General features: G+C 58.7%; 3 protein-coding genes, 2 long non-coding RNA genes and 1 other non-coding gene across 6 annotated transcripts; 2 read left to right on the top strand and 4 right to left on the bottom strand.

Annotated features, from left to right (window-relative positions):
• Positions 1-9,892: 9,892 nt before the first annotated feature.
• ZNF696 (zinc finger protein 696) lies at positions 9,893-15,641 on the bottom strand. The gene is made up of 3 exons (XM_008684090.2): positions 15,578-15,641; positions 14,094-14,197; positions 9,893-11,518 (listed from the first exon to the last, which is right to left on the bottom strand). The coding sequence occupies exons 2-3, from the start codon at positions 14,107-14,109 to the stop codon at positions 10,410-10,412; spliced, it is 1,125 nt and encodes a 374-aa protein (XP_008682312.1). The 5' UTR covers positions 14,110-14,197; positions 15,578-15,641; the 3' UTR covers positions 9,893-10,409.
• Positions 15,642-15,709: 68 nt separating this feature from the next.
• LOC121101692 lies at positions 15,710-18,158 on the top strand. The gene is made up of 2 exons (XR_005833665.1): positions 15,710-15,950; positions 17,176-18,158. It is a non-coding gene; the product is annotated as an uncharacterized LOC121101692 (long non-coding RNA).
• Positions 18,159-21,266: 3,108 nt separating this feature from the next.
• Positions 21,267-23,412, bottom strand: LOC103656673. Its single transcript, XR_566662.2, has 2 exons — positions 22,038-23,412; positions 21,267-21,745 (listed from the first exon to the last, which is right to left on the bottom strand). It is a non-coding gene; the product is annotated as an uncharacterized LOC103656673 (long non-coding RNA).
• Positions 23,413-28,192: 4,780 nt separating this feature from the next.
• On the bottom strand, positions 28,193-46,847 carry LOC103656718. The gene is made up of 12 exons (XM_040625606.1): positions 44,816-46,847; positions 43,962-44,111; positions 43,776-43,830; positions 42,786-42,937; positions 42,428-42,564; positions 37,811-37,953; positions 37,608-37,707; positions 34,918-35,105; positions 33,300-33,461; positions 31,418-32,087; positions 30,030-30,146; positions 28,193-29,216 (listed from the first exon to the last, which is right to left on the bottom strand). The coding sequence occupies exons 1-12, from the start codon at positions 45,397-45,399 to the stop codon at positions 28,303-28,305; spliced, it is 3,372 nt and encodes a 1,123-aa protein (XP_040481540.1). The 5' UTR covers positions 45,400-46,847; the 3' UTR covers positions 28,193-28,302.
• Positions 39,856-43,437, bottom strand: LOC103656674. The gene is made up of 2 exons (XR_005833667.1): positions 42,428-43,437; positions 39,856-41,801 (listed from the first exon to the last, which is right to left on the bottom strand). It is a non-coding gene; the product is annotated as an uncharacterized LOC103656674 (transcript).
• A 14,994-nt stretch (positions 46,848-61,841) lies between the features above and the next one.
• Positions 61,842-64,486, top strand: GPIHBP1 (glycosylphosphatidylinositol anchored high density lipoprotein binding protein 1). Its single transcript, XM_008684095.2, has 5 exons — positions 61,842-61,965; positions 62,309-62,413; positions 62,936-63,055; positions 63,874-63,990; positions 64,132-64,486. The coding sequence occupies exons 2-5, from the start codon at positions 62,362-62,364 to the stop codon at positions 64,365-64,367; spliced, it is 525 nt and encodes a 174-aa protein (XP_008682317.1). The 5' UTR covers positions 61,842-61,965; positions 62,309-62,361; the 3' UTR covers positions 64,368-64,486.
• The last annotated feature ends 2,921 nt before the right edge of the window (positions 64,487-67,407 follow it).

Raw genomic sequence — 67,407 nt, 5'->3', positions numbered from 1 at the left:
CACACACACACACACACACACACACACACACACACACACTTGGTTTCTGTCGGCCCCTCTGGAACGCGGCCTCTCCCCGTGGGCACCTGCAGGCACACTCGCTGGTCCAGCCGGCAGCCCTGACGGGGCTGTCCTAAAGCTGCGGCGTCCCAGGTCTGGGCCCGCCGGGGCCTCCATCAGCCCTGCTCTGCTGAGCAGACACCCCACAGCAGACGCGTCTGCTCTCTGCTCAGGGCCTGGTCCAGGATCTGTGCCTTCAGGGTTCCACACAGACCCGCGGCTTTCCTTCCGCAGCCGCACAGCGTCCCCGGCCCTGACCAGCGCCTCTGTGTGGAGGTCAGAACCCCACCGGCTCAGAGTCCCACGGAGGGCTCACGAGCGGCTGCGGCAGCTTGTCGGACTCCAGAGCGCGTCTCTATCCGGGGGCAGGGCCTGCTTCCCCAGAGACTCTGGTAGGTGACATCACGGTAAAAAGCCATCACTTAGGGACTCTGGTGTTTCCAGGACTCAGTGTAAATTCTGACCTCCCCGCGGGCTGCACAGAGCAAGGCCGTGTTGTCCCGCCGATGCGTTTTCCTGGCACCTTCCTGACTGGGACGACCCCTCTAGCGTTTATGGAATCATAAGCATTTAACATTCTGATTCCATGTTTTTTACTATACACGTGGATGCAGTAGACACAAAATAAATCATTTCAAAAACCCGTGTTTTCTTGCCGCAAGTTTACTCTCAGCCCCGACAGTTACAGTCCTCCCAGGGCTAACGTTCCGGCTTCTGGGAAGATCCAGCTGCAATAGGAGGTGCGGGGTGCGGGTCAGCTGCCGAATCTGCCGCTTTGTTCCAGGCCAGGGAACTGCTCTGACAATCTTCTCTCCCACTGGGAGGGGAGAGCAATGCAAACTTTTCGCATTTTTGACCCATCCAAAGCTCACCCTTGGGAATTTGGGGAACTGCTTCTCCCACCTGGAGAAGAGAAGCCCAAAGCATCCTCTGTGCTGCGCTTCTCCGTCCCATGAGGCGGTGTGGCCAAAAGCAGCGCGAGGATCCAAGCCCACTCTCTTGGGATTGGATCTACCATTTCCAGATCCCCCAGGTAACTCTTGCCCCTCACAACGGACAGCACTTCCGCTGGTCTCACACCATGGACGACTCGGTGCCCGCCTCCACCCCCGGCACCAACGGTGTCACGCCCCACCCCACATCCTTCCTTTTCAGAATAACGCTCTGGCCACCAGCCGGTGAGTCTGAGTGCAGGGGAATCCCGCTGTTACAGCAACCCCGTCAAAGGGCCCCAGGACCACCTCTAAGTTTGGTGATTCTGTGGGATCCCAGACTTGGCGCAGAATCACAGCTCTGACTTCGTACAGCGAAAGGGTACAGAGCAAAATTAGCGAAGGGAAAAGATGCACGGGCTTGCGGAGCCTTACAGGACATGCTGAATCCCCTCCCCAGCGATGTGTGACAGCCTGCGTGGAATGCCGTCCACAGGACGCTCCCTGGAGACTCGGGGCGGGGCAGTCACGGGGCTGGGCACCGTGGCGCTGTCTGGCACACACCCACCTTCTGGACGCCCAGAAGGAAAGCAGGTGTTCAGCACACACTCTGTGCTTTTTCCTCTTCTCTTGAGATGATTGTGTGCTTCTTTTTCCTGTTGATAGGGTGTGTTCCGTTAATTGTCGGGTGGGCCACCCTTGCGTCCCCAGGAAGCGTCCTCGGATCCCGGTGTGGGGTCTCTGCATATCGTGGGATTGTTTCACCAGCCGTGTGGGGGATTCCGGCTTCTGTGTTTGCAGTGGAGGCCAGCCTGTGGTTTTCTTGGATGCCTTTGGTTGTAGTATTGGTTGTAGTATCAGGGCAATGCTGCTCTCAGAGTTGGGGAGTGTTTCCTCCTTTTCTGTTTTGTGAAAACTTGTGAAGCATTGTTCATTCTTCTTTAAGCGTTTGGCGCGATTCTCCAGTGAAGTCCTTTGGGCCCGGGCTTTTCTTGTGGGGAGTTTTGAAGTTACTGGTTCATGTTCCTTACTTGTTACAGGCCTATCCAGATTTTCCATTTTCCTGAGTCAGGGTGCTTGTCCATGTCACCTGGGTCACCTGACCTGCCGGCGCAGTCTCCCCGCCCTCCCGCCTCACCCTTCCTGCTTCTGCACTGGGGAGGGCCCTTACTCTTCGTTGCTGTGGCTGTGGGCCTGGAGACTTCCTCACCGTGACAGACGTCCGCGTCACCGTGACGGGTGTCCACAGGTGCAGAGGACAGTGGTTTTTTTTTTTCCCCAAGGTTTATTTGTTTATTTTGGGGGGGCAGAGGGAGAGAATCTCAAGCAGATTCCCCGCTGAGTGTGGAGCCCCATGCGGGCTCGATCTCACACCCCTGAGATCACGACCTGAGCTGGAACCAAGAGTTGGAGCCTAACTGACGGAGCCCTCCGGGGGCCCCAGAGGGTAGTTTTTAGTAGTGGGGTGCCTGTGTGAGGAACGTCAAGCAATTAGATCAACGAATGTTCCTACTCAGTGAAGCTCAAGCCTGCACGCCCGCCCCCCAATCTCCGGATCCCCCCTCCCTCTTCTCCACGTAAGCACCGGCCCAGTGTCTTCTGTCCTCCCTTTGCCCTCAGGCCCCTGGAGTGTTCACTGCAGTCGTTCTGGAGCGGCCCCTGGACGTGGAGCCCACGCCTCTTGACCGCTCGGGAGACTTGCCACCTTTCCGGCCGCGCTGCGGTGGCGGCTCTTGGGGCTGCTCTGGGCCTTGCGGCAGCACGTCCACTCATACCCATGTCTGGGCGGAGGGGAGCGTGAGCTCCTGGAGGAGGCCTGGCGCCGGGGCCCATGTGCGCTGCTGTCATCTGCCCCATGCTGTCCCAGGGCCTCTGCCTGTCCAGCATCACCAAGGCCTGTGGAGCCAGGAAAGGAGGCCTCGGTTTGGATACATTTGATTTCCTTTGAAAGGTGAACAGAGGGCAACCTCTCGGTCCCTTCCCCCTTCGGGAGCTGTATATCCCTGTACCGTTGCTCAACAAACCTTGCTTTGCTGCCCACCAAAACAAAACCCAAACCAGACACGGTGGAACAGGGCTGAGCATCTGCTCGGGCACGGGAAGGCTCCTCTGCCTGCTCCCTTCCTCTCTGGCTGAGGCCTTTGCCTGTCACGTGTCAGACGTCCACACTTTCCCTCTCTGGGATGTCTGGGCCACGATGACTGCCCCCATCCTCTGAGAGCTCTTCGGTGGTGCAGGCACGGTCCCTGCCCCCCAGGGCTTCCCCTCTCCTCTCTGGGCAGTGGGCAGGCCAGGGGCCCGTTCGGGAAGTGTGGCCCCCCCATTTTTGCCAGACTGCTGGAGAAGCTGCTGGAGCGGCCATAAGACTGAGCGTGCAGGCTGCAGACAGGGCGGAGAGCAAGTCTGGGGCCCTGGCCACTCCCAGGCTCAGCTGCCGGGATCCCCAGATCAGTGTCACCTGCTTCATGGGCCCCAGCTTGGCCCCCTGTGCCCCTGTGGTCAGCATGGGTCCTTCCTAGGATGGTCACCCCCCTGACTGCCATGCGTCTGATGCCAAGTTCCCTGTCATGTGTCCTCCCTCCTGAGAGCTCTGGGACGCGGGCCCAGTTAGATATGGTGGCCCTGAGAGTCAGGCTGCCTGCATCGCCCCACCCAGGAGGCACTCAGCCCACTTGCTGGGTGTGAGCTTGGCCGGGTCTCCTGTGAGTGCCACATGGTGGCGGCCTGGGCTGCGCAGGGGAAGCTGGCCCCGGCAGGTCCCTCTGCAGCCCTGGCGGGGTGGCTGTGCTGAGGGGCAGGAGGAGGTGGTCCTGACGGCCCTGGTGGCCTGACCTGTGTCCTGGGCGCTTCCCGAGAACCCTGGTCTTCTCTGCAGGTCTGAGAGGCTCGGCTGTCTGTGGAGAAGATCTATGAGGTGCGGAGGGAGAAGTTTGTGTGGGCTCCTGACCCAGCAAGCAAAGACCTTGAATTCTGAGTGCACGTCTCTGCCCTATTTCAACTTTGCGGTTTTTTCACTGTTAAAGCAATATTGGGGATTTTGTACAATGAAATGTTCGTGTGTTTGTTGCCGTTATACAGAAGGTGGCCGACACCCGCGGCCCGTCTTTCCAAGTGCGTCCCCCCACCAGCTGGTGAGTCTTTGTTTCTTTTTTTAAGATTTTATTTATTTATTTGACAGAGACAGCCAGCGAGAGAGGGAACACAGCAGGGGGAGTGGGAGAGGAAGAAGCAGGCTCCCAGTCGAGGAGCCTAATGTGGGGCTCGATCCCAGGACTCCGGGATCACGACCTGAGCTGAAGGCAGACGCTTAACAGCTGGGCCATCCAGGCGCCCCTTCAGCTGGTGAGTCTTGAGCTGCCTCTCAGGCTTTCTTCACAGAGGGACGGACGGGAGGCGGTGGCCACTTGGCTGCCTGGCCAGGAGCCGTGTTCCCACCTGTGCCCACTGTGGAACCCGCGAAGGCTGTGCGGGGTGCTGGCACCGGCAGAGGGGCCCTAAAGAGGATGGACCCCAAGCCCTGACTCAGGGAAGAGTCTGATCGTCCCGTGAGAGGCCTGTGTGCCACCCCCACGCCCACACTCTGTCCCCGCTCTGGGCAGGGGCCCCGCAGACGTGCTGTACATCCTTCCCTGAACAGACAGGACAGCAGGGCCCCGACAGCCTGCCCGAGCCTGTCCGCTGGGGCGGGGCTGCCTAGTGCCCGTGGCCAGGCTCTCCTTCCAGGCTCTTCAGCTCAAGGGGGCCCTGGGATGGGAAGTGTCTTAAAATTCCGTTGCAGAGGGTGGGGTAATTTTTGTTTTTCGTTGCTAGGTCTCTGGCTCCAGAGGCATCTCCTCCACTTCCCGATCTAACGAAAAGGTGTTGCTCCCCCTTCGTGCTGGCCGTGGCGGCTGGACGAGACTCTGGGAGCCTTAAACGGGGCAAGTGTATTTCGCACGTGGAAGGGTAGTAAATGTTCGTGCCCGCAGGGTGCGCTGTGGGAAACCAGGCTGGCCGCGGAGCTCTGCCGTTCCTCCCGGACAGTCTGTCTGCCCATCCTGGGCGGGCCTTGGCTGCGCTGCTGTGGACCCGTCTACTGGAGCCTTCTTAGTCCTCTGTCTCACTACGCCCTTGTTTTGGAGACCTCCGCTTAGTGTCTCGTGAAGAACACTTTCACAAAAGTCAGGAAACAGTTTTGCTGAATTTGCGCATCTGAAAATGCTGTTCTACTACCATCACACTGGATGATTCGACTGCGTGCCAACTTTTAGGCTGCAAATTATTTTCTCGTGTAATTGTTAAAGCCTCACTCCGCTGTCTTCTATCTGTGACACGGCTGTGAAGGAGTTTCCCCCGAGCCTCCTCATCCCTTGTGGGGTCCGCCACGTGGGCGCTTGCCAGGCCTTCACGCGCGGCCGCCGGTGCCACACCGTGTCGTGCGCGCTGTCACCAGGGGAGCTGGCAGGTGCTTCCACTGCGGTGACGTGCGTCTGTCGGTCCTGGGGAAACTCAGAGGAGGTCTCCGGCCACCCCACTCCCAGCTCGTTCTGGTTTTTCCTGGAATTCCTGCTGGTCCTCATCTGTCTGCCTCCTCACCCGCCTCTTCGCCTTTTCCTTTTTGAAAAAGATTTCTTCACTTCACCTCTCAGCCGACTTACTAATTTGTTTTTAATTTTGGCTATCACATTTAACTTCTAAGGATTGTTTTGAATTTTTCCTTTTAAGATACTATTTGTTAGGGACGTCTGGGTGGCTCAGTGGGTTAAGCGTCTTCCTTCAGCTACGGTCATGATCAGGGTCCTGGGTTCGAGTCCCACATCGGGTTCCCTGCTCGGTGGGGAGCCTGCTTCTCCCTCTCCCTCTGCCGCTCCCCCTGCTGCGCTCTCGCTCTCTCTGAAGAATAAATAAAATCTTTAAAAAGAATTAGAATACTATTTATTCTTTTTTAATGGACGCAGTTCCTTTCCCATCTCAGGTCACTAGTCATCATTTTGTTCACCGTTTCTGCATTTCCTGCACCATCTCTTTTTCCTTTGGTTTGATTGCTCACTTGCACATCAGAAACATTCCTCAGATGCCTGGCGACGACCGGCTTCCCACCATGTAGGAGTGAAGAAGGCGGCCAGGAGTCCTGTGGGCACCGGCGAGGCTCACTGGTGCTCGAGCCCTTGAGCACTGGCTTTGGGGTTTGTAGAGCACATCAGCCCGTCCTGTCTCTGGGACAGCTCGCTAGCCCGTGACGTCCCCTTGGCGGGCTCTCGCCTCCGTCTATCTCCGTCTTCATCTATGTTGTGGTTCTGAGTAACAGACCCCTCTTACCCATCTTAATTTTTTAACTGGAAGTTTCCTCCAGTTAGACCTACTGTGATTATGGACCTGTTCTGCCATCTTGCTCTGTGATTATCTGCCCAGTCCTTTTCTTATCTTTCTCTTTTCCAACTTATGTTTTTAACTGATAGTTGTTCACTTTAAATCATTGCATTTTTTCTATCAGACTGGAAATATATACAGTTCATATTTACTAATTAACATTAAATTATACTACACGTATTCATCGAAGTCTAAACTTAAAGAGTCTTCTGCCCCTTCCCAGCTGTAGGAGGATCTTAGATCATTTACACCCCCTTCTAGCAGACATGCTATTGTCTGGTATTTCAGTCGACATTCTTCTTTTATACGGCCAGTGTTTGGGCCTCACTATCATATTGGTCATTTTGTTTGCTCACCACTCCGTGTCATATCTAAGACCATCATTCTGCGATCATTTTCCTCCTCTTTGCAGTATAAACTTCAGAGGTCGTTTCAGTGAAAGTTCCTTACTGATAAATGATCTTATATTTTATATATCTATAAATGTTTACAACTTCTTTATGAAAAATAATTTTGCTGGGCATGCAATTCTAGGTTGACAGGTGTTTCCTCCCAGCACATCGAAGAGGCTAAGCCAACTGCCACCTGTGTTGCTTTGAGAAGTCTGCTGATAGGTGTGACGGTGGCTCTTTTTTGTGGGTGATCAAGCCTTTCAGATGTGAAGATCTCTCTTGCTGGTCTGTGCTTTTACTGTGTTGTGTCGAGGTGTGGATTTCTCTTTATTTATGCTGCTTCATATACATTATGCTTCCCAGATGTGTGAATTAAAGTTTTTTTATTAAATGAAGAAAAGCTTTTAGCAACACCATAAATGGAGGGGTCCAAAAAAATCCAGTCCTGTAAAGTGCAGAATCTCATCCTTCTGAAGAGTGAAATGAGCCTGCACCAATGCCAGGCCCCTCCACACAGTCTCAGCTGTCAATTGGCACGACTTGTTAACAGTTGTCCTTTGTGGCTTACATGTTGAATGTGACGGTTCTGGGTCTTGAGGATGGCTGGAATTGCCAGTGTATTGGTAACAAGTTCAGTGTCCTCTCCTTTCATTGATTATTTTGTTGGCCTGATTATGGGGAGACTGGGCCAGTTAAAATTGGGGATGCAAACACTCATCTTCCCCAGGTGGGGTTGGCTGCTGTCTCCCTGCCTGACTTCACCTTCACCTCCATTCTGAACCCTGCACAATACGGAGCTTGAGCCTGGCTGGAGAATAGCGACTGGGTGGGCTGTGGCAGCCAGCTGCTGATAAAGTTGGAAATTGTGTAATCGTGGCGCAGGTCATTGCGGGGCCTCACTGGGTGTCCTCTCCTTCACTCTCTCTTCTCCTGGGGCTTCTATCAGGTCCATGCCAGACCTTCTTATTCTGCTTTATAAATCCTTTCACATTTCCTGTAGATTTTTTATCTTGTCTCTGTGGTATCCGAGTTCCTTGGATACATCTTCCACTACACTAATGCTCTCTTCAGCAGTGTCTAATCTGCTATTTAACCTACCCACTGAGTTCTATTTCAACAATTATATTTTTCATTTATAGAAGTTCTTTAAAAACCCTGCCTGTCCATGCCTGATAGTCCTTTATTGCTTTCTCCTTGCTGTGATTGCCCTCTTTATTTCTGTGCATACTTCATACATAACCATTCCCTTGCCTGCATTATCTGGCAATTTCATTATCTGCAGTTCTTTGAGGTTTATGACTACTGTTTGGTGTTTTTGTTGACCCCCATTCAGTGAGATCTTCAGTGTGGTTGGTGATCTCTAAGCTCATTGCTTGATCTCATAAACAGCAATACTATAGGTCTAAGTAGCAGAAGCTTTCCTCTAAAGAGTGATTGCTTTGGCTTCTACTGGTATCTGAGAGGGACCATGAGCCTGGGCCCCCTCAGCCTATCTGAGGATTTGGGCTCAGCATGGGAATCCCGGGCTCAGTTTTCCACCTCACCACTGGCCCAAGAGTCAGCAGCCCAGTAGCTGTGGTGCCACTGAATCCACTCTGAGGGCAACTGTATCCTACAGGCTGCACAACCCTTGGCCTAAGCTCACATTTGCAAAGAAATAGGTGCCCACAAGAGCCCTAGACTGGTACTGCTATTTTGGAGGTCCCAGCCAGTTACAGGACCCAAAATAACTCACAATCAGCAGTTAAGCTAGAGCAGATGATAACCATGAAGTGACATCAAAGCAGAGCCTGACCAGGACAGATTTGGATCATGAATGGACGTTAGGACTCATGGCCAGGGGGCTGCTTAGATTTATCTTAGTCATCACAGTAAACTTCCAACAAGATGACCTCACTCAGTTCATTATGGCAGAGTTCTAGGACATGCAACAAAGATACTTGGCCACTCCTACCTGGCAAATAACACGTATCTGTATCCATGGCGCTGCCATGGTGTGATGTAAAATGTTGAGTTATGAATAGTGAGTTCACTTAAATTTTACTGTCTGCCTTCTCTGACTGCAGATTCCAAGGTTCCGTGAGTGAGCACATTTCTCATCCCCTTTCACGCCCCCTCGTGCACCCTGGCCCCTGCTTTGTACACAACATTTAGCCCATCTGTTGATTAAATCTTTTGAAGAACTAGCTCAGGAACCCCCATTCCTGGGAGCTCCTCCCAGTTTCTTCCCTCGCCCCGATCATCTGTGTGCACCTCTCTCCTGGGCTTAGTTCCTTGGAGGTACTTCTGTTACCAGGCTTTGTATTGGGCACTACACAAATGACTTTCCTTGTCTGTCTCGCTCTCTAACCTGTGAAGTCCCTGAGTGCTCATGTCATGCTGGTTTTGTCTCCCAGAACAGTGGCAGGGAGCCTGGACAAGTAAGTGCTTAGGAAACATTTGTTGAAAGTACTTTTTGTTTGTTTGTTTGAGAGAAAGCACCCTAGTGGGGCAGGGGCAGAGGGAGAGAATCCCAAGCAGACTCCATGCTAAGCATGGAGCCCAACACGGGGCTCAATCTCATGACCCTGAGATTATGACCTGAGCCCAATCAGGAGTCAGATGCTCAACCGAGCCAGCCAGGTGCCCCGAAAGTACAAATATCTTGAATCACTGAATTCTACTCCAGAAACCAATACTGCACTGTATGTTAACTAAAACTTAAATTAAAAAAAAAAGAAAGTACAAATATCTTAAACTTCCTTTTCTTGTACTGCCGTTATGAGGCTAAGCAGAGTTCTGCAAGCTGCATACTCTGAAATGGTGTGAAAACACAGCAGATCTGTGTTCTCTTCTCCTCTGGCCGAGCCTGTGGTCTCCTCTGTAAGCCATCTGTCACACACTCCCTACAAATTTCACACTCTTTGGTGGAGTATATTCTGCTTTTCCATACTCTGTATGGAGGGCTGTGTTAAAACAATTCTGGCTCCAGGAGCTCCTACTTTGATGGAGAGACACAAACACAGAGCTTTGATACAAAATAGAAAGTGACTCCTGCCTTTGAAAAAGTGCTATGGAACTAAGAAAACAACAACAACAACAAAAACCCAAAACAAAGTATGACTGATAGATAAACCTCAAAAACATGAAGCAGAAGGAAAGAAGTCAGACATAAAAAGTATATGTTAAATCAGTCTATTTGCATAAAGTTCTAGAATGAGCAAAACTCTAGTGACAGAAACGAGATCACTGGTTGCCTCTGAGGCTAAGGGGTTTGGCTTGAAAGGGTGATGGAGATAGTTTATTATCTTGATAGCATGGTGGTTCTAAAGGTCAAAACAGGTTATATCTGTCAAATCTCATAAAACCCAGCCCTTAGGATCTGTGCACTTCACCATATGTGAATTATAGGTCAGCAAAGTGTCACGAATGTGAAATTAGTTTCAGTGGACACACGTGTCCTCATCAGATCTCCACCATAAAGCCAGCCTTCCCTCAGACTCCTCCTTCTCTTCTGACTGGTGGGCAGGGGAGCAGCAGACACACCGGGGATTTCCCCATGGGCAAGAACTTAAAGCACCGGCAGCTCCCTCATCCTCCTCATGCAGGTGGGATGAAGTACATGGCCCTGCAGGTGCAGCCAGAGTTTCACGGGCGCTGCGCCCACCACATCCAGGTCAGTTCACCCACGGGAGGCTCAGTCTGCGCCATGGATGCGCTGGTGCTGGATCAGGTGTGAGCTCAGGCGGAAGGCGCGGCCACACTCGGTGCAGCGGAAAGGCTTTTCCCCGGTATGGACCCGCCGGTGCCGGAAGAAGCCCGACAGGGCCCTGAAGGCTCGGCCGCACTCCCCGCACGCGTAGGGCTTCTCCCCAGTGTGGATGCGCCGGTGCTCACTGAGGAAGGAGCTTCGGCTGAAGGCCCGGCCGCACTCTGGACAGGCATATGGCTTCTCGCCTGTGTGCACTCGCCGGTGCTGGAGGAGGTTGGAGCTCTGGCTGAAGGCCTGGCCGCACTCTTGACATTCGTAGGGGCTCTCCCCGTGGTGGGTGCGCTGGTGCCGGGCCACATTGGAGCTGTGGAGGAAGGCCTTCCCACACTCGCTGCACACGTACGGCCTCTCGCCCGTGTGCGTCCTCTGGTGCTTGGCGGCGTCTGACCGCTGACCAAAGGACTTGCCGCACTCAGCACATCCGTACGGCTTCTCCCCCGTGTGAATTCGCTGGTGCCTGACAAGGTTGAAGCTCTGGCTGAAGGCTCTCCCGCACTCCTTGCAGACGTAGGGCTTCTCCCCGTGGTGGATGCGCTGGTGCCGGACCACGTGCGAGCTGTGGATGAAAGCCTTCCCGCAGTCGCTGCACGCGTACGGCTTCTCCCCAGAGTGAATGCTCTGATGCTTCGCCACGTCCGAATAGCATTTGAAGCTCCGGTCACAGGTGCCACACTGATAAGGCCGCCCTTTTCGGGGGCCTCTTCCGCCCACGGCAGAGCGAGCATTCAGGGTGGCATCCAACTGGGACACACTGCTCTCTAGGCTGTTCTGCCCTCTAGGTTTCTCAGAAACAACTGGTACCCGAGGGGCATCTCTGGGCCTGTCTCCAGCCTCCTCATTCCTGCAGCTGTCCAGAAGCCCCAGTGCCCAGGGAGGCCCCTGTAACGGGCCCAGCACTCTCTCCCCATGGTGTGCCCCTTCTTCTTCCAAAGCCTCCTGCTTTGGCGTTGGCTCCGTGCTCTGAGCCCCTCGCTCTGCCACTGAAGCAGCACAGCCAGAAGTCTGGCCGCCGCCTGATGCCTGTGCCAGGGAAGCTGGAAAAGAGGGTCAGAGACGTGTGACCAGAAGCCTAAGGAAGCTCTGACAGCACACAGCTGCACGGGACTGGACGGGCTGGCCGTCTGGGTAACAGCAGAGCTGTGGTACCAGCGTGCAGCACACAGCTGTGCCATTGCTGCCCAGACCGTTGCTGCCCAGCTCTCCCCAGCGCCTGGCACCTGCGGTCCCTCAGCTGGGACTCCAGGGTATTCTGAGCCTCCACCCTCAGGCTCAGGAGGGCAGGAGACAGAAGCCCAGGCTCTGGGTGATCCTGGTTCTGCTGTACGGCCTGGAAGGCAAAGAACACTGGCAGCAAGCCAGCAGAGGTACCAGGAGGCACAGGGTAAGAGTGCCCCGGCGGCACACGTCCTGGTCCCAGCTCACTTCTCCAACCCTGGACTCTCCAAGACAACTCTGTCCTTGACGCCTCCTGACAACCCACCAAACGCAAAGGGCCTCTGGTCCAGGCAAGCAAGAGAATCCTTCCTCAGACAGAAATCAGTGCCAAGAGTAAGCAACAGCCAGCGACCAGCGCCAGCCGGCTGGACTGAGGGGCCTCCCAGGCCTGGCTGCTCGGTGGTGATGCTGCTGGTGGCCCCGGCCCTGCTGGCTCCTGGGCACAGGCACACAGCCATTTAGACAAATGGCTTCAGGGATGTGGTTGCAAAACAGATGCCAGGCAGTTCTTGCCACGTTCACAGGGCCTATGGGGGCACCTGGGAGGTGAGACAAGGACACTTCCTTGCAGGTGGCTTGGTAGGAGGGCAGCCCCAGGGCAAGCCCATCAGCCTCCAGAGTAGCTTTCCAAGGGGTCCATCCCTGCCTCGCTGCACTGGAACACCTCTCAAGAACTGACAGGCAGGCATCCACAGCCACTTTCCATCAATTCCCTAACAAGGCGGCTGTTCAATTGAGCAACTGGAGATGGGGAGAGGCCCCAGGCACAGGGCTAAGAAACAGGAAGCCCTCTAGGGAGGCCCAGTCTGGTCTTGTGGTTTGGCAGACTTAGAGGTTCAAGAAAGCAACTCATAGGCACTGGTTTTGAAGCAAGAATTATTCAGAATTAAAATGGGGGGGGGCACATACACCCTTTCCAGTTCCAGTGGGTCAGGCTTTGGGTCCTGTGAACTGCTTGCTTCCCGAGGCCATCCCAGGCACCAGCAGGCAGCCCTGTGTGTGTGTGTTTGGAGGGGGGGTCCTCTCAGTGATCAGCTCCCAGGGCGCCCTGAGGAGCCCTAAACATGGAGCCCTTATTCTCGACTGGGCACATTTGGCTATGTGGGAAAACATCTTTGCCTGTCACAACTGGGAAGGGTGGTACTGGCATCCTGTGGGTAGAGTCCTGGGATGCTGAATATTCTAGAATGCCCAGGACACTCTTACAATGAGAACTCTTCCATCCCAGAATGTCCAGTGCCAAGGCTGAGAAACCCTGATGGAGGGAAGTCTTCCCAAAAGGTTAGAACTTGGTTTCTAACCAAGAAACTCAGTCTGTGGCAAAGATGCCGGTCTCCCGACTGACATACATGAGACCCATGAGACCCACCACTGGTCTCACGCTCGCCTGCATCCCGCTTTCAGGCCACAGATCCCATGGCATGTGCTCAGGACCAGCAACCAAGGGATGGTGCCCCTTAGTCCCTTTAAAAATGTGTGTTTTGTCGTGACCTGTTTCTCTTCCACCACTCTGTGTGTGTTGACATTTGCTAAAATCATTATTTAGCCCAAAACTGCGGGACTGTGAAGAACCCCAACTGGACCAGATCTGGCCAGGATTAAGGTCAGATGAGGGAGGGAGAGGCAAGTCAGGGACTTGAAGGGTGGCTTCATGGCAGGGCCCTAAGAAGGGATGAGTGTTTGTTCGTGGACTTGGAGTAGCTGAATCACCTGACACAGGGGTTCTCTGACTTCAAGGGAGAACAGGTACAGGTGGGGGGCGGGGGCACGCAGTATGTTCTAGCAGCCACGGCCATACTCCACCCGGGCTCCTGCTGCCGAACATGCCACTCAGAGTATGACGGTGGAAGAGCCTGAGGCAGTGCGTGCGTCCGTGCTGGGGGGAAGGCGGCGTTGTCCTGAGCACTGCTTGTCTCTCACTGTAGCAACAGCAACCATAGTAAGCTGGATGGGAGTCCTCAGCTTCGATAGCCTGCAAGCACGGCCTTAAATCTTCAGAATAGAGTGGGGCCCGGAGCCTGGGAGGGCAGTGGGCGGGAGGCTAGCCAGATTTTCACTCCTCATACTCTTCTGGGTCACCTAGTCTGAGCCCAGGCTAGCCGGGGTTCTGAGAAATAGGGCCAGAATTAATAGTCTCATTCTCAGGAGTCTCCAGGCAGGGGCGGGGGCAGAGAAAGAGACAGGGGTGCAGAGTTTGGCCATGAGAGCAAAGGGATGGAACAGGGAGTGGTGAGGACAGCAGGCAGTAGGGGTGGGAGCCGTGTTAGGCAAAGAAAGGGCAGGGCAGTGCTGCCTGAGCCCAGCGACATCCCCTAGTAGCCAGGCAGGTGGGCTCTGAGAGCCCTCCTAAGCTGTCCCCTCCTCCCTAACCCCACCTGGCTGTCCACCCCTCACCTGTGTGTGTGTCCATCAGGGTAGCCCTCTCCGTGGTGTTCTGGAGACCCAGGCCTGGGGGATCTCCTTGCTGTGCCTTGCAGAAGCACCAGGAGTGGGAACACCTGCTTGAGTAAGAAAGAAGACAAGGGGAGAAAGTGACAGGGAGAGTGGGGGTGAGCTCAGAGCCACTCCTGGGGACTCCACGGGCCTGTGTCTGCCGCTAGAAATCAAAGTCATGACTAAACAGACACCCCAGTAACTAGTGTTCCATAAGGTACCCTCTGGGAATGCTGTCTGGACCATGCTGGCCTCCCTGAGCTCCGCCGCCCCCACAGGCTGAGAGCACAGCTGGGGGTGGCAGCACCTGCTAGCTGCCTGCAGTGGTCTTGCTCCAGGATGAACAAGCCCAGCATCATTGGTCAGTCCTCAAATCTCTGGAGACACATCAAGGGAACCAAAATTTTTCTTGATAATGATAAAGATTTGAATATAAAAATATGAAACCAAAAAAATTAAAAAATTATTTGAGTGGTGCAGTTTTGGATTGAGGAATGATTTTGCTATGCTTAACACCAAAGGTAAAGTCTGACAGATTTAACTACACAAGGAAATTTAGAGTAAAAGAGAAGGAAATGAAAAGAAGAAGAAGCACCACCACCACCACCTGGGGGGGCGGGGTGGTGGTATCGTTATAACATAGATTCACATCCTTAATACATAAAGACCACTATATGTTAACGAGAAAACATGACAAACGTAACAGTCACCAAGTAACCCACAAAAGAACGCTGACGAGTAGCCAGTGTATTTTTTAATAAAAGTTCCTCATTTGTCCCACCTCATTTGCAATTAAGGAAGGTAAAGTAAAAGATCAGTTTTTACTCTTCAGGATGGTAACACCTTCGGGGCAAGGGACCCATCAGCCCGGGCAGCGGGACAACCCGCAGCCTCCAGGCACACCGCGGTCGCACCGGTGGGGGGCCACCCTGACACCGAGCTCGTGGTGCTGGCGGAGAGCCACCTGCACGGACACTGCATCCCCAGCTTGTTGAAGAGCAAGCCTTGGTAACCACGTCATCTCAACTAAAAAACAGGGCCGGTTAAAGTGTGCGAGCCGCGGGGAATGAAGTGACCCCGGCGACCGTCACAGTGACCAGGGGAGGCTGTCCCGAGGCCGTCACACCAGGGTCGGAGGGGGAGGACTGTCCCCAAGGCCATCTCACTGGTCAGGGGTCCCCAGAGCCGTCGCACGGGCTTGGGTGGGAGGCAGGGCTGTCCCGGGGCCGTCACAGCGGTCAGGAGGGCTGTTCCTGGGCTGTCACACCGGGGTCGGGGGAACTGCCCCCATGCCGTCACACTGGTCAGGGGGACACTACCCTGAGGCTGTCACTCCCCACGGCGCACGTGCAGCTCTTTCGAAGCGAGAGCCTCGCATAAGCACGTACCCGCGTCCGGGCCCCAGGTTCCCGCTCCCGCACGGCCCGCAGCAGATCACCACTCACCTGCAGCCCGCTGTTCGCCCGAGGCGCCGCGGTTCCCAGGGCGGCAGGGCGCCACTTCCGGTGACGCTCTAGGCTGCAGGAGGACTATGCACCTGCTGCCTGGGCGGCCGCGGCGCGGGCACTTCCGGTGGCGCTCTAGGCCGCGGCAGGGCTGTGCACTCCGCTGCTCCCCGGGTCCTCAACCCCAGCTGGGCGCTCCAGGCGCTCGCTCCGGTCGTGGCATCCTCACGGACCACTCCCGCTCCGGCCCGCCAACCTCCCAGAGCCGCCACCCTCCCAAGTCTTAACTCCCTCGCCTCCAGCCAGGCCCGGGTGGGGTCAGGGGCGGCGGGATGAACGAACGAGTGGACGAAGGCCGTGCAGGTGGAGAAAGGTGGGGGCGCCCTGGGGGAGGAGGTGGGCCGAATCCGGGGGGGCGGGGGGAGGGATGTGGGGAAACCTCCTTCAGGGACAGGGGCCGCTAGCGTCCGCGGCGGGGAGGGAGCCCCGCAGCTGCCCGCTTCGCGCCTTCCTGGCCGGCCCTGCTGCCGCGCGCACCTCGCGGCTCTCCCTCCTGGCGCGCGGCCCCGGCTCGGCTGCACAGACGCTCCTGCGCCCGGTCTCCCTCACCGCTGGTTTTCAGTGCCCGCCCACCTAGGGGCGCGAGGACCCGGGGGAGGCCCCGCAGGACCAGCCGTGCGGGCTCTAGGCTTCGTGCAGGACCGAAATCACATGCGAGCCGGAGAAGGTGGGAACGGTTTACTGAGTGGTGTAAGTGACGGGGAATAGCAGGCCTAGCATCTGGGAGACTCCGGGGGGGAAGTGAGCCCCCTCGTCGCTTGGGGTCCGGGTACTGCTCCTTCGTGAATCCAGGCTAAGGCCCTATCAAAGGCGAGTGTGGGGTGAACAACAGGTGCTATTCCATAAGTCATCAAAGGCAGGGGTTTGATGCCAGCGTCAGCCTAGGTTGGTTTGAAGCTCATTTCCTGGGTCATGGCTGGGATCTGGCTCTTCTCAGGTGTTACCAGATGTTTGGGGCCTGGGACAGAACTCAGAGAATGATTAACTTGCTTCTGGCTTGGAGTGGGAACTGAGCTTTGACTTACTCACAGGCAAAGATGGGTCATGGGCCTGGCAGCAAAACAGCAGAGTAGCCTTTCAAAAATGATGTCCCTTTAGCTTCCCTGCCTTTGTGATCTGTTTGCTTGGCTCAGGAGTCTGGGCACAGCCTAGCCACGTCTGTGTTTGGGTCTCTCCCAGGGTACCAGGAAGGCGTGGGTGGGAGCTGGGGTCTCTCCCGAGGCTCCAAGGGGGAGCATGTGCTCCCAGACTCGCTTGGTTGTTGGCAGGATTCAGTGCCTGAGGGTGGGAGGTGGGAGTTCTCTGGCGTCTCCAGACACATTAGCTGGGGATGCAGGCTTTCCCACAGGCCCTGCATTCTTGGGTTTCTCGATGGAATGGGTGCTCTCGTGTTTCATCGCTGCTGAGAAATCTTTACAGCGTCTGCCACAGGTCTGTGTCGTGGGGCTTGAACGGCATGTCCCCGAGGCACCATACAGTTGTCTTTCCGTGCCCCGGGTGCTTTCCTGTCAATGACTTCTTCTGTGGCTTCTCGTCAGCCTCATTCAGACATGCTTACAGAAACCCCAGAACTCGGAGGGCCCCTTGAAACGTTCACCTGCTCCCTGGCAATGATTCTTTCTACAAGATTCTCCTACAAAAGCCTCTTGCTCTGGTGTCTGCCGTGTGTCCTTAACCCCACACACCAAACAGAAGCACCGGTGATGAGTGACCCCTGATGCTGGGCAGGAAGAGGGGCATCATCACAGCTGGGCTGGGCCATCTGTGGTGGACATGGAGGACGCCGGCAATCCAGAAGCTAGGAACTCCATGCCATCTGCTGTGCCCAGTGCACCCTGACCTTGATCAGCCTGGCGCTGGCCTGCACCCCACCACCTCCAGCACCACCTCTCCAGCTCCCAACTGTGGGACCAGGCGTCATGCCCTGAACATGCCAGGCCTGCTTCAGCCTCCCTCTCAGCCTTCGCTCCTTCTGCTGCCCAGCCTGGAAAGCTCCCCCTGTGCTGTCCACAGCCTTGTTCCCTTTCCTCGTCACTGGACACGGGTCCTACATCTCCAGAGGGAATACTGCAGTGAGGTGTTCACTGTGTCCATCGGCTCGTCACTGGCTACGGATAATTCTGATCACGTAGTCAGAATGTCTGGGTTTTCCACGGTGTGGTTGCTCTTTTCCCTTTGCAACTAGTAAGCCGTCCTTGAGGAGAAAGGCACAGGAACTGATCACACTAAGGAACCGTGAGGACACATGGCAGCTGGAAGCAGGACATGGCTGCTGGAGGGGAGGGAAAGCCCTGCAATGACAGCAGTGGACACAGGCAGAGCTGGGGGCGGTGCTGTGTGCGGTGTTGCACCAGCGTGCCCGAATTTGGTGACTGTCCTGTGGCTTCGTAAGAGAACACCGAGTGTAGGAAGCACACACCAAAGCATCAGGAGACCAAGGGACTTGGTGTTTGCAAACCACCTAAAAAGGGTTGGAAGAAAAGATTTGTATAGATGTAAATAAATTTGAAGAGTACACTTCTGCCACGTGGTGAGAACTGTGACGTCTTTCTATTTGTCTCGTTTCCCAAATTTTCTACAAAATACTTTGCTTATGTAATAGAAAAAATGTGTCTGAGTCCCCTGTCTTGCATGAACTGCTCTGACAACCAGGAGCCAGAAGAGGGCTTTTTCATTGCCAGCTAGAGCGGTGACTCCATCCTGGGCTGCACATTATTTTTCTTTTCCAGCAGGTTCCAGGGCCTGTTGTTTGCTTCTGCTCAGGACCTCTCCCCTTATGCATTCTGGCAAGAGCACACCTTTACTTCTGGGGAGTGTTCCTCTCCCTGTGTTCCCCTAGATCATTTTGGAGCCCAAGGCCACACAGGGCCTTGCAGAGATGAGAGGTGGAAAGGTGACAGGGAGAGCTGGTCACAGCAAGGTTTCGGTCTCCACCAGGACACCTGGATTCCCTGGGTTGCTGAAGCAGCGCTTGACTCTCGGGGCTGCCCCTGGGCCTTCCAAGCCTGTGGGGCCCCAGATGGTGCCGAGCAGTTCCTGTCGCTCACACTGTTGCTTTGGCAGTGGTCCGCCTGCCTTCAAGGGTCCAGGCCCTGGGCCCCCAAGACCTGCCAGGTGCCTGCAGGAGCAGAGGGGCGTCATTTGGGCCAGGCAGGTGCTGAAGGGCTGAGGGCCAAAGTCACACGGACTGGCCTGCAGCCCCAACCGTGCATGTGGTCCGTCCCTCTACTGATGCAGCCTGTCTGTAGCCCCTCACTGTGTCTGTCGCCTCTTCTAGTAGTAAGGACCCTGAGAGAGAAAGAGACTACTTTGCAGAGGAGGAAGTGAGGATTTCCTGAGGAAGGAGCTGGCACCCGGAAAAAGGAAGTGACATACCTCACTGTTTCCGGAGAGTCCTGGCTACTTCTGTGCTGACAGACCAGCACCCAGTCTCTGCGGCCGGAAACCACAGAGCTCCAGTCATTGCCAGTTGGCCAGCTCTGCGTCCACGGATACCGAGTGGCCCCTCCAGCTGGGGTCACAGCTCCGGCGTCTCCTGCCTGTCCAGTCTAACTGGTGGGTCACCAGGCTCACGGGGAGGCTGCTCTTGCCTCTGGGCTCGTGTTCGTGGTTCCTGTCCTCCCCGTGGGCAGCCCCACCAGCCCCTGGGCACCCCCACGGCTTCTGCAGGACCCAGCAGGTCCTTGGCCCGGTGGCCCCAGCCTTGGGAGCTCTGCCCCCCGCCAACACCTGGGGCTCTGTCTCCTCCAGGTTTCCTGCAGGAGTCTCTGCTCCTCGCTGGGGTGCGTGCAAATGTCACCAGACTGTGAGCCACCGCGTGGAGAGACTTTGGGCAGCAACATTGTCTCCTTAGAGCCAGTGGTGAGGGAAAAAGGAAGCAAGGACAGATGCCGGAGTAGGAAGGGGTGTGCATTGGGGGGTGTTAGGCAGGGGTTGCGGGGACACGGGAAAGGGCTGGCGATGGGCCCTGGGACCGTCCTCACCCCCATGTGTACATCAGTGCGGCTTTAGCACCAGGAGTCTGGTCTCCTGTTGGTCACGCCTCACCTGGGAGGCTTGGGAGCTGCAGGTGTGGGTCCCTGCGGGGCTGTGGTGAGGAGCACCCGCAAGGTGCAAGTTAGCACGTGTGGCATTCTGGCGCCCAAACGGCTTCGCGAAGCACGACAGGGAACCGGCCCCCCCGACTGCGCGGCGCCCGCTCTGGGCGCTGGCGGGGCGCCGGGCTCCCTGCACAGGGGCAGCCTGTGTGGGACTGAAAACATGCGCCCTGCCCCGCGTGTTTGCTCTGCTTCTTGCCGTCTGGGCGCCGGTGTGCCGCTGCAGAGTCACTGAGAACTCTAAGCTCTGCTTACTTTTCCGCAAAGGAAACCAGGCCTTCTGATCAAAGGTAACTGCGTGGAGGCCTTTACTTCTTTGCCTCAGGCTGCTGAAAACGGTGTGAATGGAACGGGAGCGGGGAGGTGAGATGTGCGGCCCCCCGGGAGGCCCCGGCTGACAGGTCTGGCCGGACCACCGGAGCTGCGGGCCTCAGGGCAGGGGCCAGTGGGAGGGCGCATGGCCGCACCGCATGCTCAACCGAGGGGCCAAGGCCCCGTGCAGGACCGAGCTGAGGTCAGCAGGTCTGGCCCCGCCGCCTGCTTTCCCCCAGGGCAGTGCTAGCGCAGCCAGAGGCCCAGATGGCTCCTCCCAGGGCAGTGAAATTGCACGTGGCGCGACCGACCGACAAACACGAGGAGCTCGGACCAAGGGAACGAGTTGACGTCACGATAGAGGTCGAATCAGCAAAACGCAGAAAAGACATGGAAGGAAAGGCATTACGTGGAGGAAGACGCAGGAGAGCAGACGCTGAGGGATCACCCCACAGCCACGAGGACCCGATTCTTCCAGGGGCCGGGGGAGCTTGCAGCGGGGCTGCAGGTGAGGACGCGCCTAGCCAGCACGGGGACCGCTGCCAGTGAGGGGCCCCAGGCATGCCCACCCCGGCCTCCGCCCCCCGCAATCGGAGATGGCATGTGGGCTGAGAGAGGGCTTGAGGGGAGACACCCCGGTGGCCCTCCAGTGGAAAATGCCAGTTCAGCGGGTGTGGGGTGCGGAGTCGCAGCACAGTGAGACCCAGAGGCTGCCCGGGCTGGTCTCAACCCGCAGCGTGCGGTGGAATCTAGCAGAACCGGCCGAGGGCCTGCTCCTGCTGAGCTGGACGATGGGGATGCACACGCGGACCCCGCATCATAGTGCCTGCCCCTGGGGTGCTCCCAGAGGAGAAGGGAGACACTCAGAGGCTCGGCGGTGCGGGATGGCAGGTGCCCAGCGTGCCGACGGCTGCCTCAGCATCCGAGGCAGGAGAGCGGCTTCTGAAGTGTGAGCAGGAGGGTGGGAGGGGCTCTGCGGCCAAAGACAGCGGGGAACCAGGGGGCCAGGAGCCCGGCTGCACTGACCACCCTGGAGCTGCCAGTGGGTTCTAGCTAAGAAACAACCTCGAGAAGCAAAAATGGGGTCAAACAAGTGTTCATGTTGAGAAGCTATTTAGAATTTTTAAAGTCCTCTTCGAAGCACAAGTTAGAACAGTTTACTAGGATTTCATTGTACATTGTTAATTTCTTGGTAATTCTTGTGAAAAAGGAAAATGCACTGGATTACTTAATGTTTATTCCCGTAAGACAAAAAGGTATTATCAGAAGTAAAAACGTTAGAAGCAACAGGAAGTTGAATTCACACAACAGAAAGCCAAGTCAGGGAGGTGGAAGGTGGGTCTACGGGAGACTCACAGAGTGAAGTGGAAGACAACAGTTGGAAGAAGACGAGAAGATGTGAAAGGCAGAGGAAGACAAGCAGGATGCTTCCCGATGGCTCTTCTGCAGAAGATGACCAGTCCTTCGATTATGGAAAGGAGTAAAGCTGTCCGTCAGGAGCACAGAAGGGCGGGCCGCGGCACACAGGGCCATACGGGCGAGCCTCAGAAACACTCTGCTGAACGCAGAAGTCAGGCACAAAGCACTGCATAGGTCACGGTTCCACGTATCTGAAGTTAAGGCTCCAACAGTGGTCACCTTGGAAGTACTGACTGGGGGGGGGGAGGTTCTGGAAAGTTCTATGTCTTGAACTGGGTGGCTTTACAGGAGAGGAAACATATGTAAAAAGTCAAGCAGGACACTTAAGATGTGGGAGTTTTAAATATGTTAAATTATAACCGAATAAAAAAATTAAAAATATTAACCACTCCATCCCAGGAAAAATCAATATACAGTGTCCCACAGCAGCCATGTATAGTGGTGAAGCTATTCAAGTTCAGGGGCAAGAAAAGAGTGATGAGGCCCCACAGTGCCAACATGGGACAGACTCAGGAGAGACCTGCAAGGGAAAACCCCAAACCACAAACACACACCCCAAGAATTTTAGATACCTGAGCTGCTCTTCAAGTGTAAGGACCATGGAGAGTGTTCTATAGCTTTCAGAGACGGAAGAAATGCAGCCCGCTCCATCACGGTGGTGCCCTCTCCCAGGCAGGAGCTGGTAGAGGGGTGCTGCTTGGGTGGACAAGTGGATTGGGGTCCCGGGAAGCAATCTGCCTTGTGCCTGCAGGTCACTAAATCTGTTCCCAGGTTTGGCTCACTGTCCACCATTCTCTGGCAGGTTGCTGCCCTGTGAACCAGGGGGTGCTCATCCCATGGGGCAGCCTGAGGGTCAGGTGCACTGAGAAGGACAGTGGCCTTGCAGTGGTGCTGCATACAGAATGCAGGGTGGCTGGACAGGAAGCCCTGAACCTGGGGTCAGGAACACCGTCAGATGCTGTCACTGGGAGGTACTAGCTGCATAATTTGGACAAATGAGTTCACCTGCTTGAGACCTAAGAAAGGGCTGCAAGTCCACCGGCACATGTGGACACCTGTCCCCTCCTAGCTCCCCTGGGCTGTGTAGCTCGTCCACGGGAGAGACCACAGCTTTCCATCTGGGCACCTGGGGCCTGGCACACAGTGCCGAGCAAGTGCATGGTGCGTCCACCAGTGGTTACAGCAAACTGTGTGTGGGTGGGGGGATCGGTCTGAGGGTCCCAAGTCTGCGTTCACACTGAGGCTGTGGTTAAGTCTTCTCCGCCTTGGTTTCCTGCCTCTAAGTCAGGGGTGCTGGGGCGCCGCTCCCGGCAAGCCTGAGCCCTGCGGGACAGGAATGTTATTTTAGGGCGCGGTTAAGCACGGAGTCCACTGTTTAAACAGCGGCAACAGTCAGCCCCAGAGCGTGGACGGTGGCTGAGAATGCCAACACCCCCTGCAGCCGCCGAGTGAGTTCTTTCGGGGCGGGGGCGTGCTCCATTCTCCCCCCACTTTCCAAACTGTCTTTAAAGAGCGCGACTGCCTCTCCCCGTGAAACTAAGAGTCTGTTAAAATCTGTTCTCCTTCAAGACCGGGCTTCAGTTTCTGCTCAGATGCGGGGTCCGAGGGACGACGACTGGGGCGGGAGAGGGCAGCGCGCCGTCCCCGGAGCCCAGGCTGCGCAGCGAGGGCCTGGCCCCTCAGAGGGCGCCGCGGACGCTGCGGACCGGGGCCCACGGGCGGCTCTGCGCCGACACCCGCCGGGCGGGCGCTCTCCCAGGGGCCGCCGCCTGCGGAGTTTCGAGACCGGGAACCGGCCCGCGCTGCAGCTGCGCCGGCTCCCTCCGCGGCTCCCTCCCACAGCTCCAGCAGGGCGGACTCCGGCCGTACCGGGCGGGGCGGCGACGGCAGGTCAGAAGGCCCGAGGAGGTCGCGGAACCTGTCTTCGCGGAGCCGTAGGCGCGCGGCCCGCCCACAGGAAGTCCCGCCCCGCAGCGCCGGCACTTCCGAGCGCTCTAGGAAGCTCGGAGGACTCGCCCCAGGGGCCCACGCGGGGGCGCGGGAGAGTCTGAGAGCGGGTCCTGGAGCTGTCCGAGGTGCGGGGTTGCGCGGGCGGTGGGCATGAGATCTTTGGGGGCATGAGATCTGAGAAGTGCATGTAGGGCCCTGAAGGCCGTAGGAAGGGCTTTGGGAAGCAAGCGAGGGACCTACCCAGTGTCTGACTCGAGAAGACCCCCTGGTCTGTGGGTGGTTGGAGTGGTCCAGGGGAGGAATGGCGGAGGGCAGCGGGAAGGCCCGCGGAGGCTGCGCATCGCTGCAGCCTGGACTCGGACTGGGGCGAGGGCATCGCCGTCCACCGCTACGGCAAGTCCAAGAACGCTGCGGCCGGCCGAAGGCGCCGAGTGCTTAGGAAAGAGCCCGAGGCTGGGACAGCTGGGCGCGCCAGAGCTGTCCGTCCGGCAGTTCCAGGGCCTGGCCAGGTGGTGGCTGAGTTGAACCTGCCTGCGCAGGTGCTCCTCCTTTGAGGGCGGGTGAGACCAGAGGTTCCCATCCTGGAGCGCTGTCACTGTCACTGGGGGTGTTGGAAATAAACCAGAGCCCCTGCTTTAGCCCGGGCCTACTTCATCTGTCTCCCCGGGATGGGGCCTGGGAAGCTGTGTTGTCCAGCAGGCTCCCCAGGTGATGTGACCATGTGGCCCCTCAGTGGGTGCTCACACCCCGCGAAATAAGATCCTAGAAAATGCAAGGTAAGGGGACTTACAGGAGGCCAGAGCCTCCTACGAATTCGGTGAGCCCAGCATGAGACCTCCCACGCCAAGACAGGGGTGTATGGAGCCTCTCCAAGGAGGTCCAGCTTGACCAACAGGGAGGGCAAGGCTGGGAAAAATGGTTGAAATGTATCCACTGTCTGAAAAGACTGCGTAGAGAAGCCGCCTCTCTTGGACTTCTTGGTGGGGCCTGTAGCAGCGACAGGAGACGCTCTCTGCCTGTTGCAAGGGAGGGTAGCTGGGCTCAGCGTGTGGGGGAGGCACACAGGCCTCTGGAGGGAGCGCCCTGGCTGTGGCGTTGGCGGAACAGGAGGGAAGGAGAGCTTCACCTCCTGCTGCTTCCCTGGTGGCAGTGCTGGTGTCTGGGGGCACGAGATCCTTGCCTGAAGGCTTTGCTGTGGCCCCCTGCGGGGTGGGTGCGGGCTGTCTGGCTGGTATTCCTCAGATGCTGAAAGTGTTCAGCGATGGTTCCATCCTGCATGAGGACAGCGACGAGGTTCTCTAGTGCAGACTACGGATGCCCGTCCGCGAGCCCTGCGTCCACGGTCCCGTCTCTGACTCCGCTGTGAGCCAGCACCCTTCTCCACATTCACTACATTCAGAGGCTCTCTCTCCTTGTGAACTCTGATCCCCGACAGCCGGACCCTCTGCCAAAGGCCTCGCCGTGTCTCGTCCACTCATTGGCTTCTTTCCGGTGTGAACTCTCTGATGTGGAACGTAGCCTGAGCTAGCGCTGAACGCCTCGCGCGTTCCCGACGTTCCTGAGGTCTTCGCCCCCCAAACTCTCCGGCGCGTTGTTGCATCTGACGGTCGGTCCCCTTCGGGTGCGTGTACAGGTGTCTCTGTACTGAGAAGTCTCTGGTGCTTCCTAACACCTGAGCTCCAGCCCGTGCCCCGCCCCGGCCACCACATCCACCTTGTCTCTCGAGCGCACTACGTTTCCAGCTCTGACTGGGGGCCGGTCCGCACCTGTGGCCCCATGTCTGAGGCTCTCGGACGCTGGCTGCATGTGGGTGAGGACTTCCTGCAAAATCTCGCTTGAGGCCATCTGTCTGAGCACTGACTAAATTCTGGCCTTTAGCATTTATCTTCTGAATAACACTCAAATGCAAGTGGCACCAGACATCAAATTTTGTCCCTCACCACCCGCGCTCCCGGGCCGGCCTCCCTCCCGCCTGGCTCTGCAGACCCCGCTTCCCAGGCCGGTGCCGCCATGCGAGGCTCCGCCGCTAGGGGCGCCAGACGGAGCGGGCGGCGCAGCGGGGAGGGAGGGACGTGCTCCTTCCTCTGCGCTTCCAGCCTGGCGGCCCCGCGGGACTCTCCTCTCCGCCGCTGTCCACCCCGCTGCCGGTTTTTTCAGTGCAAAGCTTCGTCGCGCAGGGTGTGTGTCCAGCCCGTCCCTCCCCCAGCCCCGAGAACCCCCGCCCGGATTCGCCCCTCCGCTGGGTCCGGGTCCAGCTCAGAGATCCCAGTCAGAGACATTCCTACACAGGCATCTCTGGGAAGAGCAGTTTGCCTGGTTTTCACTAGCGTCGGAGAAACGCTGCCAGATCTGGTTTAGACGACGACCTTGGGTTTACAAGATAAAGCCGAGGGGATCCAATCACTGATGCACTTGGGTGACTCCTAGTGACTGTTGAGTCGTGCAGCAGACGCACAGACCCACACCCAGCTGCACCAAGGGCGCGGCTGGATGAGACTTGGTGCGCGGACCGCCATCTCCGAGGTGGGGACCGCCAGCACAGCGCAGGTGCCCAAGCAAGGTTTACTGCGGGCGCCTGGGTGGCTCAGTCTGTTAAGCATCTGACTTCCGCTCAGGTCATGATCTGGGGGTCCTGGGATGGAGTCCCGCAGCAGGCTTCCTGCTCAGTGGGGAGTCTGCTTCTCCCTCTGCCTCTGTCCTTCCCCCTGCTTGTGCGTTCTCTCTCTCTTCTCTGAAATAAACAAATTTTTAAGAAGAGAGAGAGGGAGGTTTACTGGAGTGAATGCATAAATGTTATGAATTTTCATGGCAAAGGATGTAATTATTTTCCAGATGGTGGCTGTGTGGGTTAGGGCTCCTACTTGTTACCTTCTGACTCTGGCCCGTGCTGTGCTTGTTCCCCACACGATCTCAGCGTTCACACGAACCTTGTGGTACGGAGTCACATGCAGGATACCAGTGCAGCTCAAAGACCGGGTGTACCTTGCCCAAGATGGCACAGAAGGCCTCCCGAGTAGCCTGGGTGTCCTTAGAAGCTGGATGCTGGGAGCTAGCTACCCACCTGCTTAGGGGCACAGGGCGCACAGCAGGTGCTCCCCCCTCTGGGCTCGCTATTGTTCATCTAGGGTCTCGAAGCCTGAAACCCTGGGGTAGTGCAATACGGAATGTTGCGTATCAACGGAAAAAGACAAGTGTGTGAACACTTACAGTTCAGTCTGCGCACCCGGGCAAGCTGCCCGGGGAAGGTGGTGTGATTGAGAGGCTGAGAGCCATCTCTGAGCCCAGCTTCTTGGTCCCAGCCCCTGGCCCAGGGATGGATGGTGAATGGCTCGAGCCCCCCACAGAACCCAGCAGAGCCCTTCCCGGGGATGTGTCCAAGCTGCTGGGGCCCGAGAAGAGCCCTTGCCCCTCTTGTGGCTAAGAGAAGGAGGTGGACCTGCGGCTGCTTTGCGCTCTGCTCTGTCACGGTGAGAGCCTATCTGTAGCGGCAGGAATTAGGCCAACCCTATGGCATTAAGTACAGTTCTTATCTTTGCTGTGGTGGTTGGCTGTATGTGTCAACTTGACTAAGCCATGGGTGCTTAGATATTTGGTCAAACATTATTCTGGGTTTGTCTGTAAAGCTGTTTCTGGATGAGATGAACATTTCAATTAGCAGAGTGAGTGAAACGGGCCACTCTCTCCTCTGTGGGTGGGCCCCATTCAATCGGTTAAGGGGCTCAATAGAACAATAGAACAAAAGGGCCCAGTCGGCCCACCCAGTCCTTGTAGACAGGTGCATGGGGCACTGGCGTCTGTGGGACAGTCTAGGGCGGTGTGCAGGACCTCCAGTCTCTGCTCTTGGTGGCCGCCTACCAGGTCTAGTTGTGATGCTGGCATCCCAGGGCGGCCTCTGCACAGAGGTGGCAGGATGACCCTTCCAGAGCATGGGCTGCTGCCTCCGACCCCCGCGAAGCCCTAGGGGCTGTGCGTGCGGGCTCCTGGAGCACCAAGGCCCCACATTACCCTCGCGGTATTAGGGGGAGCAAAGAGTGGGCAGAAGGCAGCTTTCCCTCCTCTTTCAGGCTACAGCGCACCAGCAAAGGTGACTAAGGAGGTGCCTTGAGCCCTGAAGCTGATGCAGAGACTGCCTGACTTCTCCTTTCCCTTACAGCTGCTCTCACCGAGTGGGGGCACATGGCAAGGGAGTCTAAAGTGCTCGGTGGCCACGAGGCCGTGGGAGTGTGGCCCAGAGAGGTGAGGCAGCCCAGCTACAGGGCCCTCGGGCTTGGAACTGGGGAGGTAAGGCTCTGAGTTGCAGCCAGGGGACGGGCTGGGCAGCTGCTCAATGTGGGTAGGGGTTGGTCCGAAGTATTCAGGAGGGAGCAGGTGGGACAGGGGAAGTGCACACTCCCCCACCCAGCTGAGCTCTCCTGTCCCTCGGGCTGGAAGCCTGACAGCTACAGGAAAGGTCTGAGGAGGGCCAAAGCCAAGGCCTGGCCACAGCCGCAGAGGTCTCTGCCTATCAGGAGGCGAACACCCTGCGCCCCCCTCTCCTGGGGGCTGGAGGCAGCTGTGAAGCCTGGGACACTTGGCGTATGGCTCAGGGTAATGGACAGGAGGCACTCGCCTCGGGCAGCCACCACCGGACCTCGCCCGCCCCACTGCGGCTCTCTGCCCCCAGAAACACCTGGCTATGGGTCCAGGTTAAGTCAGGAGGCCTCCGGACCGCAGGCCCTGGGGGGACCACACGCCAGCCACTCCTCTCCAGAGACAGGCAGGAGTGACTCCCATTTCCATCAGTTAAAAAGAATTTATTTGGGCCACTGGGCGTGCGGGGCTGGCTGTGCGGCTCAGGAAGAGGGGGAAGCAGGAGCCCTCCCTCTGCAACCTCCCCCTGGTCCCCCGCTACTCCCGGTAGTGGACCCTCTGGTGCTGGATGAGCTGGGAGCTCTGGCCGAAGGCCTTGCCGCAGGCGCCGCAGGCAAAGGGCTTCTCGCCCGTGTGGGTCCGCAGGTGGCGGAAGAAGTGCGAGCGGCCGCGGAAGGCCTTCCCGCACTCGCCGCACTCGTAAGGCTTCTCGCCGGTGTGGATGCGCTGGTGCTCGATGAGCACGGAGCTCCAGATGAAGGCCTTGCCGCACTGGCTGCAGGCGTACGGCTTCTCGCCGGTGTGCAGCCGCTGGTGCCGCACCAGGTTGGAGCTCTGGCTGAACGCCTGGCCGCACTCGCCGCACTTGTAGGGCTTCTCGCCGTTGTGGGTGCGCAGGTGCTGCGTGAAGTGCGAGCTGTGGCTGAAGGCGCGGCCGCACTGGCCGCACTCGTACGGCTTCTCGCCCGTGTGCACGCGGTGGTGCTGGATGAAGCCCGACCAGCCGCGGAAGCGCTTCCCGCACTCGTGGCACGCGTACGGCTTCTCGCCCGTGTGGATGCGCTGGTGCTTCAGCAGCAGGGACTTGTACTTGAAGCTCTTGCCGCACGCCTCACAGCGGTGCGGCTTCCCGCCCCGCTGGCCACCCGGCCCCGCCCCTCGGCCGCCCTCCGGCTCGCCGGCCCGCCCGGGCTCCCCCGCCGTCCCCGAGGCTCCCTGGGGCAGCAGCGTCATGCGCCAGGGGCCCCTCTTCTGGGAGCAGGGCGCGGTCCCTGGCGGCTGGCCCGTGGGCCGCTCCAAGCTGGACTCCTGCCCGAACCGGTCCGCACACTTGGGTCTACGGGGAAGGCTCCTCAGAAGGGTCCTCAGTGCCCCCCCGGCCTGGTCCACCTCGTCCTCGGGATGGCGCGGGCGGGGAGATGACGGAGGCTGATCCGGCTCTGCCTCCGAGTCTGAAACGAGACAGGGAGGGCAGGTGGCACCCGCGCGGGCATCGGCCTCCCCCTCCGTGCCAGCGGAGGGGACCAGCAGGGGGCGCCGCGGTGCTGGGGGCCGGGGTGAGGGCGGACCGAGGTGGACAACGCCCCCCCCCAGACTTAGCCCCAGAGGCGAGCGGCAGAGCACCCTGCTCCAAAGGGTGCTGCCCAGGCTCCCCGCAGGGGTGCGGCCCCTCCCCTGACGCTCTGCAGGCCCGGGCCACTCCAGGAACTCCACAACCGTCTCCTGGTCTGGTCCCCCTGCTGCCCCGGGGATCTCCTGGCACTGTGGCAGGGAGGGTCTGCTCCAGGGAGGACCTCCTGGGGGGCGCAGAGACCCCAAAGGGGGCATCCCGAGGGCTTCCACGGGGGGGGGGGTGTGTGTGGCAAGGGGCTGAGGACCTGAATTAGTGCAGCCCAGCCAGGCTGTGGGGAGAAGGGGATGGGGACCAGAGCTTAATTTAAGGGACTCGTGGAGGCCCAGGGCACTACGTGGGGAAGGGGGACCCAGGATGACCCCCTGGCTGCTGGCCTGGGCGGGGAGTGCTGCTGTGCAGGAGATGCCGACTGGCGACAGCCCTGGGCTCGGGAAAGAGGTGTGGGCTGCACTCACAGCTTGGGGAAATGTCAGTGACAGACGGGAACTGAACGGGGCAGGGCCATCGAGGACAGAAGCCAGCACTAAGGCAGGGCCGGTGCCCGAGGCGGTGGGCGCTGCAGAGCGCCTGGCACGTGGCAGCCATGGTGAGTGCCCTCGGCAGGGACGGGATGAAGGTTCTGCTCGCTCACCTGGCCGGCAGGTGTCTCTGCCAATCTGGACCTCCTCCACATCTCGGAGATCCAGGCCGGACAGCTCCTCCTCCTGCAGTGGCTGGGTGAGCGCCTCAGGGCCGCCGCCAGTGGAGTCTGGGGGCACAGGGGGTGGGGGCTCATCTCCCCCTCCTCTCCAACCTAGCCCAGGCCTCGCTTGGCTGCTCCTCACGCAACACGCCTCCTTGCCCTCCTGGTGGCCCCGTGACAGTCCTTCCCTGAGAGGGAGGGGCCCCAAGGCACTGCTTGGCTGCTCCGGAGGGGGGGGGGGCGGTCCTGGGAACATGGGCCTTTCTGGGCTGCAACCTCCACACATTCCCTTCCCCCATCACTCCCCACCACCTCTGAAGGCCCTGGCCGGGGCCCCAACACTGGGCACTCCTGGGGAGGCTGTGACCCTGAACCTGCCATGCCGGCGTGGAGGCCCCCAGGCCTGGGGCTCTCATGGACACCACACTGTGGGGGCCGGCCTTCCAGAGGAGGGAGAGCTGGGGCCAGAAGGGCGGGGGGCTTTCCTGGCTGGAAGGGGCGCTCCTTGTTTGTAAAATGGCACAGAGTCCATGCTTGGATGTGGACACGGGGAGGAGTGAGTTGGGGTGGGGTCAGAGTTCAGGTCTTGGGTGCCGAAGCCACGCACCCTATCTGGAAGGCCTGCTCCTGGCTGGGGGATGGCGCTGCCCTGGCCCCACGGCTCCTCCCCACCTCCGGGCAGCTGGTACCTGCCCACCCTGGGGCTGCTCGTCCTTCTCTGTCACCTGCTCCTGCCCACAGGCTGCCCCTCCTACCACAGGGCTCCAGACCACACCTTCCAGAACGAGTTCTGGAAGCACAAGTCCTGGCAGGCACAGCCTTGTGCCGGGCCCCTTGGCCAGCCCAGCACACCCCTGGCTCCCAATGTCTGTCCTGTTCCAGACCCCACCTGCCTAACTCCCTGCTCTGGAGGCTCGGGGAGGAGTGGATGCCAGCTCTTTGCTGCATGACCTCACCAGCTTCCCCCCCACCCCCAGGGACCAGGCCGAGTGCGTGGTGCCCATGCTGCTCCCCTTGCCCGCTAGAGCTGACAAATACCCCCCCCCCAGCATTGTGCCCAGTCACAGAGATTTAAAAACTGGCTCTTTGCGTGAGGTGATGTGGGAGACTGGTGGGATCCAGCCCTGGGGTGGTCATGAGGGACCCCAGGTTTCGCAGGGCAGACCACACCCCTAACACTCTCTGTGGCCCACCTCACCCACTCTTGTCTGGGAGTTGGGAGGCTAGGGCTCCAGAAGTCCTGGCCTCACTGGCTGGAGGACCCTGGGCAGATTCCTGAGATGCTGGGGTATTTCCTCTGAGGGCACGTGTGGACCCCAGGGCACAGAGGAACTCACCAGCAAAGGCGATGAGGTCCAGAGACTGCGAGGAGCAGCTTCTGCCCTGGACAGCACCTTGGTCACGGGGCCCAGCTCTCCCTGCTGGGCTGGTCTCCATGAGGAGGGGTGGAAGGCATCCCCTGTCCTCCCTCTGGCCCCTTGGACCTCCCTGGGCTCCGTCACCCTCCAGCCACACCTCCTCCTTCAGAGCCTGCCAGAGGCCCCACCCCCTCTTAAGGTCCATCTTGGTTGTTTTCCTTGCGGGCAGCCCCCCCCCACACACACACACTCTGTTTCTGAAAAGTACAGAGAGTGCCGAAGCTGTTGGCGGCAGCCCACGCTGTCCCTCACTGGGCAGGGCCCCTGGGCACTTGAGGGCACATGGCTGCAACTCGGGGGACCGAGCCCGGCCTTCAGGCTCTTGCTGGATCAGGGGCAGCCCCACTCTGCGTGGGCTGGAGGACCCGCACCCTGGGGGCCAGTCTTCTCGTCCAGCAGACCTGGCTGGGTCAGCATGTCTTCCAGGACAGCCCCTCCCCGGTCCTATGTCCTGCCAGTTAAGAACCACAAGCCACGGCTTGCTGGGCCCGGTGGGGGGAGGCAGGGTTGATGGCCCCGGGCTTGAGTCAGACTGACGTGTTCTGAATCCTACTGGCCTCCACTGGCTCACGTCTGGGCTTCCACATCCCTGTCAGAAACATGGGGACAGGAGGTCCTACCTTGCCAGGCTGTTGTGAAGGGTGGCATGAGAAACTGGAGGTGAAGAGTGGGCCCCAGAATCCTGACTGCATGGGGTCAGGGGGCACAGCCATGGGGAGGGTCTGGGAGAGGCCCTGAAACCTGCAGGGAGAGGCAGCTGTGCCGCAGAGTGTGTGCTCCTTCCCGGCAGCACCCAGCAACACCCCTCCCACCCCCAGCCTGGCCACCGCAGGGACGGGCAGGAGGCCGGGAGCAACCCGAGCCAGGTGCAGCCCAGGGCATGGCTATGAGCTGCTCCCGTTCTGAGCTGAACTGAGCTGGGAGAGAATCCCATGTTCCCTAGCTCCGTGTGACCTCTGTGGGCCTCACCGTCCTCATCTGTTCATGCCCCCAAGGGTGGTCACTGGGCTTTAAGACAGCCCGCGCAGCGCCCTCAGCACGGAGCTGGCACCTCTCCACCGTCATCACGTCACTCCCTGTATTGCCGGACTCGCCAGAGAGCCCCGGATGCAGAGCAAGGCCCTCCCCGACCCCAGGCTCAGGGCCAGCTCTTCAGGACACAGGTGGGATGAAGCATGCCCAGGCCCTCAACCTGGCAGTCATCGGCTCATTTGGGTCCTCAACTGCGAGGAGTGAGGCCAGACCTCCTGTGGCACGTGGGGCACGGACAAAGCCCCTGGGACTTCCTGATGGCTGAGTGTGAGCAGGACCCAGGGGCACCCCATGTCATGGGGCTTGGACATCTTCTCCGCCCCCAATGCCCCGTCAGTCACTGGCTACTTCTATCCTTTGACAGCCTGAGACCCTGCCAGGAAGGTGGGACAGGCTGGCAGCTCCATCCCTGCAGGTCCCGGGGGGACCCCAACCCAAACCAGCCTGCCCAGAACTCCAGATGCTGTTTTCTTGGGGTGGCAGCAAAGGCCCATAAAAGTAGATGGGAGGACACAGGGACCTACCACTGAGGCTGCTCTTCCCCAATCCCCCAAAACACAGTCCCAGGGGACTATGGGGGCCATCGCTCACAAGGCCCAGTCTCCGGCCTTAACCACTGCTGCCCATCCCGACCCAAGTGTGAAGGTGCGGGAGCCCCAGCAGCCAGTGAGCACCCAGTGAGCTGCCTTGTTTCCAGCCTGCAATGCCAGTGGTGTGGGGTGGGCAAATGGTGCAGGGAGGCGGAGGGAGCACAGCGCAGGGTGAGTACCGTGTTGATGACCTTGGAGGTGAAGCCGGGCCTCGCGGTGGTGGGTTCCAGGTGTCCCTGGTGATGCAAGATTGACAGGGGACGGGACACGAGGGGGCTCCTGACCATACCCCAGGGTCGCCATCTTCCCCAAGGCCTGCTGAAGGTATGCACACCTGGGACCTGGGGAAATGAAAACCATGGCAGGATGAGGGGGGTCAGAGGGAAGAGTGAAGAAGAGGAAGAGGGGGTCAATGCCAGCTGCCCGTCAGCCACAGGGAAGCTGGGGGCTCCACAGAGGGAGAGGAACAGGGATGCCAGGACGTGCCATGTGCGGCCTGGGGTGAGAGCAACTGGGCTCCTGGGATGTTTATCCTGCCATGTGAACAGCACCAGCATTCCCGCAGGGACCAGGCCCAAGCACCGGTCTGGATGGTTCTCCCCACCCAGAGCCTAAAGCACGCACGGTCTCCCTGAAAAACTGCCCACAGCACAGCCGGGGGCTGCTGGCCCTGGAGAAGGGCGAGAAATTGAACGCTGCCTGCCGGAGCATGAACGTTCTAGCTCGAATCTTAACGCGACAATTCCTGAGAGGAACACTGCCTTCCTCAGACCCTGCGGAGCCCCGAGGGCTGCGGGCTGGAAACCACAGGGTGGCCCACAGTGCTCTGAGCCTCCTCTGGGATCGAAGGTACTTGGCTTTAATTCGGTTTGCAATAACGGTTTGGTCCAGTGTGAGAAGGGTTTTTCTTTCGCACTGTGGTGAAGCAGGATTCCTTATGAGGGTGTGAAGAGGGCACAGGAAGAAGTTCATTAAGCAATGGCTGCTTCAAGGAGGTGGGGAGGCAGCCCCCACACGGCTCCTCGCCAGCGCCTGGGCCCTCTCAGCAGACCGCATTCCCTAAAGATGGAAGGGTCACGGGCACTCAGAGAAGTGGACACAGGGGGACACGGGTAGGGCGACAGTCATGACATCTGGGTGCGGGCCCTCAGCCTCCTAAGTCTCAGCTCAAGTCACTGAGTTGGCTTCCCGGACTTAGCAGGGAAGGGGCACGCCCCCCACCCTGGCTGTCCGCGCGGGGGTGGCGCTCGCACAGGGCCGCCTGCACGAGCTCCGAGCGCAGGTTCCACGCCCACACTGCTGCGAACGGCGGCAGGAGGAAGGGACACTGACGCCACGGCCAGGAGCAGACCTTCCCGCCCCCTCTGCTCCCGGCCTGGAGCCTGAGCCCCGCGGGGAAGGGCCCGATCTCGGGGCGCTGGGCGGCAGGGCGGAGCCTGCCCGGCCGAGTCCGGCGCTCACGCCCCCGGCCGCGGACTTTTCTGAGCCTCCGCGTCCCACCTGCAAAGTGGGCACAGCGCCGGCTCCGTCCCCGCGGTTCCGGGGGCGTGGGGAGGCGCCCCGCACACGGACCCCCGCGCTCGTCGGGGGCCGGTGCGCCCTCTGCGGCCCGCCACCCCGCGGAGGCCTCCTCTGCGCCCCGGAGCGACGGGGCGCTCACCCGCGCCCCCCGGGCGGGCCGGGGCCGAGGTCACGGCGACGCGGGGTGCGGCCGGGGCGGGGCCCGCGGGGACGACGCGCGAGCACGGGCGGGCCGAGCATCCCCGCAGCCGCCGCCGCCGCCCGGCGCCCACTCACCTCCGAGCGGGAGGCGGCCGCCCGCGCGCCGGCCGGAAGTGCGCCCGCGCCCCGCCCCGGCCCGCCCGCGCGCACTTCCGGGACGCTCTGGGCGCCGGAGGACCGCCGCCTCGGGCGGGGCGGGGCGGGCGGGCGGGGCGGGGCGGGGCTGGCGGTCCGCTCGAGTCCTCGGCAGGCGGCTGTGGCTTCTGTGCAAACGTCGCAGCCAGAGCGCTGTCAGTACCGCCGTGCTTCCCTCGCGGTGCTTCTGCTGGACGGCCACGTCGCTGGCCAGCTTGCTGAGAACAAATCTCTTCTTTTTGGGGTGTCTCAAACGCCCCTGCAAACTGTCCACCACCAAAATGTTCCCAAAGCCTAGGGCCTGAGAAGTGGCTGTTACAAAATTTCCCAGAGCCTCACCACGGAATTCCTCCGATGCGCACCCTGAGTCTCTTTTCCAGTCCTGTCCGCACGACCCCAGAGAGAGGAAAGTACGCGTCACTCCCGGTCCGGAAAGCAGACCGCCGAGCAGGCTTCTGCGAACCAGCCCAGCAGGGTGCACGCGCAGGGGCTTGCTCGCCCACATGGCCCTGAGCCCAAGCCGGCGGACGGCGCGAGGACAGCCAGGGAGCCCCAGGCTGCAGGGATGCCCGGGGCGGGTGCCAGGCAGGAGGGAAGCTGGACGGTCAGGGGCAAGTGCAGGACTCCGCGACTGTGTGGGGAGGTGCGGTCGTCAGCTGGCGGCGAGACAGGATGAGAGCTGGGAACGGGCAGCCTGGAACCGCTGAGTGCAGAGTGCAGCCCCCCCACCGCAGGCTTCAGCCCTGCAGGCTCTGTAAGAATCGCCCGCTGCTCCCCTCTGCCGGACCTAATGCCAGGCCCTGGGCCAGTAGCTGGGGTATAGGGGGAAGAGGGCAGCTCGCTGACTCGATGGAGCTCCCATTCTAGGGTGTGGGAGAGAGCACCAACAAACTGGCAACACACCAGTATCACAGCGGGGTAAGAGCTTGGAGGGTGCACACGAGCGCCTACTGGTGCACGGAGGGCTCGCTAGGGCAGTGACATCAGAGGAGAAGGAGGAAGAGAGTAGGGCAAGCTAGTTGCACAAAGGCTAGAGGGAAGAGTCTTCAAAGCAGAAGGAAGAGCATGCGCCAAGGTCCTGAGGCATGAGCGTTGCCAAGGGTTTGGAAGAGACTAGGCAAGCTGGGAGTGTGGTGGGCCAAGAGCGAATGCAACTAGGTGGGCAAGCCGTCTCGCAGGTGTGATTAGGAGCCTGGATTTTAAGTGCACCAGGAGCCACCGAAGGTCCTGCGCAGGGCACTGAGATCTGATGTGCATTTTAAGATCAGTGTGGGACAGCAGGGAGGCAGGAGACAGGTGGTCTAGACAGAGAGTGGGCTGGGTAGGGCCCGTGTTGGGGACCAAACTGACAGCACCTGCCATTTGCGGGGATGTGGGGCACAAGGACTTGGGGTTCAGGCTGAAACATGACTGGCAGCCCACAATGCAGAGAGGTGGCTGGGGGCTGCCAGTCCCCTTCTCTGCCTGTCCCTCACCCTCTCCTTGCTGGCCTGTGTGTGGCCCCGCTGGCTTAGCTTCAGTGGCGTGGGGAGATGGGGGCGTATTTACTGCTGCGCAGACTTATAGCCCATCACGCGTCCCGCCTGCCTCTGCCCCACTTTCAGGGGATGCGGCCCCGCCCCGCGGTGCCGCCAGGCTCCTCAGCCTCCACAGGCCTCCTGTCAAGTGTTTGGGTTTCTGCTGAGAGCTGCCTGGCCTCCCCCTTGCTGACAGCTCTTCTCTTCTTTGTCCTCCCCGCCACCTGACTCCGGGGCTCAGCTGGAGCTCATCCTTGGCCGGGTCCTTGGCCACCAGGCATCCTGTGCTCTGCAGGGTGCCGAGCGGCTTCCCCGCTCCCACCCACCAGATGCCAGTGGCGCCTCCCCTCAGTTGTGACAAGCAAAATGTCTCCAGATATGATCATGCCCCCTTCTGGGGGTCAGGACTGCCCTCGGGAGAGCAGCTCTTCTGTGGAAGGCAAAGTGAGCAAGGGCATGGGAGGGCAGCCCGAGCTGGGCTCCTCAGAACTCAGGGAAGCAGCCCCTCCAGGATTATGACTATGTAACACAAAGCAACCAAGGAACCCCTAGTTTCCCAGAATCTGGGGCCAGAAAGGCCATGTCTCTAGAGGGACATAGTATTTTGTCCCCTGAGGGCTCACTCTCACACTAAGACAGCAGATTCCTTTCTGGTTTATGTCCGTCTCTTACAAGTTTGGTTAATGTGAGGCAGCCCCCAAGAGATGCGTCTGGAGGCAGGGACCAGCTGGGTCTCTGGCTCCACAGGCCTGAGCCAGACCCAGCACCTCTCTGGGGAGTCCCGACTGCACCCCCAGACTGCAGGGACATGAGCGGGACCCAGTGAACGGGTCAGAACAGATGTTTATTACGGGAGAAAACAGATTATCCACAAGCAGCAGGACAAGGACGTGTTCCGGGGTGAATGCTGGGGAGGCGGCTGGAAAGTCCCGCGGACCCAGTGGGACATCCGTCGGGATGCAGACAGCCCCACGTGGAAGAAACCACAGACCCAGGATAAAACAAAACAGAATGTGTGCCCCACATGCAGAGCAGACTCGCTTTCTGAGGACGGAGGGAAGTGAAGAGACTAGAGTCCAAGTTCATCAGATGGACCTGTGCGGAAAGTCCCACTTCCCGCGCCCACGACCAGCAGCTGCGGAGAGCGCAGGTAGCCCGGGGACGTGCACTCCACCGGGGGCGTGAGGACAATCCCGTACGCGGAGTGCTCGAGCTCACCAGGAAACATGCACGTGTTAAAACCGGGATGCCGCGGGGTGGCTGCTGACACCGGGGGCACATGTGGAGTGATGGGGAGCTCGTGTGGACCCCGGTGCCGGCATCCACGTGTGCACCAGGGCCGAGGACCCCGGGTGCTCATGCTGCAGGCCTGGGGAGCCCACGTCTATGAGGACTGCAGATGACCACGGGCAGTAGCGTCCACGGGCCGCCATGGCCCCATCTGGGTCCTGGCAGGACGCTGGTCAAGGGGAGGACCCTGTGGTTCGTGGCACAGGCAGCTGGAGTTGGTGAGGAGGACACCAGGAGACCAGCAACTCTCCGCGCAGCGCGCACAGGTCGCTGGAGGCGTGGGCCACCGCTCGGAGCCCCGAGCTGTGTCCTTGGGCAGGAGATACGGAGTCTGCCCCATCATCTTTGCCGCCGCTCCCACCCTGAACTGGCCCTCAGCCCATTCCCTCTCTGGTCCCAACACTGCTTCCGTGGGCCTTGGGGATACCTCTTTACCCCTCTGTCCTGCTGAACACCCTGCCCTAGCCGGTCCTGCTCCAGAGCAAATGTCCAAGTGTCCCCCGTGCCACAGGCTTCTGCCTCGAGCACCAGGACTCGGGAACCCAGGCTTCGCGCCTGGAGCCACGGCTGCGGGGCACCTGCGGACCTGCATACTCTTCAGCCTGTCTCGGGGCCTTGCTCAATTTCAGGGGAAAGGAACGATCACAGCTTGGTGTCCGGATTGGGGAGGGACACAAGAGGTCACTGGAAATCAAGCCCAGGTAACACCCCGGTGCCTATAGCCTCCCCGGGGATGCAGTGGACCCGGTCACAAGTGAGCCCCCCAATCCGTGTGGGAGGAGGAAGCAGAGCCCCGCCTGCTGTGTGGCCCTCACGGCCCACTCCCCCACAGCGCCGGCTCCCACCTTCCCTCAGATCAAGGCCAGCGTGAGCCCCCTAGGGACAGATGCTGGCCGGGCTCCCAGGACGCCAAAGTGAAGGATGATCGAGGTCACCTCCTTGGGACATCGCAGGTGTCCTCCGTGCCCCCACCCAAGAGAACCGTGCTCAGCAGGGGGCACCCTGAAGGGTTCCCACTTGGAAAAGGCATTTCCCAGAGACATTCCCAGGACGCTGGGCTGGGAAAGTTGTTGGGTTGCCTGCGGGGTTTCCTCTGCCTGCAGTGCATTCCTAGAAGGCTGGGTGGCGTCAGCATTGCCCTCCTGGGGGGGGCGGGGCCAGAGGTGTGAATTTTATGGCTTTGGGAGAGGTTGGGGAACCGGCAAAGGCCCCACAGGGAGTCCGCAGCCTTCATGGGGCTCGGCAAGGGGACTGGAGACAAGCCGCAGCTCACCTGTGGCATCACTCAGCCCTGCCCCCCCAGCGTGGATTTCCTGCCTGGGCCCCGCGCCCCCACCGTCCCTCAGACGGTTCCTCGGGGCTCAGGACTGGGGCAATTTCATTAGTTGGGAGGTCCACGTTTATGCACAGTTCATCAGGAGCTTCTTGACTGGGGTGATCTGCTCTCACACCAGAAAAGGACAAGAATTACCTTTTGAACAAAGAAACGCAATTATTACCTGGCTGCTGGGAAGCAACGAGCACACAAGTGAGGCCGTGCTCCCTTCCCTCCCACGCTGTGGGAGCCGGACTGGCCAGCGCTGGCGGTCGGGGCTCCACCCACGCACCCCAGACCTGGACGGCAACAGAACCGGGAGGAAAGTGCTCATGTCTCAAAAAAGTTCAGAAAGTTAGCAAATGTAACATTTCAAACAAAGGTAAGCCTCAGGGGGATACGGTGTAATGCACAGCTGCTCACAGCTCTGCTCCCGGCCCACGCGGTTTAGGACCCAGTCGCCCCACCGACGCCGCGCCCGAGGGGGCCGGGCTCCTCTCTCCCTACCCCCACTTCACTGTTGATGCACATTTGGGTTATTTCCAATTTTTCTGACATTCCATATGCGCTATAAATATTACTGGGCATGTAGGAAAGTTCTCTACGGTGTTTTAATGAGTGAAATTCCTGGGCCAGCACCGTGTGGCACATCTGTAACTTGCTAGGAAATGCTATTTTTGTTGCTAAAGTGGATTGATAACTTTTTAAAACTGCATTTTGTTAATAGCACAGCAAATTCAATTGACTTTTTTTCACTGTGGGGAAATATACACGGTGTTTATTATTTTGTTTGTGTACAATCCGTGGCATTAAGTACACCCTTATCTTTCCCCAGCCTTCTTATCGTTCCCAACAGAAACCCTGCCCCCACCAGACTCCCCTGTGCTGGCCTCGGGGAACCTCCACCCTGCAGCTGTGTGCGGGGGACGCCGCCTCGGCCCCTCCGGAGAGCAGGCCACACCGCGGTGTCCCGGGCCGGCTTCCGAGGCTCAGGCTGGGGCAGGTCGCAGCCTGGGTCTGCGCTTCATTCCCGCACGGCTGACGGCTGTGCCTGGGTCTAGCACCACGTGTCGTGTGTCCGTTCGTCTGGTGAGGGACACTCGAGCTGCGTCCACTGACGGCCACCACGAGTGCCTGCCGCAAACCTTCCCGAGCCCGTCCCTGACGAGCCTGCTTCCCCTTCTGCCTCTGGGCCTCCGGGAATCCTGCTCCTGACCAACTTGCGACAAGCTTGCTGGGCCCTTAGTTTCAGTCCGTGGTGACGGTGTTCAGACTCCACGTAGACGGCAGGCTCACCTGCTGATAAACCCACTCAGGGTTTCCCACTGTAATCTGATGTGTGTCTTTTCCTCCTAGTCTGGCTCCTGGCACAGGGGGAGCCGTGAGGCCGGCCCTCGTGTGTTCTGTGCTCACAGGGGACGCCGGCTACACGGGACGAGGCTGCAGTGGGGCTCCAGGGGCTGGGAGACGCTCCGTACCAGGCTTAGATAATGCTGTTATATTCCTTATTTATGAAGGTAGATTATCATAAGGGACGGTGCATTTTGGCACATAGTTAACTATTAAGATGATAATATGCCCCTCCCCCAACGTGTTGATGGGAGAAATCACATCAGTTTTAAGCCAAACTGACCTTCCTGGAAGAGACCTCATCTGGCCGCGCTCCGCGCTCGCTGCTGCCCGGCTGGGCGTAGTCTGCCGGCACCGTGCTTGGGCCCCTGCGCCCGCGAGCACGCACGTCGTGGCTGTCCCAGCTCATAAAATAAGGTGACGTGTTTCCTCTTTTCAATCTTCGAGTCCGCAGAGGACTGGAATGGGTTCTTGAACTCACTTGTGTGCCTTCTGGACTTGCGTTCTTTGGGGAAGACTCTAGACTCCAGACACGCTCTGCGTGGCAGGCACGGGGTCTTTGGGCCGCTTGTCTTGGGCCGGCTTCCCTACCTCACCTGTGCTCACGTTCCCTGGCTCCGAGTTTGTCTTTTCTGATCTCTGACATACCCCCTGTCACGTCCCCTTTGCATTCGCGATGCTTCGTTGGCTCCTGCTCTCTTCCTGGGCCCTGCTGCGGGACCATGCCAGCCTGAACGGTCCTTGCAGACAAGCAGCGTCCACCGGCTTCCTGCCCACGACAGCCTCCGTTCCCACTGGTTGTGTGGTTCTGCTCTTTGTGGTTCCCTCTCTGCCACTTTGCATTTGTTCCGCGGCTCTTTTTATCGTTTTCAAAGTCAAAGGCTCAGCCTCTGATTTCTAGCTCGGGCCGCTGATGGAAGCGCTTAGGGCTATACGTCCGTGTGTGGCTTCAGTGGCTCCCAGAGAAGCTCTGGCGAGTCCTAGTCTCAGTGTCAGTGAGGTCTGAGTATTTTATAGGTTTCATGTTTTTTTAACTTGAGTCAGATTATTGAGAAAGCTTTCTTTTTCCTAGGACAGGAGTTTCATTTGAACAACAGAAAAATCCTCAAAACTCCCAGAACGACAGGAGGCAGAAAAGGCCACTCACTGAATGGAATTTGATTTTGTGATTTTTCTCCTGACTGTAAACTGTATTCAAAAAAAAAAATTTCCAAGCCTTGCTTTTTAAAAAGTATTCTTCTGTTGCTCTTTTCCAGGCTGAAGCAGTTGAAGCTGCCGTCTTCCCGGGAGAGGCACTGAGGGCCATCGGCGTGCACGGCCACTCCCGTGCGCACAAGCAAATGTCCACCTCGCTAAAAACACAAACACATGGGGCGCCTGGGGGGCTCAGTCGTTAAGCGTCTGCCTTCGGCTCAGGACGTGATCCCAGGGTCCTGGGATCGAGCCCCACATCAGGCTCCTCCGCTGGGAGCCTGCTTCTTCCTCCCCCACTCCCCCTGCTTGTGTTCCCTCTCTCGCTGGCTGTCTTTCTCTGTCAAATAAATAAATAAAATCTTAAAAAAAAATAAAAATAAAAACACAAACACAGAGCAAGAAGGCCCACACCCAACGCGGGGCTCGAACTCCCAACCTGGAGATCAAGAGTTGCAAGCTCCATCCCTGGAGTCAGCCAGGCGCCCCCAGAGCTGACATTCTTAGATCAGCTGGGGGGAGCCAGCCCTGCACTTAAGACTTCACACGTCGACTCACTGAGTCAGGTTAAGCTCCGTCAGCGTCCCCATGTCACGACTGAGGAAACTGAGGCAGCATGAGGAGGTTAAGTACATGCCCCCGGTCCCACATCGCCAGACACAGCTCAAGTAGCTAACCCCTGGTGAGAGCCTGTGCCCTTCACCACCCACTTCCTCTCTAGAAATCAAAGCCTCAGGTCAGAGTACATTTCTTTCTCTTCTAACAAACTGGCAATGACGAAACCCACCTGCCTGCTGCTGGGGACGCCAGGGCAAGCCTGCTGTCTGTGTGCCGCCGGGGTGCCCACCCCGCACAGCCTGGATGGGGGTACTTGCCGCCACGATCTCCACCTGTTTCCGTGCCTGGGGACCCATCCTGTTGGCCCTAAATGCAGAAAAGTATTTATCTCAGCATTATTTCTAATGCCCGAAACCAGAAACAACCCACGTGCCCATTAAGAGACGGCCAACCCCTCTGTTCAGCGCCCCTCTAGGCAGCAGTCCAGACCATGGCCGCGGCCGTCCGCACAGGGAAATGCCACACAGCCCCACATTACACAGTAACACACGTGTCCTGCTATGTCATCAGGCCTAGTAAATACAGACCAAACCACTCTGAAGAGGACGCGGACACCCTGGATGTGCGCGCCGTGGCCGCCCGCGCTCCGGCACCAGGGCTCACTGCTCTGAGCCCCTCCGTGGCCCTCGCAGGGTCTCCTGCCGCCTCCTGCGCCCGGCTTCCCCCCCAGCAGCCAGTCCTGCGGACGCCAGCGCACACGGGATGGGGTGACTCACATGCCCTTCACCCACGACAGGCCCAACCTGGCCGCCGCCTGTCTCTGTAAATAAAACACGGCACACTCACTCCCTTGTGTGTTGTCTGACTGCTGTCACATGTCACAGCACAGTTGAGCGGTGACAGAGGCCTTAGGGCCCCAAGGCCAAGAAGAGTTACTATCTGGCCCTTTGCAGAAAATGTCTGCCAGCCTCGCTCCAGGTTCAGGAATGACTGACACGCAAGCCATCTGCTTTGTCACTCTCAGAGCGTATACAGGTCTTGTTACTGTTTCTTTGCTGAACATTTGAGAGTAAATTGCAGACATCATGACCCTGTGCCCCTGAAAACCTTAGTGAGTATCTTTCACAAGGACGAGGTCAGGACGGCCGCAGTCCAAGCAGGAACTTGGAAACTGGTGCAGCCCTGCCACCCAGTGGACAGTGTGGACACAAGGTTTGCCAAATGTCCCAGGAAGGTCCCTTACAGTTACCTTTCCAGTCCAGGACTATACCCTGTGTGTGTCCCCCCGGAACTCCTGCCACACCGGAGGCGAGCTGCGTCAGGTGTGGGAGGGCCCGCTGCGCCGGCGGGGGCGGGGTAGGTGCCCAGCTCAGGTGTCATAACATCACAGCTTCTAGAAAGAACAAGAACAACCTGGGGAAGCATTTCCACTGGGCGCATCTGTGACCTCCTAATGGGGAAATGGGTCTCCCCCTGATTCAGGACCTTCCTGCAGGACAGAATCCTCAAAGAGTAAGGCCATTTTGGGGGTCCGAATAGCTGAAAGTGTGGGCATCATTTTCCCAGTTACCCATTACCTCCTGGTTGACGGTCACCTCAGTCCGCTTACACTGTCGGAAATTCTGGGACACACTGCACCACCCCGAGAGCGTGGAGCCCCATCCAGACCACTCCAGGGGGAAACCAAGGATGGGAACAGCACATGGCTTTGCCCGGGGGATAAGATGGAACTTGGGGGCCAGGCATGAGGAAGTGGCACTAACCTGGAGAGCCGATCCTGGGGGGCAGGGTGCACCGCCTCATGTCTGAAGACCCCACGGCAGACGCAGGCTGGCTCACAGTTGCCCTCACATTCCTGGGGCCTCCACCGTGTGTCCAGGGCAGGGATCTCCCACGGCGGCAGCAGGTAGGTCCTAAGTGATCCACCTGGGTGAGTCAGGCCGCTCCCCTGGGACGGGGGCCAGGCCAGGGGGGCACACAAGGGGTCCAGTTCCTGGGGATGGGGTGGGGGATGGTGGTAATGGTGAGTTCCAGGACTGGCGCTGCAGCCCGAGGAGGGAAGCCAGAGCACAAACCGCTGTCACCATGGCCAGCTGAGTGGGGACAGCAGGCATCTGGTGCAGCGCCGTGGGCACCACCACAGAACATGGCTCTCAGCTCAGGGCCACAGGCCTACTGCCGGGCTGCACAGGGATGGCCCGGCAGGTCGAGTCTGCAGACTCAAGTCTTCAAAGGAGCAGGTGAGAGGGCTGAGACCACAGGGGATGCCACAGGCAGAGGCCGCCGTGGGAGGTGCTGGGCCGCCGGCAAGCAGCCGCTGACTCCCGCGCCCCACGGACAGCTGCTGATAGCTCCAGGGTCTCTGGTGCCGCTTCCGCGAGCCCTGCCCACGTTACCATGGGGTCTCGATCCGGAGATGCTCTGGACCAGGAAGGTGTCTCCCGCGCTCAAGCACTTGCTTACTCCACTGGCTTGATTTTCCTGATGATGAGGGGGACGCCTGGGCACAGGTGTGCTGAGCTCACGGACCCCCGGCACCGATCAGATGCTGCAGGAGGGACGGCTCCCATTAGCACAAGCACCGCATCTCGGCAGACAGCCTCCCCGCACTCAGTGCTTTTTCCGTGGGTGACGCTTCCGATGGCGAATGAGACATGAGCTGTAGGCAAAGGTTTTCCCACATTCCTTACACTCGTACGGCTTCTCTCCAGTGTGCGTTTTCTGATGTTTTAGGAGATTGGAGCCGCAGTTAAAGGCCTTCCCGCACTCGGTGCATTTAAAGGGCTTCTCTCCAGTGTGGATTCTCTGGTGTTTGGTGACATCGGAGCTGTGCCTGAATGTCTTCCCACACTGCTCACACTTGAAGGGCTTCTCTCCCGTGTGAACCCTCTGGTGGCGAAGGTGGTCTGTCTTGTGCTTGAAGACGCGTCCACACTCGCTGCACTCGTAGGGCTTCTTCCTCTGAAAAGGAATGAACACAGGAACCCCCTCAAAGTCATCTTTAAATGAAGCATCAAAAGCATCAAATATGTGTTCTTCATCTTCGGGACTCAGGCTGGCTTCCTTGTGCTTTTTTGCCAGAGTGGACCTCTTGCTCGCCCTTTTCTCCCCAGGGGCTTTCTCTCCTTTGGGAGTGCCCTGTAGCAAATCTCCTCCTTCCTTTGGGGTCTGTGCCTTCTTTTTGCCCGTGGGCTTTTCCATCTTTTTGTTCCCAGGAGAGAGGAAGGGCCACTGGAAGCCAGGAAGGGCTAAGGAGAAAGGCCAGGGGCCAGACCCTCCACTTCTGAAAGCTCTCGCTTTAGTCACAGCTCTTCATTTTTCTGAGCTTGTAACGAGAGCTCCGGAGCAGGAAGGCTGCGCCAGAGAGAGGACGCCACCGATCCTCGTGCTGCCGGAGAAGCCAGACCATGAAGGTTAGATCACGCGGGCGTGTGGGAAGAACAGAGCTGTGTGCTCCTGCGGTGGAAAGGCTACGGGATGGACGGGGGGCGCCGGGGAACTCGGCCCCTTCCCTGCTCGTGTGTTCCCTGGACACCTCATGAGCCTCTCACCAAACAGGACACTCGCTCTAACCCTCTCCCTGGGGATGGGGTCTCCAGGCCTGAGTCCAGCGGGGTCTGACATGGATCACGGACCAACAGCTCCGTGTGGTCCCCACGTTGGCGTTTTTTCCCCACCGTTTTCTCCCTCCTTCTCCACTTCCTGTATTCGGGACCAGACGACGTGCTTTTGGAGCCACAGGACCCACATGTGCCCCTTTGGGAGCTGCCCTCCTGTCACCTAGAGCCTGGGGTCTGAGTTGCATCAAACTTGGGGCTAGCTCCCCAAGGGGCGCCCCAGCCCTCCTCCCGTGGTCCATCTCTGCCAGCACCCCGCGTCATGCACCTGCCCCAACCGCCAGTGCCTCACACTTACAAGCCCCACACATGCCTAACCTGGCCTGTTCTCTGGCCCTGCCTCGTCCGTTGGCCCACTCCTCACTCCCCTCCAGCCACCCAGCTTTCTTTGCGTTCCTCAAACATACCCAGTCCTTCCTGCCTCCGTGCCTGGCTGATTCCAGAAACAGGCCAAGAGCAGATGTTCATGGGGCTGGCCCCTCACTTCATTCAGACCTCTGAATGGGCCCTTCTCAGAGAGGCCTCCTTGACTCAACCAAACACCGCCCCCACTCCCTGTTCCCTTACTGGGCTCTAGTCTTCCCCAGGGCACTTAACCAGAGCAACTCCTCCATCAACTAGGTCTTGCGTACTGTCTGAGACACCTGATGTTCCCTGTCCCCAACTCCGTCTAACAGCACCCAATTCCACCACAAATTCAAACAGGATCCAACAGCCCCCGGTGTCTGGAGGAGCGTCACCCACACAGCTCCTAGTGCCTTTGTTGAGATCCCTCTTCTATTTCGTTCCTGTATTATTCCAGAACTTCCTTGCCCTCGTCTCCCCTCAGTGCTAACTACGGAATTCCAGCATCGAGCCTGGACAAACTCCAGGCTCTTTAACTGCTAGTGAAAGAGATCTCCACAAGACTGAGAAAAAGCCTTTTTTTAAAAAAAAGCTCCAAAGGCAGGTCCTATTCTGATCTTCCAACATTCCCTGCAAACAGCGTTCTTAGCAAAGGTATCTTGTGGCCTGTGACGGCCACCCTGACCTACTAGGAGGCCTGTAACCCTGACAGGCTGTCTCACCCCAAACTGTGATGCCCTAGGTGGTAATACCCTCAGTGATGTGTTTTTCTTCGAATCTTCTTTTCCATCCCATTTATTTACCTGAACATTTTAATCTGTGTGACTATCCAACTCCTGTGTGTGAAAACACTGTACTTTTTTTTTTTTTTTTTTTAAATAAGCTCTATGCCCAACTTGGGGCTTGAACTCAAGACCCCAAGATCAAGAGTCGCAGGATCCACGGCCTGAGCCAGCCAGGCGCCCCCAAGTGGTTTTAAGGTATAAATACTTCGAACTCTTTTAAAGTCAAAAGGGTACCTTGGGCTTTCCTCTCCTCCCCCGTGCAGAGGAAATGATAAAATGACTGGAGATTCCCCCTCGCGACAAGGAGTCTGAGAGTCCGGCTGTACACTTCGTTTGGATTCAGGCCTGTGTTGCCCCGAAGGCTCTACTGGAGGCAGGTTCTGGGAGGAGACTGCTCTCTGCATCAGGTGGGAGCCTGACCTGAGGTACAGGAAGCTCATCCGGGCTGCCGGAAGCATGCAGAAACGGGGGGCCCTCTGCTGGGGAGGGCAGAGGGCCACAGCACCAGGCAAGGACACTGGAGTCACAGGCTGCTGTCTAGTTTCAGTAGAAAACTGAGGAAAACCAAGAACTACTATGAAAGCGCCCTCAACCCTGTACCCACCCGCTGGAGGGCCTGCGTGGGGTTCCTCTGCGCTCGTTTCCTGCCGAGACTGGTAGGGAGGCCGCGGTTTCCCCAAGGGCAAGAACTACGGCTATTTCATCCCTGCATCCCTGGCTACGAGGCCACAGCCAGCACGTATCAGCGCTCAGGAATCATTCTAGATATTCGTCTCATCTGCCCAATTCAGGCTGGCAGGTGCCTGATGGCAAAGAGCACACCAAGTTATCCAAGAGCCAAAACCGGAGTAGAGCCGAGGTCGTGGTCCCCCACTTCCCAGGCCTGTACACGGGGGTGCCTGCCGCAGCCACACAGGCGCTCAATCCACCGGGCCCAAGGGCTGGGGTGCTGTGCCCGCTGTGCAACTTCAGAGTAGCTCCTTTCCTCTCTGGGCCAGGCCTCCTGAACTGCAAGCTTTGGGTCCCCCCGCCTTCAGAAGCCTGGGTCTCAGGGGAGCCTGGATTACGAGCTGCTTTGGGATACAAAGGCACACATGCACCCCAACAGTCCGCTGGGCCCTCCGCCTGCCAGCAGCCACGAGCTGGGTCGAGGCCGACGAAAGGGGCCCCGAGGGGCAGCACGATGCGCCCTCGCCAACGACAGGGCCTCGTCGGCCAAGCGTGCAGGGCCCCGGGGCGTCGCCTTCACCTCGATCCGCTCCTCGCTGCTCCTCGCCCTCCTCCCCGCGGCGCCCGGGAGGCGAAGGAGGAGAGGCCGCCGCCCTGGGCCGAAGGGGCGGGCCCAAGCGACGCCGGAGGGGACGGGCGAGTCCCTGGATGGAGGGCGGGGGCCCAGGAACGGACGTGCCCCTAGCCCAGCCCCGGCGCAGCCCGACCTCCCGCGGCAGCGCTCCCCAGCCGGCCCAGCCGAGCAGCCGGGCCGCCGCGCCCACCGGAAGGGCCCGCCCCTTCCGGCGCCGCTCTAGGAGGAGGGGCCCCGGGCCTCTCAGTGGTACGCCGGCGCCTGGCTCGGCCGGCTTGTCTTCTCTTTTTCATTTCTGCGACGGCTTCCTTGACCCCGGCCGCGCCCGCCGGAAGGCCCGCCCCTCAGGCCCCGCCCCTCAGCTCTGTCCCCGCCCCCTCTCTCTGTCCTCCCCTCCCTCGCAGCATCCTAGTCTCTTCATTCCTGCGCGCCCTCCCTCTCCCCGGCCCTCCCTCCCTCCTGCCTTTGCCCCTTCCCTCGCCCCTGCGCCCCCTTTCTCACCCCGCCCCCTCCGTCATTCCCCTCCCGCCCCTGACTGTGCTCCTCGCACACAGCAGGTGCACCCGGCCGGTGTTCCGTTGCTCTGGTGCTCGCTCTGCCTGGGACGCCCCTCCCCAGCTGTTGGCTTGGCGCACCCCGCGTCCTTCCGGAGAGCTCGGCTCCTCCTTGGCGCCCACCCCGCCTCCCTGTGTGTATTCAGTTCCTGCTTCCCGCACACTTAGCTGCTTAAAACGACACTTGTTTGTTACCTGAGTTCCTGTGGGACAGGCATCCCGGAGTCCGGGCCTGCCTCGGATGGCCTCTGTGCGGTCGCGCCAGGCTGCAGGCACGGAGTCCTCTGGCTGCGTTCTCAGCTGGCGGCTCAACTGGGGAAGAATCTGCTTCCACACTCCCCTGCTTGTTGGCAGGATGCATTTCCTGGGGGCTGTGCCACCGAGGGCCTGCTTCTTACCAGCTGTTGGCTAGAGGACCTTGGGTCCTAGTGCCCCCCCACATTCCCTGCCATGGGGCCTTCCCAACATGGCTGTTTGCTTCTTCAGGGCCAGCAAGAGAGCCTCTCTCTCCGTTCTGCTCAGATGGAGTCTCATAGAATGCAGCCCAACCGTGGGAGTGACATCCTGTCACCAACATACAGTGTGACCTAACCACAGGACTGACGTTCTGTCACCTCTGCCATGTCATGGTTTTGTTTTGTTTTGTTTTAAAGATTTTATTTATTTATTTGACAGAGAGAGAGAGGGGGAACACAAGCAGGGGGGTGGGAGAGGAAGAAGCAGGCTCCCAGCGGAGGAGCCTGATGTGGGGCTCAATCCCAGGACTCTGGGATCACGCCCTGAGTCAAAGGCAGCGGCTTAACGACTGAGCCACCCAGGCTCCTCCCATGTCGTGGTTTTGAAGCAAGTCACAGATGCCGCCTGCATTTGGGGAAGAGAGCAGTCTCTGTAATACCCTAGTTGGTCTCTTCCCCCACCTCCGGACTTCCCGGCCCTGCCATGCAATTTTTTTCACAGCATATTCCAGCGTCTGACATACTATGTCATCTCCTTATCAGTATGTTTGTCAGGCACAGGCACACCTCAGAGGGTGAGGGCAGTGGGGCTCTGACACCACCAGGAGGCAGATGGCGCAGTCCGGCGAGTCCCAAGCATGTTGCCTTCCCGGTGTCCATCAAGGTTATGTGGACGCCACGCTCTAGTCCATGAAGCCGGCAGCAGCCTTGTGTCTAAACTACATGTACGCGCCTTCGTTACCAAACATACCCTCTTGCTACAAATGCTAGCGGCGACCTGAGCTGTCAGTGAGTCCAACCTTCGGCCCCACGGTGGCAGCTGCGGACTCATCTGGTGGCGGCTGCTGAAGCTGGGGGCGGCGAGGGGGCTGGCCAGTTCTTCAAACAAGACAACAATGAAGTTTGCCACATCAACTGACCCTTCCTTTCACGAACAGTATCTCTGGAATGTGTGATGCTGTCTGACGGCATTTCATCCACAGACCTTCCTCCAAAACTGGCATCTGTCCTCTCAAACCCTGCTGCCACCTTACCAACTAGGGCCATAGAATAGTCTAGATCCTCTGTTGTCATTTCCCGTCTTCACAGCACCCTCACCAGGAGCAGCTTCCATCTCCTGAAAGCATGTCCTCTGCTCCTCCGAGCGGCACCTCCTCATCCGTGAGTTTGAGCACGAGATCGCGGCAGTGTGGGCCACGTCCAGGCTCCACTCGGGATTCTGGTTCTCCTGCTGTTGGCACCACGTCTGCGGGGATGTCCTCCGCTGATGTCCTGAGCCCCTCAGTCGTTCAGGAGGGTTGGAGCCCCTTCCTTCCAAACTCCTGTTACTATTGACATTTTGACCTCTTCCCGTGAATCAGGAATGTTCTTCATGGCATCTAGAATGGTGACTCTTTTCCAGAAGATTTTCAGTTGGTTTTGCCCAGATCCATCAGAGGAATCCCTATCTATGGCCGCTATTGCCTTCTTAAGTAAGACGATTTGACAGTCAAAACTACTCCTTGATCCACCGGCTACAGAACAGATGTTGTGTTAGCAGGCATGAAGACAACATAAATCTCCTTGTCCATCTCCATCAGGGCTCCTGGGTCACAGGGTGCATTGTCAGTGAGCAGTCCTATTCCGAAAGGAATCTTTTTTTCCGAGCGGTAGGTCTCAAGAGTGGGCTTAAAATATTCAGTACACCATGTTGTAAACAGGTGACGGTTGCCCAGGCTTTCTTGTTCTGTCGATGCAGCTCAGGGAGAGTGGATTTAGCATGATTCCTAAGGGCCCTAGGACTTCCAGAATATTCGGCCAGTGAGCACTGGCTTCATCTGACAGGCACCAGCTGCATGAGCCCCTAACACGGGAGTCAGCCTGTCCTTTGCAGCTTTAAAGCCAGGCACTGACTTCTCCTCTCCAGCTACCAGAGTCCTAGATGGCGTCTCCTTCCAGTAGACAGCTGTTTCGTCTACACCGGAAGTCTGCTGGTTAGTGCAGCCACCCTCGTGAATGATCTGAGCGCAGTCTTCTGGAGAACTTGCGGCCGCTCCTACGTCAGCACTGCTGTTTCGTCTTGTACTTGCGGTACAAGTCCTATGTGGTACTTGTACGGTATGGAGACAACGTCTTTGCTCCAACCTCACGAACCTGTGCTGGCCGACAGCTGGTCTCCTGCAGCTTCCCCACCTTTCCCAGCCTTCACGGAATTGAAGAGAGTGAGGGCCTTGCTCTGGGTGAGGCTTTGCTCTGAGAGAATGCTGTGGCTGGTGGGATCTTCCATCCAGACCAGTACAACGTTCTCCATGTCAGCAGTAAGGCTGTTTCGCTTTCTTACCATTCACGTGTTCCCCGGAGAAGCACGTGTGATTTCCTTCCAGAACTTCTCCTTTGTGCTCACGATGTGGCTGTGGGGTGCAAATGGGCTGGCTTTCCGCCTGTCTGGGCTTTCGATATGCCTTCCCACTACGCTCGATCATTTCTAGCTTTCAATATAAAGTGAGATGCGTGGCTTTTCCTTTTACCTGAGCCCCGAGGGGTCATTGTAGGGTTATTAGCTGGCCTAATTTTAATATTGTTGTGTCTCAGGGAATAGGGCTCCCGGGGAGAGGGAGAGAGAGACGGGGGAACGGCTGGTCACTGGGGCGGTCAGCACACGGACAATGTTTATTGAGTTCACCGTCTTCTGTGGGAGCAGCTTATGGCACTGCAAAATAATTACAATTGTAACCTCAAAGATCACTGATCACGGATCACCACAATAAACAAGTTTGAAGTGCTGTGAGAACTACCAAAATATGACACAGACATGAAGTAAGCAAATGCTATTGGAAAAATGGCACCAAGAGACTCGCTCAATGGAGGGTTTGCCACAAACCTTCAGTACGCAAAGAACACAATGTCCGCGATGTGCAATGAAATAAGGTACACCTGTAGCTGCTGGAGCATGAGTACTTCTAACTGTGAGAAATACTATTTTTTAAAGTTTCTTTTTCTTTCTTTCCTTCCTTTCTTTCCTCTATGGAAGCTCTACACCCAATGTGGGGCTCGAACCCACGATCCATAGATCAAGCATGCTCTTCTGACTGATCATGACCTGAGCCGAAGGCAGATGCTTAACTGACTGAGCCACCCAGGTGTCCTGAATTTGTCTTCTTTTAAGTTAGTGCAGAATCTAGAGTCCCAAACACCAGGAAGGGGAATGCTGGGACCAGTCAAGGGGAAACAGGAATTTGGGGCATGGAAGGGCTTGAGCCCAGGCCCCTGCTCTGCTGTCAAACAGTGTTGATTCTGTGGTCTTGACCCAGTGTGGGCTTTTTTTTTTTTTTTAAGGTTTTATTTATTTATTTGACAGAGAGAGACAGCGAGAGAGGGAACACAAGCAGGGGGAGTGTGAGAGGGAGAAGCAGGCCTCCGGCCGAACAGCCTGATGTAGGGCTCAATCCCAGGACCCTGGGATCATGACCTGAGCCGAAGGCAGATGCTTAATGGATGAGCCGCCCAGGCACCCCGACCCAGTGTTGAGTCCTGGCTGAAGGCCAGTCAGTTCCCTCTTGTGGGCAGCCGGTGGCGTCTCTTATCCGACTTCCATACTCCAGACCCTGGCACACCTACCTTACCTGCCCCAGGGTTGGTACCAGACACCTAGAGATAGCCCCTGTGCCTAGAGATGCCAAAATTATTCAAATGAGCCAATCTCCAGGGAGCCTGTACATCTCAGCTACCCAGCCCTGCTGGCTGTCTGCTGCCGCTCCTGCAGACCCCCAGCGGGTGTAGCCCCCCGTGGTCCTGCCATGAGTCACAGAGTCTGACTTCCATCTTTCCCAGTGTCACCCTGCTGTGTCCCACCATCAGAAGAACCTTTACATTTTATAGAACTTCTGCAGAAGAACTGGTGTTCGGGTCTCAGCTGTGCTGCTTACCAGCTGTGTGATCTTAAGCAATTCCCTGCTCCCCTTGGTTTTCCCATGTGAAGTGGGGGTCAGTCCCTACACTAAGTGAGCAGGTGCAGGTAGAAATCTTGGTAAAACACCTGGCTTCATAGATGCTTCTGGGACTTCTCCCTACACCCCTGCCGCCTGACATAGAACTGTACCCCCAGCCTTGCCCTAGAGGTCTGGACACTAGCATCTTTCTGACTGGACATTGGCAATGAGCACCACACCACCCCCTTGTTTCCCTAACAGCTGACTTCCATCTCAGGGTAAAGTCGTTTGCAATGGCCTAATGCTCCCACTGACAGAAGCTGATACATAAGAGCTGATAAATCATAGAAACTGTCCTGTTTAAACTCTGGAGAGCTGGGGAAGCAACAACGACAAGAGGGACTAAAATTCCAGAGACGGGAAATGGGCAGACCTGCCCTGGAACCTACTTCTGGTCACCTGAGCACATGGCACCTTGTGGTTGCTGAGAGCCTGAGAATTTGACTGTGGTCAAGGCAGAGGCCACCCCTGGGAGAGAGAGAAATGAGAAAGCAGAATTGGAGAGTGGAGAGGACTCTAATGTACAGTTGGTCTCATACAGATTTTGGAATCCACTTATCAATTTCCACACACAAAATCTTAAAACCACAATGAGCACTACTACACCCACCGGAATGGTTACAATTTGAAAGGCTCACAATACCAAGTGTTGGTGAGGCTGTGGAGCAACTGGAACGCTCCTAAAACACTGGTGGAGACAGTGCGTGAGAACTGTTACAACACTGGTGGACACAGTGTGTGAGAACTGTTACAATGCCAGTGACACAGTGCGTGAGAACTCGTACAACACTGGTGGACACAGTGTGTGAGAACTGAACAACGCCAGTGACACAGTGTGTGAGAACTCGTACAACACCGGTGGATACAGTGCGTGAGAACTGAACAACGCCAGTGACACAGTGTGTGAGAACTCGTACAACACCGGTGGATACAGTGCGTGAGAGCTCGTACAACACCGGTGACACAGTGCATGAGAACTGTTACAACACTGGTGGACACAGTGTGTGAGAACTGTTACAACGCCAGTGACACAGTGCATGAGAACTCGTACAACACCGGTGACACAGTGCATGAGAACTGTTATAACGCCAGTGACACAGTGTGTGAGAACTCATACAACACTGGTGGACACAGTGCGTGAGAGCTCGTACAACACCGGTGGACACAGTGCATGAGAGCTCGTACAACACCGGTGAACACAGTGCATGAGAGCTCGTACAACACCGGTGGACACAGTGCATGAGAGCTCGTACAACACCGGTGGACACAGTGCATGAGAGCTCGTACAACACCGGTGGACACAGTGCATGAGAGCTCGTACAACACCGGTGGACACAGTGCATGAGAGCTCGTACAACACCGGTGGACACAGTGCATGAGAGCTCGTACAACACCGGTGGACACAGTGCATGAGAGCTCGTACAACACCGGTGGACACAGTGCATGAGAGCTCGTACAACACCGGTGGACACAGTGCATGAGAGCTCGTACAACACCGGTGGACACAGTGCATGAGAGCTCGTACAACACCGGTGGACACAGTGCATGAGAGCTCGTACAACACCGGTGGACACAGTGCATGAGAGCTCGTACAACACCGGTGGACACAGTGCATGAGAGCTCGTACAACACCGGTGGACACAGTGCATGAGAGCTCGTACAACACCGGTGGACACAGTGCATGAGAGCTCGTACAACACCGGTGGACACAGTGCATGAGAGCTCGTACAACACCGGTGGACACAGTGCATGAGAGCTCGTACAACACCGGTGGACACAGTGCATGAGAGCTCGTACAACACCGGTGGACACAGTGCATGAGAGCTCGTACAACACCGGTGGACACAGTGCGTGAGAGCTCGTACAACACCGGTGGACACAGTGCATGAGAGCTCGTACAACACCGGTGAACACAGTGCATGAGAGCTCGTACAACACCGGTGGACACAGTGCGTGAGAACTGTTACAACACCGGTGACACAGTGCGTGAGAACTGAACAATGCCAGTGACACAGTGTGTGAGAACTCGTACAACACCAGTGGACACAGTGCGTGAGAGCTCGTACAACACCGGTGACACAGTGCGTGAGAACTGTTACAACGCCAGTAACACACTGTGTGAGAACTCGTACAACACTGGTGGACACAGTTGGTGAGAGCTCGTACAACACCAGTGACACAGTGCGTGAGAACTCGTACAACACCGGTGGACACAGCGCGTGAGAACTGTTACAACACCAGTGACAGAGTGTGTGAGAACTTGTGCAATACTGGTGACACAGTGCGTGAGAACTCGTGCAATACCGGTGACAGTGCATGAGAGTTCGTACAACACCGGTGACACAGTGCGTGAGAGCTCGTACAACACCGGTGACACAGTGCGTGAGAACTGGTACAACACCGATGACACAGTGCGTGAGAACTCGTACAACACCGGTGACACAGTGCGTGAGAACTGTTACAACACCGGTGGACACAGTGCGTGAGAGCTGTTACAACACCGGTGGACACAGTGTGTGAGAACTGTTACAACACTGGTGGACACAGTGCGTGAGAACTGTTACAACACCAGTGACACAGTGTGTGAGAACTCGTACAACACTGGTGGACACAGTGCGTGAGAACTCGTACAACACCGGTGACAGTGCGTGAGAGCTCGTACAACACCGGTGGACACAGTGTGTAAAAACTCTCTTCCAACATCGTGGAAAATGTTTGGCAGTACCTACCAGAGCTGAGCACACACAAGTCCCACCCCTGGTGCCCACCCAATGGACATGAGGTCTCATCTACGCCAAAATGGGTGTAAAGAATATGCAGAGCAGTATAAAAACCCAAAGTGGAACCCATCCAAACGCTACCCCCATTAGATGAGGCACCAGCTCTGGAATTCCCACGTAACACTACACGGCAGCAAAAATGCATGTGAATAAACCTCCAGCGCTCGTGGCCTGGGGCAGTGGTCACAGCAGTGTGGCTGGATAGAAGAAGTCAGACACAAGCAGCTGATGCTGCATGATGCCATTTACACAAAGTTTCACAACAGACAAAATCCACGTGCAGTATTAGAAGTCAGAATGGTGGTACCCTCAGGGGGTGGAGGCTGACTGAGAGGAACCCGAGAGAGCCTTCTGGGTTTCTAGAGCGCTCTGCATCTTGATTGATATGAGTGGTTTTTACTATATATATATGTTTTCATCAGTCTCTACACTTGAGGTTTGCACTTAGCCGCACGTAAATTCTACTGCCGTCTTTTTCATGAAACAAAAAGACATGTACGAGAACGTTCACAGCCAAACACTGAAAACTGTCCACAGCTCATCAGCTGTGCGGTGGCTAAAACAACTGTGGGGTGTGTTCCCGTGACACGCCACTGTGCAGCACTGAAGGAAACCAACGACATCTAACCCACAGTACAGAGGGACCTTATAGGCCCAGCGGGAGTCAAAGGGTCCAGACAGGAAAGAGTATGAAGGGCTGACTCTAATTACATAAACAGGTTTCAGATAAAACCTTATTTTTTAAGGTTAACAGCTTATAACTTTCTTCCCTCACCCTCCTTCCTACAAAAACCTTCCATCTTGCATAACTTCTCCAAGCTCCCCTCTACGTGCTGGATGGGGTGATGCCTGATTCACGTATCGTTTAGCAAAGTCACCTAGATCTTCACATTTACTCCATCAAATTTTGTTTTTAAACACTTAAAAATAAAACCGCCGGTTCTTTTACCAGCAAAAGTGGATTTATGAGAGAACAGCAGAGACAGTGATGTGGGACAAGCAGGTGGCGCCTCCGCAGAAAAGAGGGGAGGCTCTTTCTTTTTTCTTTCTTTCTTTTTCTTTCTTTCTTTCTTTCTTTCTTTCTTTCTTTCTTTCTTTCTTTCTTTCTTTCTTTCTTTCTTTCTTTCTCTTTTTTAAGATTTTATTTATTTGACAGAGATAGACAGCCAGCGAGAGAGGGAACACAAGCAGGGGGAGTGGGAGAGGAAGAAGCAGGTTCATAGCGGAGGAGCCTGCCGTGGGGATGGATCCCAAAACGCCGGGATCACGCCCTGGGCCGAAGGCAGACGCTTAACTACTGCGCCACCCAGGCGCCCCTTGGTGGCTCTTTCATAGAGAGATGGGTGGGGTGTGAGAAAGAGGGGATTGTAAACTGAAAGTTCATTGGAGTAAAGTGGGAGCTGGAAGTGTAGTGGCTTCTCATTGGCTGAGCTCTGACAGTCTCTCATCGGCTGGGGGAGGAGGAAACTTTCCTTCCTCCTTCCGCACTGAGTAAGGTAGTATCCACCTGCAAGGTGCACCTCTCCTTGTCGGGCCTACAGTGGGGAAGGAGTGGAGGGGTGAGAGCCACCCCTGCTGGCCTCCAGACTCCACCTAAGTGAGGTCTCCTTTTATTCCTGTCCACACGCTGCATCTGCCACCATACTGGCCAGGAATCCAGGGGGACCTCTCCGGGACACAGGTCCCCTGCTCCGATGGGTGGGAGACACAGTGCTGCCAGGAGGACCTCGGCCACCAGCAAGGCCCGGGGGCCAGACCCAGCCCATAACCCGGTGAGGGGGCTTATGCTCACTCTGGGGCTCCCCTGCCGTCCTGCTGGACTGAAGGAACCCTGACACCCCCCCCCCCCCCCCGCACGCGTGGACCCCTGACAGCTCAGCCATCAGTGTCTTTCCGTCCAGGCCCCCAGGGCTTACACGCACGCACGCACGCACGCGCTCCTTCCTTTGCAGGGGGTGGGCTGTCCCAGGGGGGCAAACTTGAATGGAAGATGGTACTTTGGAGACCTCCCTATTCATTCAAAAATTGGCATGTGCGCATGCTCTGCAGCCCCCGCTTTATCCAGATAATCTTGTTCTGATTCAGGACTCAGAGAGTTTCCTCATCCCTTTATACGGTTGCGGAGCACCCCTGCAGAATTATTTTCAGTTGTTCTCCCACGTCAGCGTGCGGGAGAATGATTTCTAAAGAGACACAATAAATGACACGCACCACTTCGTACCCTCCCAGTGGATTTTCCCAAGGGGAGCCCCGGTGTAAAGCACCTGGCGGGCCAACCAAGGAAGCCCTCGTCAGGGGCACGGGGTGGGGAGTAGGTCTCTGGGAGGCAGCGCCCCAGGCAGAGGGGCCGGGCCGGGTGGGCGGGGTGCGTGGCGGGGCTGGAGCCGCAGCCTCCCGGATGCCCCGACCCGCGCGTGCGCGTGGAAGCCCGAGCTCAGCGGCAGTTTAATGAGACACACAGGTGTTGACGTGCAGAAGGAGGGGAACCAATTAGGCACAGACGCGCCACCTGCTCCAGCACCCCGCTCGTGAGTGCGCACCCGCAGGAAGTGGCAGCAGGGACACGTCACGGTCACACGGCACGCACCGCAGCCAGAACGTGCCCACCGTCCCAGCGTCCACCCACGGGCCCACGGAGAAACCAAATGTAGCCACACGAAGGAATAGTATTCCGCCTTTAAAAGGAGGGGAGGGGCGCCTGGGTGGCACAGCGGTTAAGCGTCTGCCTTCGGCTCAGGGCACGATCCCAGCCTTATGGGATCGAGCCCCACATCAGGCTCCTCCGCTGTGAGCCTGCTTCTTCCTCTCCCACTCCCCCTGCTTGTGTTCCCTCTCTCGCTGGCTCTCTCTATCTCTGTCGAATAAATAAAATCTTAAAAAAAAATAAATAAAAGGAGGGGAGATCCGGCCCCCCCTACAACATGGGTGTGCCCGAAGGCATTATGCTGAGAGAAATAAGCCAGTCACAAGAGGACACATCTGTGTTCCACTTCTGTGAGGTCCCCAGGGTCGTCAGGGTCAGAGACAGCAGGTGGAACGGCGGTGCCTGGGGCTGGGGGAGGGGAGCTAGTGTTTCATGGGCAGAACGTCTGGAAAGACGGGAAAGTTCTGGAGGTGGATGGTAGGGAAGGTGGCACAACAGAGACGCGGACAGGAGCTGGGGGGGGGAGCTGGGGGGGGGTGTCTCTGCTAGAGCTGGTGCCAGATACCAGGGACCCTCAGTCACCCTCCACCATGGGGCTTCCGGGTAAAGCGAAGCAGAGACTCTCCAGTGTTGATGTGGATGGAGCCAAGGGTGTCCAAAGACTAGAAAAAATGAAGGCCAGGGCTTCCTGGGTGTGGATGAGTGTCAGGGAGGGTGTCGGGAGGGGGCGGGCTGACCGAATGAACGACACGTGCCTGCCAGCCTGAAGGGACTAACGGATGAACTTCTGAGACGCTGAGCTTCTCGCGGGTTCCTGGTGTGAGTGGGGGTGCAGAGCACTGTGCCCTCCAAGACCACCCGGAGACTGCTCCCAGTGGCCAGCAGCCCCCATGTCTGCTTGTTTCTCAGTACTGGATTCCAGGGAAGAAAGGGGCTTGTGCCCCCTTCCAAGCCCCAGGAACAGCCTGCCTGGGCGAGAGAGCAGCAGAGAGGGAGAGAGAGAGAGAGATTCTGGGAGAGACCCGTCATGGACTCCTGCCCATGGGGGTGACAGGGTCTGGACTCTAAGAAGGAAGCCCCTTCCTCTGCTCCCAGAGACCGAGAGGGTTCGCTGCAGAGGATGGGAAAGCACCTGGAGCAGGGAGGTGCACCTGAGGACCAGCACAGCTACAGCCCACATCTGCCCCCAAAAGCCCCAACCCCCGGGACCTGTGAGCTGCAGGTGGGGACAGATGCCCTTCCTGTCCCCACCGATGCTAGACCTTTGCCCCTCCATCGGAAACATTGTTCACCTCTCCCCAGGTCTGGATCTGATTCAACTTGGTGACCCCAGAGGCCCACATGGGGAGGGTGAGGAACCCAGTGCTCAGGACAGAGCAGTGCGGTTCCCCAGGGAGAGCAGGGCCGTGCCCTACCCCCACCATCTCCTCTGCCAGGGCAAGGGCAAATATGGATGGCCGGGATGCCCTGTCCATGACTGGCCTGAGGTCTGAGCCCAAGGCTGCTCCTGCCAGGAAGAGCAAGGTGACCCACTAGATTCGACCGGCTGGAGGGAGGCCAGGCCTGGGGGTGGGGAACAGCAGACCAACCAGGTTCACAGGGCCACCCACTGGAGCCAGCCCGGCCAAACAGGGCAGCACAGGCAAGGCCGGGCCCATGCTATGCGGGGGTCTGTGGGCCAGGAGTGGGGGGCCCCGGGGCTGCCTCTGGATATGGGCATGGCTAAGGGGGAGGGCTCTGAACCCGGGGTGCAGGCCATTTAGCATGCAAGCTCTAACACGGGCCTCAGCTGCCCATGGGGCCGCCAGCCCTGAGCCCTGGCCCTGGGGGTGTCCAAGGGAGCCAAGTCCCTGCGCTGGGGTCTGCAGGAGGCACCCCCGTCCTGGAAGTCTGGGGTCAGAGAGCTGCCACTAACAAGCATGTTTTTGGACCAGAACGTCTGAAAAGGTCTGGGTGGGGAGAGGGGTGGGCACACACACCCCCCAGCCCTCAGGCTGGGGTCCCAGGGATGCCAGGTGTCTGCCATCAAGATGTTGGGGCAGGGGGCCAAGCTCCCCCAGCCTCGACAGGCCTCATGCACACTCGTGGGCCACCCGCCCTGGCCTGGCTGTGCAGCGGCATTGCAGGGGCAGGGCTGGGCCCGCTCCTTCCCTGATGGGGCAGAGGACACAGTGCCTGCGGTGGAGGGGAGGGGCGGCGGCAGGGCTGAGGCCGGGCTCTAATACCGCCCCCCACGGCTGCATCAGCAAAGGAAATGCGACTGTTATTATCCCTGCAGGCTTCTCACCACAAGCTCTGGCCTGGCCTGCGGGGCGGGGGTTGAGGGGGCACAGGTGGCAAGAGAGACCCCTGTTCCCTAGTAGTTCTCTTGGGCCTTCCTGGGAGAAGCTCCGGGTCTGCTGGGGCGGCGGGGGAGGGGGGCCTCCAGGGCCGTGAGCACCCAACTGATGGGGCCTGGAATGAAAGTGACTTTGGCCCTGGTGTGGGGAAGGTCTGGGGGCAGCCTCCTCTGGAAACAGGGTGGCTCTGGGGGAGCCGGGGGTGCACAGCTCCCTAGGAGCTGAGGAGGGACAATGCCTCTTGGTGGCTGAGGCTTCAGAGAAGTGTTGTCGCAGCCAGCCCTGAGGGGTCCGAGGCCGGCGCCATCCTCAATGCTGGCAGGCACTGACTACTGATGACCAAGACATCCGGTGAGGACCCTGAGGCCCAGAGGCCCCAGGGGGCTGGTCCCAGATGTAGAGGGGGAAAGGAGCCGGGCCCCAGGCCCAGCTGGTCTCACCCCAGAGCCACCTCTCACCTCTGGGAGGCCCCAGAGAACGTCCCATGCACCTGCTGACAATCAAGGAAATGACCCCAGGCGCAAATAGCAGGTGGGCTTGCACCCCGGGCTCCAGGTTCAACCCAGCCACTTTCCCATTGCCCCCAGGAAGGGGGAAGGGGCTCTTAACACCCCTTCAGATCAGTGGCCCTCAGAGGAGGAGGGCTGCCCCCAGAGAGAGAGCTGGGGGGCTGCCAAGCTGGCTAGAGGGTAGAAGGAGCCAGGAAGGCAGGCTCAGTCACAGGAAGCTTCCCCGCCCCTCCACCGCCTGCTCCCCAGGGCAGGGGTATCCCCCAGGGCAGGGAAGGACAGGGCTGGGGGGGGGGGATGGGTGGAGGCTGGAAGGAGCCCTGAGGAGGGGAGGGGAGGAGCAGCACTGATGTAGGCCGGAATCGCAGCTCCTCCGGCACATCCAGGACAGCCATTGTGTTTTTATTCAAATACTCTTAAAGCAGCTCCGGAAGGCCCGTGAGGCTGACTCAGGGCTGCAGGTGACAGGTGAGTGACGGGCAGCTTCAGGGTCCAGGACGACAAGCTCCTGTGGCCTCCATGGTGGGAGGCTTGTCCGGTGTCGCCCCAGCCCAGAGCCAGGTTCGCTGGCCGCAGTGCTCACGTCAGCCAGCCGGGCCAGGGCCGAGCAGCGCAGGTGGACAGGACGCCCCCCGCAATGACTTCCTGGCCCCTCCGGCCCCTGAAGTCGGGGAGGGAAATGGCCATCCCTGGCCTGATGCCTGGCGCTGGAGCCGGTGTGAGGCCCATTGTTTGAGGCTGGAGCTGGGGGGGCCAGGACCCAGGGGCCTCCAGGAAGCCCCCGAAATGCCCTCTGTCCCACTTCCCACAGATCCAGAGCCCGAGCAAGAACCGGAGCGAGCAGACCCAGCGGCCCCCAGCAGGATGAAGGCGCTCGCGGCTCTCCTGCTGGCCCTGCTGCTGTGTGGGCAGCCAGGTACCACGGCAAGGGGCACCCCTGCAGCGAGAGGGGATAGCACGGTCTGGGCCCATGGGGACCCTTGGGACACCCAGCCTGGGGGCAGGACACAGCATGGGGAGCAGGGGGGTTAGGCTGGAGTCTGAGGCTAGAGGACGTGGACGTGGGCTGTCCTGGGCTCCCGCAGGTGCCCAAACCTGTCCGTCCCTAGCTCCGGACCCCACCTCTTTGAAATGCAGTCTTTGGGGTTACCTCGGCTGTCCCGGCCTCAGTGTCCTCTTCCGTCCAACAGGCGGGCCACCCTGAGGGTTTACTGGGGCGCGGGGAGGCAGCTGCTGCAAAGGACGGGCCCCACAGCAGCTGATGGTGCGGGGAAGGAAGCAGGGCCAGCAGCTGGGCCCACCGGAAGGACAGAGTGGGGAGGAAGAGGGCAGAGGAGTGGTGAAGGACAGATGGAGGGGGTGGGACACAGCACTGGGCCTCGAGCGTGTGCTCTGTGCCCGCGGAACTTGGGGGTTACAGGCATCCCTGTGTGGCCAGGCACGGGGCGGGCACAGGACGAGGAGGAGGACGACGTGGACTTTGGGCTGGACGGCTATGACGATGATGACGAAGAAGAGGAGGAGGAGGCCAGTGTGACTGCAGGTGGCAGGGGCAGAGGTGACTGTTCACCCCCACCCGAGGACGCAGGCACCCATCCCTCTTTTGCAACACTTTGTGTGGGCTCCGTTGAGTGCCGGGCTCGGCGAGGGCCTGGCATGATGCGGAATGATGGGCAAAGCCTTCCGGGGGCAGGGGAGGGGAGAGGAAGGGCCCTGACACTCAGCACCGCCCTTGCCTCTCACCCTTGCTGTGACCCTCAAGGGCCATCAGAGTAGGGAGCCTAGAGAAGGAGCCACTCCTGGGCAGGGAGGCTGAATAGGGGTTCACTAGGCAGAGAAGGGCGCAGCGGAGTCCCTGCCTGGAGAGACCAGCGAGCATACAGGCCCTGGGCATGGAGTCCAGCTCAGCCAGACAGGACAGTTTGGTACTGGTGGGGCAGGGCAGCACTGGCCAGCCCTGAGGAGGGGTGCAGGAGGCTTGGGCAGAGGCTTTGAGAGGGATCAGCTGGGAACAGGGTACAGGCCTGCAGGGGTAGGCTCTGGGCCTGCAGGGGTAGGCTCTGGGCCTTCAGGGGTAGGCTCTGGGCTGCAGGGGGAGGCTCTGGGCCTGCAAGGGGAGGCTCTGGGCTGCAGGGGGAGGCTCTGGGCCTGCAAGGGGAGGCTCTGGGCTGCAGGGGGAGGCTCTGGGCTGCAGGGGGAGGCTCTGGGCCTACAGGGGGAGGCTCTGGGCTGCAGGGGGAGGCTCTGGGCCTACAGGGGGAGGCTCTGGGCTGCAGGGGGAGGCTCTGGGCCTGCAGGGGGAGGCTCTGGGCTGCAGCGGGAGGCTCTGGGCCTGCAGGGGGAAGCCCCTTGGCCTGAGCCTGCCTTGCCTCCCAGCGCTGCTGCAGTGCTATTCCTGCCAGTCCCTGTACAGGGGGGAGCGCTGCAAGCAAGTTCAGAACTGTGTCCGCAGCCACAGCTTCTGCAAAGCCGTCATCTCCCATGGGAACACGGGTGAGCAGGCCCCGGGGTGGCCAGGGCGGCAGGAGCGCCATCTCCCACGCAGAAAGGCGCGCACCCCTGTGAGGGGCCTCTTCCCTGCCCCAGCTGTCTAGCGTGACGAAGCCTTTCTCCACCACCCCTCCTTCCTCCCAGAGTCGGGTCCTCTGACCACCTACTCCGCATGGTGTGCAGACACGTGTCAGCCCTTCACCAAGACCCTGGAGGGGACCCTGATGACCCTGACCTGCTGCCAGTCCACCCTCTGCAACACCCCACCCTGGCAGGACCCACCGGGCAGCGGGGCCGTGGGTGCCCAGGGCGGCCCCGCCGTGATGGCCGTTGCGCTCCTGCTCGGTCTCCTGCCCGGCCTTCAGGCCACGGGGTCCTGAACGGCTGCTCCCGCCCCCACCCCAGCTCACAGCCCGGATGGCCAGCCCTCTGTCCGGTGCCTTACCCCCCGGCCCCCAGCCCCGGCTTTGCCGAATAAACGTGCAGCATCTTGAACGTCCGGCCAGCACGGGCTCGTCCCAGCCCCGTCCGCATTTCCTGCTTCCTGTCTGTCCGGCGTCTTTGGCCTCCTCCTCTGCTCCCTGCCTGTGCCAGCACGTGCGCCCCAGGTCCGAGCCTCGACTGCTCACAGGGCGTGTCCACACAGCCTGGGGAGAGAAAACATGCGTCCTAGGCCAGGGGAGCCAGCCACATTTTCTCCCCACCTTCCCACCCCGGAAACACCTCCCCCCACATGACTATTGCCTGGGTTCCTGGGAGGGGGGCGCTGGGGATGGGAACCCAAGGGTCCCCAGCACCTGCTCTGGCCAGGCTGGCACCACTGGCTGCTGGGGGCTCTCAGCCTTCCTGACTGGCGACAAGACAGAGCCCTGGGATAGGAGGGAGAGGCCTGGATCTGGGCCTCAGTTTCCCCATCAGAGCAGTGTGGAACAAGGCTTAGAGGACTCTTCAATCCCCACCAGCTTAACAGCCCCTGGGTAGGGAAGCCCAGAGTCCTACCCTGCCTGCCAAGTAGCTCCTGCCGGTGGAGTAGCTTCCCACTCTCTGCTTCCTTCTTTCCTTATTAAAGAAAACCTCAAGGCCTAGCTGGGGGGCAAATCCCTGGGGTAGAGGAGACAAGTCTTTCTTTTTCTCCTTCCTCCTTCCTGCTAGCTGAAGTGATGGCTGGGGCTCAGCAGCCACTTTGCACCATGAGGCAGCACACTGAGGATGGCAGAGCAGCATGGAGGAAGGGCAGAGATCACTGGTGACCAGAAGCCATTATACCAGCCCCACGCTGCCTACCTTGAGACCCCTTTCCTTAAGAGGGAAATAAATGGCTGCGGGGTTTCATTGCCTCTTCACATACTGTCACGACACACACGCTCTTGCAGGTGCATACGCTCTCATGTTACTCCCGCCAGTGCACACACTCGTGGTCACACACACTCACCCACGCAGCCCCGACTAAAGCTGCAGATAAAAGCAGGGCTCAGGGGTCACCCTGTCTGGGTTAAAGTGGTAGTTAAGCCCACGCCCCCCAGCTCCATGACCTGCGTGAATGCCATGCCCCAGAAGCTCCGTGACCCAGACGAACCCCTTCACCTCCCCCCCCCATGCCCCAGATGGGTTTCCTTGTCTGCTACGTGGCCGGGTAGGGGAGCTCCTGGGAGGACCAGCCTCAGTGAAGACCAACGAGCGCTACACAGGGAAGCACACCAGGCCTGAGCCGGAGGTTGGGAGGGGCCGGCTGAGGGCCAAGACCCCGCTGGAGCCCCAGGCCACGTCCCGTCTGATGTACCAGGGATGGTCACGGTCAGGATGTTCTGGGCCAGTCCCAGGAAGGAACTGCTGGAAGTCGGAAGGTGGTACCGCAGGACTGCTCCCTCTCGCAGCAGCCCGGGCAGCACCTTTGCTCCCACCCGCACAGCCGCCCGGAGCGTGTCCAGCTGGATCCCCGCCTCCATGTCTCGTGACTGCCATGACACGTGACCACACACTCCGTGGCTCAGCACAGCTCGGACATATCGCCTTATGGCTCTAAAGCTTAGAAGTCTGCAGTGAAGGGCTATGCTCCTTCCGGAGCTTGTGATGGTGCGTTTTCTGTGTCAGCCTAACTGGTTGAGGGAGGCCCAGGTGATTTCTGGTTGTGTCTGGGTGTGTTTCCAGAAGTTTGAGTACAAAGATGGCCCCTGCCAAGGTAGGGAGGCCTCATCCCATCCACTGAGGGCCCAAACGGAACAAAGAGGCGGAAAGGGCAAGTTCACTCTTCTGGAGCTGGACCTCCATCGTCTCCCGCCCTTGGACGCTCAAGCTCCTGGTTCTGAGGCCTTCAGGCTCCAGTGAATCCTGCCACCGGCCTTCCTGGGGCTCCAGCCTGTGGACGTCAGGCGCGGGACCTCTTGGCCTCCACAGTGACGTGAGTCAAGCCCTGTGATCGCTCTCACAGATACTGCTGGACATCTGACCGGCTCCGTGTCTCTGCAACTCTGTCCCCTCACCACCGTCTGCCTCCAGTCTTCCTCTACCTCCCTCTTATCAAGGCCTTTGTGGTGACATGGGGCCACCACCCAATCGAGGACAATCTCTCTTCCCAAGACCCTCAACCCCATGGTATTACCCCTTTGCCACATGAGGCCACACAGCCCAAGGTTCTGGGGATTAGGACTGATGTTAGCCAGTCATTACTGAGAATCGCCCAGCCCCCAACATCAGAGTCCCCGGCCATTGCCTGCCTGGCCGTGTGCCAGGCCTTGGACCCGAGGAGGATAAAGCTCAGGCCCAGGGCCCAGCAGAAGGGCTCATTGGTCACAGGAGCCACAGCCCAGAAGTCCGGCGTGGCTCTCAGCCCCCGCATGGCCTCTAGCAATGCTCCTGCCGTCCAGACACGGTCAGACACCCTTGCCTTTGCCGCTGCTAGATTCAGGCTCCTAGAGAGCTGGGGTTTTTAAGATTGAATCTATGACGGGCCAGTGGGGGACAGGGAAAAAGACAACCCATCCGGTGGATAGACAGGCTCCCCGAGAATGCCCCCATGGGGATGGCCTCCCCGTGCCCAGAGGCTGCGGTCACCTCAGCCTGAGGTGGCAGGGCTGCCTGGGCTGAAGAGCCTCGAGGCAGACAGTCCCCCAAGTGACACACAGCCTTCCCTCTACCCGATGCGCCAGCGCCCACGCACCACTGTGCCTGGCGCCCGTGCCCTGCTGCCTGGCGCCTGTGCCCCCGCTGCCTGGTGCAGAGCCGGGTGTGCTGCCTGACTCCACCTCATGGGACAAATGCTAACCACACCTCCCTCTGCCGAGCTCTGACCAGCGGGGGCACAGGCACACAGACATGTGGGGATCTAACGCCCCCCAAGGAAGATGCAACTGAGGATACGGGGCCCCAGGGTGGGGGGTGGGGGTGGGGTTGGGTGCCTGGTACGAGCAGATCCCAGGGGCT

Source organism: Ursus maritimus, unplaced genomic scaffold (assembly GCF_017311325.1).
Source record: "Ursus maritimus isolate PB19 unplaced genomic scaffold, ASM1731132v1 scaffold_9, whole genome shotgun sequence".
NCBI lineage: Eukaryota > Metazoa > Chordata > Mammalia > Carnivora > Ursidae > Ursus > Ursus maritimus.
The sequence above is the reverse complement of the archived record's forward strand: the minus strand, read 5'-3'. Positions and strand labels throughout refer to the sequence as shown.

What these genes read in the sequence shown, in the direction of transcription:
- LOC103656718 (XM_040625606.1), bottom strand. Translation starts at nt 45,399, where the DNA reads ATGGAAAAGCCCACGGGCAAAAAGAAGGCACAGACCCCAAAGGAAGGA. An exon ending in CGGCCGCCTCCCGCTCGGAG is followed by an intron (nt 33,462 to 34,917) that starts GTGAGTGGGCGC and finishes TCATTTCCCCAG; the next exon opens with GTCCCAGGTGTGCATACCTT. An exon ending in CCTCCAAGGTCATCAACACG is followed by an intron (nt 32,088 to 33,299) that starts GTACTCACCCTG and finishes TGTTTCTGACAG; the next exon opens with GGATGTGGAAGCCCAGACGT.
- GPIHBP1 (XM_008684095.2), top strand. Translation starts at nt 62,362, where the DNA reads ATGAAGGCGCTCGCGGCTCTCCTGCTGGCCCTGCTGCTGTGTGGGCAG. An exon ending in GCTGCTGTGTGGGCAGCCAG is followed by an intron (nt 62,414 to 62,935) that starts GTACCACGGCAA and finishes CTGTGTGGCCAG; the next exon opens with GCACGGGGCGGGCACAGGAC. An exon ending in CATCTCCCATGGGAACACGG is followed by an intron (nt 63,991 to 64,131) that starts GTGAGCAGGCCC and finishes CCTTCCTCCCAG; the next exon opens with AGTCGGGTCCTCTGACCACC.